General features: G+C 54.2%; 7 protein-coding genes across 15 annotated transcripts; 4 read left to right on the top strand and 3 right to left on the bottom strand.

The window, feature by feature from the left end:
- Positions 1 to 9,127: 9,127 nt before the first annotated feature.
- On the bottom strand, positions 9,128 to 18,532 carry RRP9 (ribosomal RNA processing 9, U3 small nucleolar RNA binding protein). Its single transcript, XM_041760348.1, has 15 exons — positions 18,384 to 18,532; positions 17,981 to 18,063; positions 14,476 to 14,585; positions 14,026 to 14,093; positions 13,901 to 13,942; positions 13,490 to 13,616; positions 12,754 to 12,878; positions 12,576 to 12,668; positions 12,197 to 12,297; positions 11,975 to 12,109; positions 11,836 to 11,898; positions 11,540 to 11,685; positions 11,379 to 11,458; positions 10,529 to 10,602; positions 9,128 to 10,432 (listed from the first exon to the last, which is right to left on the bottom strand). Exons 1-15 carry the CDS (start codon positions 18,468 to 18,470, stop codon positions 10,339 to 10,341), a joined length of 1,428 nt encoding a protein of 475 aa, XP_041616282.1. The 5' UTR covers positions 18,471 to 18,532; the 3' UTR covers positions 9,128 to 10,338.
- Positions 18,533 to 18,763: 231 nt separating this feature from the next.
- On the top strand, positions 18,764 to 25,661 carry PARP3 (poly(ADP-ribose) polymerase family member 3). Of its 3 annotated transcripts, none has more exons than XR_005988809.1 (11): positions 18,764 to 19,305; positions 19,957 to 20,146; positions 20,808 to 20,933; positions 21,160 to 21,348; positions 21,559 to 21,691; positions 21,781 to 22,007; positions 22,254 to 22,400; positions 22,609 to 22,695; positions 22,941 to 23,123; positions 24,315 to 24,470; positions 25,099 to 25,236. XR_005988809.1 is itself a non-coding variant. In XM_041760876.1 (11 exons), the coding sequence occupies exons 2-11, from the start codon at positions 19,964 to 19,966 to the stop codon at positions 25,266 to 25,268; spliced, it is 1,596 nt and encodes a 531-aa protein (XP_041616810.1). In that variant the 5' UTR covers positions 18,767 to 19,305; positions 19,960 to 19,963; the 3' UTR covers positions 25,269 to 25,661. The 3 variants fall into 3 exon arrangements, 2 of the variants coding, with proteins under 2 accessions (XP_041616810.1, XP_041616809.1); XM_041760876.1 differs by having other exon boundaries at positions 18,767 to 19,305; positions 19,960 to 20,146; positions 22,941 to 23,118; positions 25,099 to 25,661; XM_041760875.1 differs by having other exon boundaries at positions 18,770 to 19,305; positions 22,941 to 23,118; positions 25,099 to 25,661.
- Positions 25,662 to 25,808: 147 nt separating this feature from the next.
- GPR62 (G protein-coupled receptor 62) lies at positions 25,809 to 33,607 on the top strand. Its single transcript, XM_041760882.1, has one exon. It carries the CDS (start codon positions 31,734 to 31,736, stop codon positions 32,826 to 32,828), a length of 1,095 nt encoding a protein of 364 aa, XP_041616816.1. The 5' UTR covers positions 25,809 to 31,733; the 3' UTR covers positions 32,829 to 33,607.
- On the bottom strand, positions 33,557 to 43,827 carry PCBP4 (poly(rC) binding protein 4). 2 transcript variants are annotated; one of them, XM_041760881.1, is made up of 13 exons: positions 43,621 to 43,827; positions 37,271 to 37,411; positions 37,103 to 37,126; positions 36,971 to 37,003; positions 36,627 to 36,743; positions 36,257 to 36,388; positions 35,980 to 36,108; positions 35,656 to 35,730; positions 35,465 to 35,509; positions 35,325 to 35,388; positions 35,136 to 35,188; positions 34,877 to 35,046; positions 33,557 to 34,248 (listed from the first exon to the last, which is right to left on the bottom strand). In XM_041760881.1, the coding sequence occupies exons 2-13, from the start codon at positions 37,349 to 37,351 to the stop codon at positions 34,182 to 34,184; spliced, it is 990 nt and encodes a 329-aa protein (XP_041616815.1). In that variant the 5' UTR covers positions 37,352 to 37,411; positions 43,621 to 43,827; the 3' UTR covers positions 33,557 to 34,181. The 2 variants fall into 2 exon arrangements, with proteins under 2 accessions (XP_041616815.1, XP_041616814.1); XM_041760880.1 differs by having other exon boundaries at positions 33,557 to 34,445; positions 43,621 to 43,824.
- A 980-nt stretch (positions 43,828 to 44,807) lies between these two features.
- ABHD14B (abhydrolase domain containing 14B) lies at positions 44,808 to 49,144 on the bottom strand. Its single transcript, XM_041760877.1, has 4 exons — positions 48,409 to 49,144; positions 47,242 to 47,477; positions 46,231 to 46,472; positions 44,808 to 45,850 (listed from the first exon to the last, which is right to left on the bottom strand). The coding sequence occupies exons 1-4, from the start codon at positions 49,002 to 49,004 to the stop codon at positions 45,671 to 45,673; spliced, it is 1,254 nt and encodes a 417-aa protein (XP_041616811.1). The 5' UTR covers positions 49,005 to 49,144; the 3' UTR covers positions 44,808 to 45,670.
- Positions 47,860 to 54,156, top strand: ABHD14A (abhydrolase domain containing 14A). 5 transcript variants are annotated; one of them, XM_041760884.1, is made up of 6 exons: positions 47,860 to 48,269; positions 50,988 to 51,046; positions 51,756 to 51,967; positions 52,146 to 52,261; positions 53,359 to 53,594; positions 53,803 to 54,156. In XM_041760884.1, the coding sequence occupies exons 1-6, from the start codon at positions 48,134 to 48,136 to the stop codon at positions 53,983 to 53,985; spliced, it is 942 nt and encodes a 313-aa protein (XP_041616818.1). In that variant the 5' UTR covers positions 47,860 to 48,133; the 3' UTR covers positions 53,986 to 54,156. The 5 variants fall into 5 exon arrangements, with proteins under 5 accessions (XP_041616818.1, XP_041616821.1, XP_041616819.1 ...); XM_041760888.1 differs by lacking the exon at positions 47,860 to 48,269 and adding an exon at positions 49,414 to 49,536; XM_041760887.1 differs by lacking the exon at positions 50,988 to 51,046 and having other exon boundaries at positions 48,137 to 48,269.
- Positions 54,157 to 55,611: 1,455 nt separating this feature from the next.
- On the top strand, positions 55,612 to 60,528 carry ACY1 (aminoacylase 1). Of its 2 annotated transcripts, none has more exons than XM_041760879.1 (15): positions 55,612 to 55,813; positions 56,301 to 56,411; positions 57,085 to 57,149; positions 57,221 to 57,325; positions 57,672 to 57,766; positions 58,027 to 58,103; positions 58,197 to 58,286; positions 58,386 to 58,442; positions 58,793 to 58,866; positions 58,952 to 59,001; positions 59,092 to 59,236; positions 59,338 to 59,406; positions 59,904 to 59,983; positions 60,121 to 60,181; positions 60,264 to 60,528. In XM_041760879.1, the coding sequence occupies exons 2-15, from the start codon at positions 56,318 to 56,320 to the stop codon at positions 60,426 to 60,428; spliced, it is 1,227 nt and encodes a 408-aa protein (XP_041616813.1). In that variant the 5' UTR covers positions 55,612 to 55,813; positions 56,301 to 56,317; the 3' UTR covers positions 60,429 to 60,528. The 2 variants fall into 2 exon arrangements, with proteins under 2 accessions (XP_041616813.1, XP_041616812.1); XM_041760878.1 differs by having other exon boundaries at positions 55,613 to 55,926.
- The last annotated feature ends 420 nt before the right edge of the window (positions 60,529 to 60,948 follow it).

Raw genomic sequence — 60,948 nt, forward strand, 5'->3', positions numbered from 1 at the left:
CTCTCCCCCTCTCTCTGTCCCACTCCCACCCTCTGTAACCCACCCACCCACCCACACGTGAACAGTTTCTCAACATCATTACTGATTAGGGAAAGGCAAAACTAAAACCACAATGGGATACCACTATTTATCCATTAAAATGGCTAATTTTTTTTTTTATTTTAAGAAACTGAGAACCAAATATTGGCAAAATGGAACAACCAATTTGGAAATTAGTTTGGCTGCTCCTGATAAAATTAAGCATACATCTATTCTGTGACTCAGCAATTCCACTAGGGGGCATTTACTCAAGAGAAATGAAAATGTATGTTCACAAAAAACTTGTACCGGAATGCTGAAAGCATTAAATTTATAACAACTAAATATTGGAGACAAGCCAAATGTCTATAAATAGGAGAATGGATAAATATTATGGATATACTCATAAAATGTTATTAAACCATAAAAAGCAAAGAACTAATGATACAAGCAATGATATTGAGAGATCTTACAGACATCATGTTGAGAGGGGAAAATCAAACAAAAAACAGAGCATATTGTATAATTTCATATATAAAGTTTGACAACATACAAAACTAACACACAAAACTAACATATGTGATAGAAATCAGAACTGTGGTTGCTCTGGGAATTGGGATGGATTAGAAAAAAGGAACAAAGGAATTTTCTGGGGTGATAGAAATGTCCTATACCTTGATGAGGTATAGATTTATGAGATATATGCATTTGTGAAGATCCATTTAACTGAATACTTAACATTTCTTGATTTCATTATACACAAATTATACCTTGATTTTTTTATTAAATTAAAGCCATTTTCAGAAAAATAGAAGTCAGAAAACAAAATTGCTAGCAGATTCACACTACAAGAAATGTTAAAGGAAGATCCTAAATGCTGAAGGCCACATCAGCAGGTAGAAATGATGGTCCAAAAGTAGTAAATGTTGGGCAAATAGAAAAGACCATCGTTTTTTTAAGTTTAAAATTTTAATTCCAGTATAGTTAACATACAGTGTTATATTAGCTTCTGGTTTACAATATAGTCATTCAACAATTTTATACATTGCTCAGTGCTCATTACAACAAGTGCACTCCTTATTCCTGGTTATATATTTCACTCCTCCCCCAGCCACTTTTCCTCTGGTAACCATCAGTTTGTTCTCAACATAGTTAAGAGTCTGCTTCTTAGTTTTTCTTTCTCTCTCTCTTTCTCTCTTTTTCCTTTATTCATTTTGTTTCTAATAATCCAGATGTGAGTGAAATCATGTGGTATTTGTCTTTGATGTATCACGTAGCATTATACTCCCTAGATCCATCATGTTTTGTAATGGCAAGCTTTCATGCTTTTTGTGGCTGAATAATATTCCCTCATGTATATACCTACCACATTTCTAAAATTATTTATTTATTTATTTATTTATTTATTTATTTATTTATTTATTTATATGAGAGAGAGAGAGTATGACAGAGGGGCAGAGGGAAAGGGAGAGAAAATCTCAAGCAGATTTCATGCTGAGCATGGCACCTGATGCAGGACTTAATCACAAGACCCTGATACCAACCTAGGCTGAAACCAAGAGTCACACACTTAACTGACTAGGCCACCAGAATTCCCACATATTCTTTATTCATTCATCTACTGATGAACACTTGGGCTGCTTCTATAATATGGCTATTGTAAATAATGCTGTGATATAAGGGTGCATATATCCTTTAAAATACATGTGTTTATATCCCTTTTTTGAAATTCTTTATATAAATTCAATTTAGTTAACATACAGTGTATTATTAGTTTCAGAGGTAGAATTTCATGATTCATCAGGTGCACATAACACCCAATGCTCATTATATCAAGTGCCCTCCTTAATGCTCAACAACCAATTACCCCATCCTTCCACCTACCTCCCCTCCAACAACCCTGTTTGTTTCCTAGAGTTCATCAACTCTTATGGTTTGCCTCACTCTCTGTTCTCATCTTCTTTTATTTTTCCTTTCCCTTCATCTATGTTCATCTGTTTTGTTTCTTAAATTCCATGTATGAGTAAAATCGTACGGTATTTGTCTTTCTCTGACTGACTTATTTCACTTAGCATAATACCCTCTAGTTCCATCCCTGTTGTTGCAAATGACAAGATTTCATTCTTTTTGATGGTTGAGTCATAGACCATTGTGTGTGTGTGTATACACACCACATCTTCTCTTTTTTAAAATTTCATTTTTTTGAGAGAGAGAGAGCAAGAGCACAAGCAGAGGGTGGGGCAGAGGGAGAAGCAGACTCCCTGCTGAGCAGAGAGCCCAATACCAGGCTCAATCTCAGGATCCCGGGATCATGACGTGAACCAAAGGCAGATGCTTAACCAACAGAGCCACCCAGATGCCCCTATACCACATCTTCTTTAACCATTCATCTGTCGATGGACATCTGAGCTCTTTCCATATTTTGGCTATTGTGGACATTGCTGCTATAAACATTGGGGTGCATGTGCCCGTTTGATCACTAGGTTTGTATCCTTTGGGTAAATACCTAGCAGTGCAATTGCTGGGTCATAGGGTAGTTCTCTTTTTTACTTTTTTTTTTTTAAGATTTTATTTATTTATTCATGAGAGACACACAGAGAGAGGCAGAGACATAGGCAGAGGGAGAAGCAGGCTCCATGCAGGGAGCGGAACCTCCATACTGTTTTCCAGAGTGGCTGCGGCAGCTTGCATTCCCATCAACAGTATTAGAGAGGCCCCCTTGCTCGTCAACATATGTTGCTTCCTGAATTGTTATTTTTAGCCATTCTGACTGGTGCGAGGTGGTATCTCATTGTGGTTTTGATTTGTATTTCCCTGATGCCAAGTGATGTTGAGCATTTTTTCATGTGTCTGTTGCCCACGTGTTTGTTATGTCTTCTTTGGAGAAATGTCTGTTCATGTCTTCTGCCCATTTCTTCACAGGGTTGTTTTTTGGGTATTGAGTTTGATAAGTTCTTTCTAGACTTTGGCTACTAAGCCCTTTATTTGCTATGTCATTCTCAAATATCTTCTCCCATTCCATCGGTTGCCCTTTAGTTTTGTTGACTGTTTCCTTTGCTGTGCAAAAGGTTTTTATTCCAAGGAAGTCCCAATAGTTCATCTTTGCTTTTGTTTCCCTTGCCTTTGGAGACATGTCTAGCAAGAAGGTGCTGGGGCTGAGGTCCAAGAGGTTGCTGCCTGTGTTCTCCTCTAGGATTTGGATGGATTCCTGTCTCACATTTAGGTCTTTCATTCATTTTGAGTTCATTTTTGCATATGGTGTAAGAACGTGGTCCAGTTTCATTCTTCTGCATGTGGCTGTCCAATTTTCCCAACACCATTTGTTGAAGAGACTTTTTTTTCCATTGGGTATTCTTTCCTGCTTTGTCAAAGATTAGTTGACTCTAGTGTTGAGGGTCCATTTCTGGGTTCTCTATTCTATTCTATTGATCTATGTGTCTGTTTTTGTGCCACTACCATGCTGTCTTGATGATTACAGCTTTGTAATACAACTTGAAGTCAGGAATTATGATGACTCCAGCTTTGGTTTTCTTTTCTTTTCTTTTTTTAAGATTTTATTTATTTATTCATGAGAGATACACAGAGAGAGGCAGAGACATAGGCAGAGGGAGAAGCAGGCTCTCTGCAGGGAGCCCAATGTAGGACTTAATCCCAGATTTCCAGGACCACACCCTGAGCCAAAAGCAGACATTCAATACTGAGCCACCCAGGTATCACTGGTTTTCTTTTCAACATTACTTTGGCTAATTGGGGTCTCTTCTGGTTCCATACAAATTTTAGGATTATTTGTTCTAGCTCTGTGAAAAATGTTGATGGTATTTCAATAGGAATTGCATTAAATGTGTAGATTACTTTGGGTAGCATAGACATTTTAACAATATTTGTTTTTCCAATCCATGAGCATGGAATGTTTTCCCATTTTTTTGTGTCTTCCTCAATTTCTTTTTTTTTAATTTTATCTTTTTTTTTTTTTTTAAGATTTTATTTATTCATAGAGACAGAGAGAGAGGGGCAAGACATAGGCAGAGGGAGAAGCAGGCTCCATGCAGGGAGCCCGATGTGGGACTCGATACCGGGTCTCCAGGATCACACCCCAGGCTGCAGGCGGCGCCAAACCGCTGCACCACCGGGGCTGCCCCTTCCTCAATTTCCTTATAAGTGTTCTATAGTTTCAGAATACAGATCCTTCACCTCTAGTGTTTTTGTATTCTTTGGGTAAATACCCAGTAGTGTGATCATAAAGTGGTTCTCTTTTTAAAATTTTGAGGAACCTCCATACTGTTTCCTAAAGTGGCTGCTCCAGTTTGCATTCCCACCAGCAGTATATGAGGCTTCCTTTTTCTCCACATCCTTACCAACACTTGTTTCATGTAGTTTTGACTCTGGCCATTCTGACAGGGGCAAGGTGATATCTCATTGTGGTTTTGTGTTTCCCTGCTGACAAGTGATGTTAAGCATCTTTTCATGTGTCTGTTGGCCATCTGGATGTCTAGAAAAGACCATCTTTTAAAATTCCTTAAAATACCACGGACCCCAGTGCTAGCAAGATGGAACAAGAGTACTACAGTTAATCTCTCCCAGTAATGACAACTGAAAACTCTGCATAAGAGTGCAGAAAGCAACTGGACCCTGGAAAGTGGACAATAGAAGGTGGATTAGGGAAGAAAATCTTGAACAATCAGTTCTGGTTTCCATGTCATAATTGAAGGCAGCCCGAAATGCAGAACTACACTTGTGTGGATGGCAAATAATCTGAGAGGAAGCCCCTCTTTCTTACCAGAGCATCAGAAAAAGTCACCTCCTCAAGCAAAGATTATGGACATTTTTTTCCTCCTCCTCCCCCATTTTCCTGTTTGTTTGTTCTCATGACTCATCCCATGGTTAAAGTCACAGAGCTGCACTGCCCTTTGAGCTTGTGAAAAATCACCTCCTTGGTTAGAGGAAACATCCAGGATACAGTCCAGAATTATTCAACATATGAAGAGCCAGGAAAATCTGATTAATTCTTAAGGAAAAAGACCATCGTTTAATATTAGAAGTATCAGACAACAATGTTTAAAGTTATTATACACATCTTCCATGATGGCAAAAGTGAACCCTTTCTAAATGAATGGAAACATAGTTCTCAGAAGAGACAAAAAAGAAAACAAATGTGGGGTGCCTGATTTCTATACACTAACAATGAGACTGAAAAAAGAGAAATTAAGGAGTCAATCCCATTTACAATTGCACCCAAAAGCATAAGATACCTAGGAATAAACCTAACCAAAGAGGTAAAGGATCTATACCCTAAAAACTATAGAACACTTCTGAAAGAAATTGAGGAAGACACAAAGAGATGGAAAAATATTCCATGCTCATGGGTTGGCAGAATTAATATTGTGAAAATGTCAATGTTACCCAGGGCAGTTTACACGTTTAATGCAATCCCTATCAAAATACCATGGACTTTCTTCAGAGAGTTAGAACAAATTATTTTAAGATTTGTGTGGAATCAGAAAAGACCCCGAATAGCCAGGGGAATTTTAAAAAAGAAAACCATAGCTGGTGGCATCACAATGCCAGATTTCAGGTTGTACTACAAAGCTGTGGTCATCAAGACAGTGTGGTACTGGCACAGAAACAGACACATAGATCAATGGAACAGAATAAAGAATCCAGAAGTGGACCCTCAACTTTATGGTCAACTAATATTCGATAGAGGAAAGACTATCCACTGGAAGACAGTCTCTTCAATAAATGGTGCTGGGAAAATTGGACATCCACCTGCAGAAGAATGAAACTAGACCACTCTCTTTCACCATACACAAAGATAAACTCAAAATGGATGAGAGATCTAAATGTGAGACAAGATTCCATCAAAATCCTAGAGGAGAACACAGGCAACACCCTTTTTGAACTCAGCCACAGTAACTTCTTGCAAGATACATCCACGAAGGCAAAAGAAACAAAAGCAAAAATGAACTATTGGGACTTCATCAAGATAAGAAGCTTTTGCACAGCAAAGGAAACAGTCAACAAAACTCAAAGACAACCTACAGAATGGGAGAAGATATTTGCAAATGACGTATCAGATAAAGGGCTAGTTTCCAAGATCTATAAAGAACTTATTAAACTCAACAGCAAAGAAACAAACAATCCAATCATGAAATGGGCAAAAGACATGAAGAGAAATCTCACAGAGGAAGACATAGACATGGCCAACACGCACATGAGAAAATGCTCTGCATCACTTGCCATCAGGGAAATACAAATCAAAACCACAATGAGATACCACCTCACACCAGTGAGAATGGGGAAAATTAACAAGGCAGGAAACCACAAGTGTTGGAGAGGATGCGGAGAAAAGGGAACCCTCTTACACTGTTGGTGGGAATGTGAACTGGTGCAGCCACTCTGGAAAACTGTGTGGAGGTTCCTCAAAGAGGAATAGACCTGCCCTACGACCCAGCAATTGCACTGTTGGGGATTTACCCCAAAGATTCAGATGCAATGAAACGCCGGGACACCTGCACCCCGATGTTTATAGCAGCAATGTCCACAATAGCCAAACTGTGGAAGGAGCCTCGGTGTCCATCGAAAGATGAATGGATAAAGAAGCTGTGGTCTATGTATACAATGGAATATTACTCAGCCATTAGAAATGACAAATACCCACCATTTGCTTCAACGTGGATGGAACTGGAGGGTATTATGCTGAGTGAAATAAGTCAATTGGAGAAGGACAAACATATGTTCTCATTCATTTGGGGAATATAAATAATAGTGAAAGGGAATAGAAGGGAAGGGAGAAGAAATGGGTAGGAAATATCAGAAAGGGAGACAGAACATAAAGACTCCTAACTCTGGGAAACGAACTAGGGGTGGTGAAAGGGGAGGAGGGCGGGGGATGGGGGTGAATGGGTGCCGGGCGCTGAGGGGGGTACTTGACGGGATGAGCACTGGGTGTTATTCTGTATGTTGGCAAATTGAACACCAATAAAAAATGTATCATTAAAAAAAAAAAAGTGGGGTGCCTGGCTGGCTCAGTTGGTAGGGCATACAACTCTCGATCTTGGGGTCATCAGCTCAAGCTCCACAATGGGTGTAGAGATGACTTAAAAATAAACTTTAGGGGATCCCTGGGTGGCGTAGCGGTTTGGCGCCTGCCTTTGGCCCAGGGCGCGATCCTGGAGACCCGGGATCGAATCCCACGTCGGGCTCCCGGTGCATGGAGCCTGCTTCTCCCTCTGGCTATGTCTCTGCCTGTGTCTCTGGCTCTGTCTCTCCTTCTATCTCTCAAGAATAAATAAATAAAATCTTTAAAAAAAAAGAAAAAAAAATAAACTTTAGAAAGAGGAACCATGTGGAAATTCTAGAACTATAAAATGCAATATCTGAAATAAAGAACTCCCTGATAGGCTCATCAGCAGAATGCACAGGACAGAGAAATCAGTCAGTAAGCTTGAATACAGAGGAATAGAAATGAGAATCCAGAGAGAAAAATAATACTGAGAAAAAAATTAAAAAAATTAAAAGAGCCTCAGCAACCTGTGTGACAATATTAGGTCTAATACTTATTAGCCCCAGAAAGAAGAAATTGATGTAGAAAAAACTTTTGAAGAAAGGCTAAGAACTTCCCAAATTTCTGAAAGGCATAAATTTACAGATTCAAGAATCTCAGCAAACACCAAAAATGATATACTCAATGACCAAAAAAAAAAAAAAAAAAAAAGCAAATGAGCAAAGGACTTGAATAGGCATTTATCCAAAGAAAATATCTGAATGCCCAATAAGTGCATGAAGATACTTGACATCGTTAGGGAAATGCATATCAAAACTGCAATGTTGGGGTGCCTGGGTGGCTCAGTAGGTTAAGCTTCTGCCTTCGACTTTATAGTCATATCAGGGTCCTGGGATGGCGCCCCCACATTGGGCTCCCTGCTCAGCAGGGAGTCTGCTTCTCCCTCTGCCCCTCCCCACTGCTTGTGTTCTCTAATGAAAAAAAAAAAAAAAAACCTACACTGTGACACCATCTCACACTCAGGATGGCTGTATCAAAAACAAAACAAGTGTTGGCAAGGATGTGGAGAAATATGAACCCTTGTACACTGTTGGTGAGAATGTAAAATGGTGCAGCCACTGCAGAAAACCGTATGGAGATTCCTCAAAAAATTGGCAATAGAATTTACCATATGTCTCAGCAATTCCACTTGTAGGCATACACCCAAAAGAAATGAAAGCCATCTCAAAGAAAGATTTGTACAGCCATGTTTGTAGCAGCATTACTTACAATAGCTAAAACATGGAAGAAACCCAAGTGTCCACTGGCAGAGGGATAAACAAAATGTGGTATATACACACAATGGCATATTATTCAGTCTTAAAGAGAAAGAGAATATTGCACTTGCTACAATATAAATGCACCCTGAGGGCATTATGGTAAGTGAAATAAGCCAGTCACAAAAAGGCAAATATTGGGCAGCCCGGGTGGCTTAGCAGTTTAGCACCGCCTTCAGCCAAGGGCATGATCCTAGAGACCCAGGATCAAGTCCCACATCAGGCTCCCTGCATGGAGCCTGCTTCTCCCTCTGCCTGTGTCTCTGCCTCTGTGTGTGTGTGTGTGTGTATGTATCTCATGAGTAAATAAAAAAAATCTTAAAAAAAAAAAGGCAAATACTGAATGATGCCACTTATATGAGGTACTTGGAGTAGTTGAAATCACGGAAAGTAAAATGGTTGCCAGGGGTTGTGGGAGTTATTGTTTCACAGGTATAGAGTTTCAATTTGCAAGCATTAGAGGAATGCACAGTGGTGACAGCTGCACTAACAATGCCAATGTATCTAATGTCACCGAATTGTAAGCTTAAAGATGGTTACAATGGTGGGGCACCTGGATGGCTCAATCCATTAAGCATCCAACTCTTGATTTCAGCTCAGGTCATGATCTCAGGGTCATGGGCTCCAGCTCTGCACCAAGCCCTCCGTGCCCAGCATGAAGCCTGCTTAAGATTCTCTCCCTCTCTGCCCACACCCTCAACCTCTTCAACCCCACCCCCACTCCATATGCAATCTCTCTTAAAAATAAATAACCTCTCCTAATCAATAATAATGACATCAGCATAAGAAATGATAATGATAAACTTTGTTACATCTTAACACAATAAAAAACAAAGATACATCCAAGAAAACCATACCCAGGCATATCACAAACTGTTGAAAATCAAAGATGAAAAAAATTATAAAAGCAGCCAGAAGAAAAATGATGCATTATTTATAGAGGAGCAAGGATTCAAGACTGTGGATTTCTCCCAATAGGAGTGTACCATGGGAAAGGGGTTCACGTATTAAGGTGCACTTCGGTGTTGTTATGCCATGGCTTTTGGGAAGTGTGTGTATGCCATCACTGAGCTCAATGTGAGGCAAGACACAGGAAGTGAATTCTATCACCATCTTCTGATTCAGAACAGGATTTTCAGGGCTTTGATCTGAACCTGACCCCTCTGGCCCCAGGAGAAATGAAGGCAGGCGAGAGCAGGTCTGTCTGAGGGGAAGCCTCCTGAGCATGGTAACAGGAGAGAAGCCCTGTGGCTTCCTCCCGAGGGGACCATGCTGCCTCTTGGGAACTACAGGCTCAGTGGCTGAGCCCAATGGGTTAAAAAAAGGTTAGAGCAGAACCCATAACATTTCCTTCTTCCCATTAAGAGGACACTTTCCTGCACTTCTACATCTCTGGTCTGTCTCTCCTGGCTCCGCTAGTGGCAGGAGTGAATTGTCCAGTAGATAAAATCAGCAGAAAGAACATTCTTGTGACAGCCTGGCTGGCATTCAGACCAAGGGCAGAGCTATTCTCAACTCTGACACTTGTCCTCAGGTAGTAGGCAGTGTGGTATCCCCCTCCCCCACCCATCTCTAGCTTCCTGAACTGGCCTGGGTGGGCCAGGTCAGCCTGACATGCAGGCCTAGCTTTCTTCATTTCAATTCTGACTGACAGCCAGCCCTGGTACATAACTGGACAGCCATGGCTCCCTAGCCAAGGGGTCTGCAGCTTCTGACCCCTTGCAGCCCAGAGCAGTGGGTGGGGAGCTGGCCTAATAAGGTCACAGAGGATACTCAAGAGACCAGGAGGTGGATGAGGTCTCCATCCCCAGGTTCCATGAAAGGACAGAAAGCCCTTAGGCATCAGAGATGCTGGTAGGAGCCCTGCCCCACCCCACAGTCCTGCCATCACCCTCCCTCCCCAGCCGAGAAGCTTCAAGAGACAAAGCCCAAAAGAGGAGGCTTTTAATACAAAGAGGGCAGGGCCTGGTCTGGAAAGGACTTAAATAAAGGGGAGAAGAGTCAGGAGCCTGCCGCAGGGGGCCTGGGGGCCCTGTGGAGCGGGATGATGCAGACGGAGTTCCGAGCCTCTTTGATGCGCCACCAGCGGCCAAGCCTGCAGGGGGCAGAAGGGAAGCAGCTGAGGCCAGGCCCAGCCCCCTGCACCCCATCTGGTAGCCCAGCCAGCGCCACCTCCCAGAGTGCCTCATACCTGTGCTCCTGCCCGACCCCAGCCACCAGGAAATCGCCCGAACTGGAAAACTTGAGGCTATTAATAAAACCCACCTGAGAAGAGGGAGAGATGTGGGAAAATGTGAGGACAGACTCCTCCCACACCTTCCCCTACCCACCGCCCCCCCACGCCTCCCTAGCACCACAGCCCTGGCCTCACTGCCACAGGCTTGGCCCTAGGAGCTTAAATCCCTGCTCTGCCCCAGCAGATCAGGGCCCCCTGATCAGTCCCCGACCCCTCAAGGCCTCAGCCTCATCTGTGAGATGGAGGGAAACATCACGCTGGCCTCAAAGGCAGTTTGTGAGGATTTAAGGAGACAGTGAAAGCCAAATACGTCACTTTTCAGGGGTGGCCTAAGGCGTGGCTCCCAGCTGTGAGGTCCCGGAGACCCCATGGCCATCACCAAGCCCTGCGCTGTCACCAGACGTTACTGACCATCCTGCCATCTCCCTCAGGGCACCCTGTGTCCGCACCCTTTAGCCTGGGCCCAATCTGGCACCATTGGTGCCATCATAGCATCCGACACCCCCATGCCTTTGCACATGCTGTGCCCTGCTGTGTCCTAGCCTTGTTCCCCTGTACCCAGGACAGGGTGGAGGGGAATGTATAAGAGGAGAGGTGGGGGGAGACGGGAGAGGAGGAGGGAGGAAGGGTTCCTATCAGGCCTTGTGGTAGGAGCTGGCACTATAAAACAGACAAGTCATAGCCTTGCCCTGAGGAGCCTCCCTTCTGGCAAGAAAAAAACAATAAGGGGCTAATCCCAGGTGCCCTGAACTCTAGGGCCTCAGGAGTATGGCAAAGATAGGCGAGGCATTCAAGCCCCACTTACCAGGGGAATGTCGCAGAGAGGTTCAAGCTGCCGGAAGCCCTCCCCACACCGCCAGAGCCGCACGCAAGAGTTGTGGGAGCCTGAGGGATCAGAGAGATAGTGAGCGCCCCCGCACTGGCCCACCCTGCAACCCCCTCTTTTCTGCCTCAAAGGGTACCCACCTGTGGCTACAAGGTCCGTGTTGAGCAGGGCCGCCACTGCTGATACCCAGAAGGGCTGCTCGAGGCCTGGCTCCCCCCGCAGCCCATGGGCCTCACGCTGCAGGGCGAGCGGCCGCTTCTTAGAGAGACCCCATAAGGCCACAGAGCTGTGGACAAAGAACATAATTGGCAAGGGGCTGGGGTAGGGCAGAAAGGCCACTCAGCAGAAAGGAATCCCACTGCCACAAGGGAAGGTTCCTGGAGGCAAGTCCAGGAGCAGCGGTAGTGGTGCAAGGCATCCCAAAGGCAGCTCTTACCCATCATCTGCGCCCGATACCATGTGCTCCTCGTTGATAAGCTGGATGCTGTCGATGGAGCCCCTGGCAAAAGGAACAGTGAGGGGCATAGCCCCACCCCAGCCCCTCTCCCTTGACCTGGCCCAGTGGATAGCCTTACTGGTGGCCATAGAAGACAAGCTGGGACTCCTCAGGAATCTTCCACACACGCACCGTCCCGTCCCGGCCCCCAGCCGTCACACAGCACTCCCTGCTCAAGGCATCCAGCGCAGCGACAGCATCCTGGTGCCCAAAGCTAGAGGGGGAGAGGGGGCAGAGGGAGGATGGGGTCCCACGTGCACTGGCACATGCATCTGCACACCCTTTCCCCGTGCACACTCACAGTGTCTCCACATAGGAGTTCTCTGCCACGTTCCACACCTTCACAGAACGGTCATGGGATGTGCTATAGAGCTGGTGGGTTCCTCTGCGGAATGCCAGACCCTACAGATACATGGACAGGAAGAAAAGTGGACCTGGACCACCGCAGGAGAGATAGAAGTCCTCGCCAGGGGAGGATTTCCTCCTAAAAAGCACGTCACAAGCCCAGGGAGGCAGGGGTGCACTCCTGAGCGGCCTCCCCACTCCCTAGGCAAGCTCAGTCTCCCCCCAATTCCCCTTCACCTCCTTTATGTCCCTGAGGATGGACACCCTCTGCCTCATTCAGCCCATTGCCCCAGCCCGGCCCACTTGGTTGCTTGGTAAATGCCCACAGCTCCTACCGACACGGCATCCCGATGGCCTGTGAAAGTGTACAGGTGCTGGCAGCTCCGGGCATCCCATATGAGAATGAGCTTGCTGCGGTCACCCGAGGCCTGTGGAGATGAGGACAATGGCCACAGGCACGCAATGTGTGCCCCCGACTCTCGCCCACCCCCCCCGGGGCCAGCCCTGTCTTACGAGGTACTTGCCATCAGAGGAGATGGCCATGCAAAGAATATGGCTGCTGTGGCTGGGGGGTTGCCCCTCAACACCCTTCTTAGCCCGTGGGATCACGTGAAGCTTCCGTCCAGTCTCCACGCTCCCTGACAACAGGAAAGAGAAAGGTTACTGGGACAGAGGGTAGGACTGGCTGGCAACCCCCTCAGGGGCAGCACGGGGCTATGGAGAAAGTGGTGCCTTCAGAGCAGAACTCAGCTCGGCTGCCGTGAGCCCCTGTATAATCCCCAGGTTCCTCATCTGTCACCCAGTGACAGTAACCCCCAAGGGCAGCCACGAAGCCCCAGAGAGGATAGGAAAGTGCCTTAGGACCAAGGGTACGAGTTCTTCCAGTTTCTCCTAAGGGTGGATGAAAACAGTACTCAGCTGTCGAAGGGGGGTACCCAGGAAGACCGGGATGCAATCCCAGGACAGCACAGAGCCTCAAGTGTCCTCCAACTGCCCACCTACAGCACCAATCCCCATTCATCAGTATCCTGCCTCTGTTCAATCGCCTCCAATGACAGCGATGGGGAGCTCCCAGCCCCACTCTTAGGCAGAAGCTTTCACTGGCACCCAGAGAACACCTCCTTAGGAATAAACTTATGTCCAGAAGCTTCCCCCACCAGGCCTCAGTCTGCCCTGATTACTCCCTCCTCCACAGATCAGCCCTCCCAAAAGATCCCCGGGTCTGCACCCCCAAGCCAGGCTCACTCACACTTGATAATGGTGCAGTCTTTGGCAGCAGAGAAGATGGCAGAGTCATCGGGGGTGATGACCACACACGTGATGGAGAGCTGGTGCCCCCGTAAGACGCGGATGTCAGCCGGGGCTGGGCCCTGAATCTGGGCAAGCAGAGCAAGGTCACTGCCACAGAGGACAAGAAGGCCCCTAGATGCTCACTCGCGCGCGCGCGCGCACACACACACACACACACACCATCCTTTCCCACCACCCTGACCAGGGCTGCAAGGATCAGACCCTTACCTGACTCTGTCTGCCTAAGTGCCCACCATGTTCCAGAGCAAAAACCCCACAGCCTGAGTCCCCAGTTAGGCCATTCACTCACCTACCCACATGGGACCCATGATTCACTTCAATCTTACATCAAAGTCCCCTGCCCGCTTACCTCCTTTGCCACCGACTTCTGCAGCCTGCCCCTCTGCTCCAGCTGCACAGAGAGGAGAGGGATGAGCTCCCAAGAGCAGGACCAGCCCAACCCTTCTCTCCCACCTCCTTCCCTCCACAACTCACCACATCCTCTTTCAGGCGCCCTGCCACCTGGTCCTCCTCAAATGCCCGGGCCTCGGCCTTCTCCTCCTCTATGCAAGGACAGACCAGACCAAGTCAATGTAGGCCTAGACTCCACTTTTCCCTTTCCATTCCCACCCCACCCCACTGCCTTGGTCTTGGGCTCCAAACACTCGGGTTGTGTCCCAAGGGAAGTTCAGGCTGCCCTGGGCAAAGGAGAGATCTCCTCCTGCCTAACCCCTGCCATTACTTAGAGATTAGGCTAAAGCCCCCTGAAGGTCAGACCCATCCCAGGAGGCCCGTTAGTCTCCCAGCCACCCTCCTTCAGGAAAGCCTGCACCAGCAGCTCTGGCAATCCACCAGGTACCTGCTCAGCCACCCGTCAGGCGGCTGGGGCACAGCAGGTGGTCTTGGACACAGGCCCTGCCCCTGCCTGCCAGTGCATGGGCTCACCTTGCTGCCTGAGCTGCTCCAGGTAGAGCTTGGCCAAGCGAAGCTTCTTCTCCTGGGCTGTCTCCTCCAGCTCCTCTTCCTCTTCCTCCTCAGTCTTCCTAGGAGCCAGGCTGCGGGAAGGAAGGGAATAGCTCTCAGAGGGCTCACCCCACTCCTCCAGCCACTAAGACCATACCTCCTCACTGCTTCCCCTGGCACTCAACCAGCCCCGTCTCATAGCCAATGATTACATATGCAGAAAACCCAAAGACTGAACTTGTCAAACTGAAAGGAACCACCCAGTCCTCACATGAGGGTGAAAAGAGACCCAAAATCCAAAGAGATCACTGTGAAATCTCTCAACTCTAGAGGGAAAGAGCAGGTTCTACAAGCTACTGAAAAAAGGTCACATACAAAGGGTCTGGAATCAATATCAACAGTGGTCAACAAAGGAGCCACATACACAAAATACTGAGCTGTTTACACAAGATGTGAACCCCTGGAAGGCGACACCAGTTAAACCAGTGAAGACACTGTTAGATGTACAAGCTGCCACAGGACTGGCCTTCTCTAAGCCTCACAACAGGATGAGGGACGTGCCCCAACACAAGACAGTCAGCTGGGAATGACAAAGGCATGGGAGACAAGGAACAGGAGCTCCAATACGGGAAGCAGAAAAGGCAGATCCCAGACCATGCATCCCCAGACAGGGGAGCTATGGCCAGCCCAGATCTGATAAAAGGACCTAAGCAGGGGCAGCCCCGGTGGCTCAGCGCCGCCTTCAGCCCAGGGCATGATCCTAGACACCCGGGATTGAGTCCCACGTCGGGCTCCCTGCATGGAGCCTGCTTCTCCCTCTGCCTGTGTCTCTGTCTCACTCTCTCTCTGTGTCTCTCATGAATAAATAAATAAAATCTTAAAAAAAAAAAAAAAAAAAAAAGGAACCAAGCAAGAGGCAGACACACTGGGGACGTGCCTACCTCACCCTCACTGCATCTACCCTGAGGACAGGATTCCAGGTGAAACATAACTGGTCTTGGCCTGACCTTGTGAAGCTTTCCATTACATGTCTCATATTCGCACTGGCTAGAGGACTCACCTCACTCAAGACACATCCTACGTAGACTTGCTCCTGGGAGCTACAGGCAGGCCACAGGAACCATCCCCCCATCTTGTGCCTGAAGATACCTAGTATCTGTCAAATGCCCCAACTGCTTCCCCAAGACTCATTTATGACTTTGTCCACAATGTCCCCAGAAGGGACCTTGGAAACTGCCAAGGAAGCCAAGGCTGAACCAGGCCCCAGAGACCATCTAGTACCCAGTGCCCAGCAAGCCTTCAGCCAACAGGCTTGGTTCTGCCCTTCCTGTATATATCTATGGTTAGAACTTCTGCTCAATTCACCCAAACTAATCAATCTATCGTTTAGGGGTTCACATGTAGGAGATAGAACTCTAAAGAAAAGCAAAGGAAGGGACGCTTGGGTGGCTCAGTGGTTTAACGCCTGCCTTCGGCCCAGGGTATGATCCTGGAGTCCTGGGATCGAGTCCCACATCAGGTTCCCTGCATGGAGCCTGCTTCTCCCTCTCCCTATGTCTCTGCCTCTCTCTCTCTCTCTCTCTCTCATGAATAAATAAATAAAAACTTTAAAAAAAGAAAAGGAAGCATATAATTATATGACATCCTGGAAAAGGCAAAACTCTAGTGACAGTAGTCAGAAGGGGCTAGAGGGAGGGGGGCGTGGACTTCAAAGGAGGGGGGGGTGGGAGTGTTGTGTGTGGCAGGAGGGGTTCTAGCGCATGATGAAACCCTTCCACACCTTCAGAGTGGTGGTAGTTACACCACTATATGTGTTTGTCAAAACTCACATACTGTACACTAAAGAAAGTGAATATTACTGTATGTAAATTATACCTGGTTAAGAAAATGAAAAGAAAAAGGAGGAGGAAGAGGAAGAAGGAAGGGAGAGAGGGAGGGAGGGAGGGAGGGCAGGAAGGAAGGCAGGAAGGCAGGAAGGAAGGAAGGAAGGAAAGAAGGAAGGAGAAAACCAAAGAAACAAGTCAGGAATGCAGAGTTGGGGCCTCTAAATTCCTAACCTAAGTGGTGGGTGCACTGAGGTTCATCACCTCACCATTGCCCCCTATGGTCCAAATACATTTCATTGATTCTTCTGTATCTCATACATTCACAACACATTTTTTTAAAGATTTTTTTAAATTTATTTATTCATAGAAGCACAGAGAGAGAGAGGCAGAGACACAGGCAGAGGGAGAAGCGGGCTCCATGCAGGAAGCCCAACGTGGGACTCGACCCTGGGTCTCCAGGATCACGCCCTGGGCCGCAGGTGGCACTAAACCGCTGCGCCACTGGGGCTGTCCCAAAACATTTTAAACATTTAAAAGTGTTCAGCACAGGGCCAGGAACACCACTACCCACAGTGATCTTAAAAGTAAGTATGTGAAGTCTTCCTGTGACCAGGTTAAGGCCAACTTGTGCTCAATGTTAGAAGCTGAATTTCTTTCTCTTTTTTTTTTAAGATTTTTTTTTATTTATTCATGAGAGACACAGAGAGACGGGCAGAGACACAGGCAGAGGGAGAAGCAGGCTCCATGCAGGGAGCCAGATGTGAGACTCGGTACCGGGACTCCAGGATCAGGAAAACTTTGGAACTTTATTTTTTTTAATTCCCTGGGCTGAAGGCGGCGCTAAACCGCTGAGCCACCCAGGTGTCCCTAGAAGCTGAATTTCTAAAGTCAACTCTTAGGAAAGCCCCAGGATTCCCTGGTATGATGGCCTCCATTCCACAGGCTCAGGCGTGGTACCTTGTTAACTTCCTCTGAAACCCTGCAACATGTCTCACCCCTGTCACCTGCAGAATGGAGGTATTCAAAGCCCTCCACAACCTGGATGCGGCCAACACCTGCCTTTCCAAGCTGTCCATCTCCCACTTGGGCACATGTAAAGCCCTAGACTTTTCTCTGCTCCCTGAATGTCCTCCTCCCTGCCCTTCCTTATCTGACAGATTCCTCCTTATCTCCCCAGGCCCTATTTAATCGTCCCATTCCCTGTCTCCAGAACACAGAGCTGAAGAATACCCACTTCATTACAACCCATTTTGTCTTCACCTGCCTGCTTACCTCTGCATTGTCAACAGTAAAGCCAGTGCCTGGCATATGTTGAGAACAGCAATTTGACATTGTGGGAAAACAGATGGAAGAACTAGCAAGCATTTCTCGCATGCCTCTCCCCATACCAGCCCGTCCAGCTTGTGCACCTGTCCCTGCCGTGAACCAGGGAGGTCTCACTGGTCTCCCACTGGGACTGGGGGTTCTCCCCACACAGAGACCCTGCCGGGAAAGGAGAGGAGACTTCTCAATCTCCTTAAGACGAGTCCTACTATCAGGCTCAGAACTGGAGGGAAGAGCCAAGATCTAGGAGCCGAAAAGGCCCAGCTCTGCCCCCACTCCCTGAGTCTTCCATACACTATGAGCCTCAGTGTTCCCTTCCTCCAGGTGGGAGAGCTCACCTCTCACTCTCAGAGTCGCTGGAAATCTCCTCATTCATCTTGCCGCCTCCCTTGGACTTGCCCCGGTCCCCGGCAGAGTCGGCCTGAGAATTAAATGATCCTTTCGTTAGTCAGGGGTCCCAACCACCCCGGCACTGACCAAGCGCGCCTTCCGATCTCTCGAGAGCCGCCGGACCAGGAAAGGCAGTGGCCTCCCCACCCCCACCCCCACCCCCACCCCCACCCCCGCCGGCTCCAGTGCAAGGTCTTTCAGGATCTGGCCCCGGAGAGAGGTACGAAGCTGACTCCAGCTGGGGTCCCGAAAAAAGGGCCGCGGAGGCGCCCGGGGCCCCGGTGTCCCGGAGCGGATGACGCTGGTCCCGGCGGCGGAGCTGACTCTGGCCCGCAAAAGCTTCAGGCTCACCTTTCGCCGCCGCTTGCCGGCCCCCGCACCGGCCGCGGCCCCCGAGGCCGGCCTTCCCCGCTTCCGAGCCGCCGCCGCCGCTGACATGCTGCCCACCGCGAGCGCAGCGGCCGCCGCCGAGAACTCACGTGGCTGCTGAACCCCGGAGGTCTGGCAGGACTCCGCGCCCGGATAGGCTCCAGGTGCCCCGCGGGTCCCGCCTCCCACGGCCCCATTGGCTGCCTCTGTACGCTCTGTCCCGCCCCCAGGCGCCCATAGGATAAGCGCTTGTGGCCCCGCCTCCAAGGCTTCCTCCAGGCTCCAAGCCTCTTCGGGCGCTTCCGGCCCAAAGCTGCGGCGCCTGCGCCCTGCTGCGGGCCGGCGACCAAGGGACGGGCCGGACCAGAAGCGCCTTCTCTGTGTTTGCGGCCCTTGGACGCTGGGGGGCGTCAGAGATGCGGCGCCCCGCGTCTCGCAGCGGGACTCCTCCCCGTCGGGGGCGGGAGCTAGGGTGAACCAGCCTGGCTCTAGGTAACGGCGAGGAAACGTAGGCAGCCCGGAGGAGAGGGAGGCAATGCCCGCACCTGCGCCCAAGGTCACGGGGCAGCCTCAGGCCACTCAAGCGGCGCGAGGGACGCGTCAGCCTCCTGGGCTGCGCTGGCTCTCTCCCGATCAAGTGTCCAGCGGTCCGTGGGACAGGCTGCTGGGCTCCGCTAGTCCAGCCTCTGACTCACTTGACTGGTGGCCAGATAGCTGGAAAACCACACCCCCACCCCTGCGCTGCCCCTGCCCCCACCCCTGGCGATTGTAGGGAGATCACTGCCCCAAGTCACGCCTAAGGTTACGGAGGGTTGCTGGAGAAGGCCCTAGAACTGGAACTGCCGTGGGGGTCCTGATACTAGATCCGTGGCTGCCATCTCTCCCAGGTCCCTCCTTCTTTTAGGTGAGTGCCCTATGGCCCTGCCCACAGCCCTCTGCAGGGCAGGGCAGGGCAGGGCAGGACGGGGTGGTGCTGGTGCTGGCCCACTGGTCTCAGACCCTGACTGGCACCCCAGAACTTTTAAACCCCTTGGGAAGGATTTCTGGGCCGCAGGGTCCCAAGTTCTAGAGGGACAGATCTGGCCTCGGGAGTGTGGCCCTTGGGAGCTGCTGCCCACTCTCCTCCATAGTTGGGGTGACTCAGCCCAGCAGCCATGCCACATCCATCTGAGTCAGCTGAGACAGGGGCGGAGCGGGCAATACCCAGGGAGTGCTCTGGAGGGAGGAGGAGCCCAGAAGCAAGAAGAGATTCTCCTCACTTTTCCTCCCTCATCAGGACACTGGATTGCTAAAGAGAATAGGGAACCATTCTTCCGAGGCTCTGGGGCAGACTGGACAGGGTCCTGGCCTGGCCCATGCGAATGGGAAAAGGGAAAGGTGACTGGTACAGAGAGCTGGTTTTGGTCTGGCTTAGAGAATGGGGAGATGGAGTCGGGGGGAAGCAGTGCAGAGAGGGTCACCAAAAGAGCAAACCCAGAGTGGGGCACGTTGGTGCTGTGCCAGCCAGGTGGGATGCAGAGGCCATGAAGGCCTGAGGGCCCTCTTTGTGCCCCAGAAGAGCCATGGCTCCAAAGCGCAAGCCCCAGGTGCAACAGGAGGGCCCTGAAAAAAAGAAGGGGCGGCAGGGTGCAGAGGAGGAGGACAGCTTCCGCTCCACTGCTGAGGCCCTCAGAGCTGCACCCACAGAGAAGCACGTAGTCCGAGTGGACCCAGCATGCCCGCTCAGCCACAACCCCCGGACCCAGGTAATCTGTCGTCCCCTTCCAGACTTGGAGCCTAGGTACAAATACACTCAGACCGGTCCCCCTCCTCACTGGGCCTCGGCTCTGGCCAGGTAGCTCAGGCTCCCAAGAAGCTATGTTCCCCTGAGACCCCAACGGTCAGGTAGGGTTATAGCCCATCAGATCCAGGCAGGTCATGTCTGCTCCTCAGACCCTAGGGTAAGCCTCCAAGCTTCTCAGGCCTCCACCTGCCACACTTAAGACAGGATTTCAACCTCCTTAGTCTCCCTAGGGCTCACCTGTAACCCCTAAAGCAGCCCCACAGGGCCATGTCCCACTGAGATCCCTTTTGCATGGCAGGGTTGCGTCCTGTCAGACCTCCAGGGCAGAAGCAGTGTCTCCCTCTGATTCCCTGACACAGGGTACAGCCACATCCTCCCAGAACTTCCCCCAACTGAGTTTAGTCATGTTCCCTCAGATTGTGGCCCCCAGGGCAGAACCATGACCTCAAGCCTTTCCTGATAGAGCCTCCCCTGGATGTCCCAGTGCATCCTGACTGCTGTTCCCCTCAAACCCCTGTCAGTGTGTGGCCCACCCTCCCTAAGGCCTGCTCTCCCACCTGTTCCACCTGAGGGCCGCCCAGGCTGGCCTGCCCTCCCCAGAGCACCCCCGCCCCCGGCCCTAGGTGCATGAAGACTACGCCTGCACCCTGAATCAGACCAACATTGGAAGAAACAACAACAAGTTCTACATCATCCAGCTGCTGGAAGAGGGGGACCGCTTCGCCTGCTGGAACCGCTGGGGCCGCGTGGTGAGTGCCACCTTGCCATCCTGGACCCACCTTCCCCACCCCTGTCACCAGGGTCCCCACAGCTCACTCGGCAACTGCCTGCACCCTCTCTCCACCTCTGAATGCTCAGGGGCTCCTGGCGCAGGGCCTGGCACAGCTGAGGCCAACCAGATGTTTCACAGTGGGCAACTGTGGCAGGCACCCGCACCCCCCCGCCTGCCCTGCTGCCTGAGGCTGTTGGTTGCAGGGAGAGGTGGGCCAGTCGAAGCTCAGCTACTTTGTGTTGCTGGAGGATGCAAAGAAGGACTTTGAGAAGAAATTTCAGGACAAGACCAAGAACAGCTGGGTGGAGCGGGACCACTTTGTGGCCCACCCGGGCAAGTACACACTCATCGAAGTACAAGGAGAAGATGAGGCCCAGGAGGCCGTGGTGAAGGTGAAATGGCCAGGAAGGGTGTTGGTGGGCCCCAGTATGAGGGAGGGGACTGGAAGGAGAGACCCAGCCAGTTGGCTTCTGCCACTGCCCAGCTGTGTGACCTTGGGCATACACCTCCCCTCTCTGGCCTCAATGTGGCCAGTCTCTAATGCCAGGTTCTGCTTTGGCTGTGCCCAGCTACTCCTGCCCATCCACGCCCTCTACCTCTAGGTGGATGGAGGCTCAGTGAGGAACATAGTTCAGCGGGTACGGCCCTGCTCCCTGGACGCACCCACACAGAAGCTCATCACCAACATCTTCAGCAAGGACATGTTCAAGAATGCCATGACCCTCATGAACCTGGGTGAGGGGAGAGGGGCCAGTTAGGAGGCAGGGGCCACAGGGGTGGCAGGGCTACAGGGCTGAGTCTCCCCCACTCTCTCCACCCCTTAGATGTAAAGAAGATGCCCCTAGGGAAGTTAAGCAAGCAGCAGATTGCACGGGGCTTCGAGGCTTTGGAGGCTCTGGAGCTGGCCCTGAAAGCCCCCACGGATGGTGGCCACAACCTGGAGGAGCTGTCCTCCCATTTCTACACTGTCATTCCCCACAACTTCAGCCGCAACCGGCCCCCGCCCATCAACTCCCCTGAGCTTCTGCAGGCCAAAAAGGACATGCTGCTGGTGAGGTTTGGCAAGCAGGCAGGCAGCAGGGCAGACAGACAGACTGGGCAAGGGAGATGGGGGAGATGGCCAAGGAGGCCCAGATAGGCAGACTGAATGGGTAGCTGGAAGGACAGGGGAGGGGAGGGCCAGCCGGATAGATGTGATGGGAGTGCACAGGTCAGGTGGCTGGGGCCCCAGGTCGTGTGGGAGGGAGGAGGCTGGGAGTGAATTGGACAGACAAGCTGTCAGTGTCCATCACTGTAGGTGCTGGCAGACATTGAGCTAGCCCAGACCCTGCAGGCATCCCCTGAAGAGGAAAAGGTGGAGGAGGTGCCACACCCCCTGGACCGAGACTACCAGCTCCTTAAGTGCCAGCTCCAGCTGCTGGACCCAGAGGAACCCGAGTACAAGGTGGGCCATGTCCCACAGAGGAGCCAGGACAACAGTAGGCACTGTCCCTCTGCCCATCTGCCCTCCTGGTGTGCAGAAGAGCCACTTGCCCTTGGCCTTCTCTCCCTGTGTCTGTAGGGCCTGAGGAGAGCTCTGGGACTGGAAGCACCAGTGGGGGTTTGTCTACACATCTCTCACCCTTGACAACTAGCTTCTGCTTTTCCTGCAGGTGATACATACCTATTTAGAAAAGACTGGCGGCACCTACCGGTGCCCTGCTCTTCAACATGTTTGGAAAGTGAACCGAGAAGGGGAGGTAAGGGAAAGTACCCCCCCCCCAACCCATTGCCCTCACTACCTGTCCCTAGTGTATGTGCCCATTAGCAAGTCGGTGTAGCAACTCATCAGCTTCCGCCAGACCCAGGCCTTGCGTATGTGTGCATGAGTATGCGTCACTGGCCACAGGGGCCTTTTGCTTCGCTCATGCCCTCTGAACAGTGGGGAGAAGCACCTGAGCTTGGATAATGTGATGCTCCCTGTTTCCACCTCCTTCCCCTGAAGGGAGATAGGTTCCAGGCCCACTCCAAGCTGAGTAATCGGAAGCTACTGTGGCATGGCACCAACGTGGCGGTGGTGGCCGCCATCCTTGCCAGTGGGCTCCGCATCATGCCACATTCTGGCGGCCGCGTTGGCAAGGGCATCTACTTTGCCTCAGAGAACAGCAAGTCGGCTGGCTATGGTGAGGTACCTCTCGGGGCCAACCCCCAGGGATACTAACCCTAGTGCTTGCCCAGCTTGTGGTGGATCTGGGAGAGGAATCTTTGAATGGCTACTGACTAGAGTGCTCAGTGGGGCTCCCCGGGGACTGGGGGAACTCAAAGGGAGGGCAGTGGCCAGGGACAGGTTAGAAGTGGCAGGCAGCTTCCCTTCCCAGAGAAGGTGATGCAGATTACCTTCAGGATGAGTGAGCCAGCCAGAGGTGGGGGCGGGGGAAGGTAGTGAAAGAGGAGGCTTGGAGGTGAGGAAGCTAGAAGCACAAACCCTGGAAGGCTGCAGCAGGTCAGGACCTCTGAGCACAGCCTGATGATAAAGATCCAAGCAAATGCCTGGTGTAGGCAGGGGGCTGGAGTTTATCCAGGGAGTGATGGGGACCCTAACCAGACTTGTATATAGAGCATCTCAGTGGCTGTAGCCATGGGGAGGGCCACTGGGCCAGAGGTGCAGGGAAGCCATGCTCTCACCCAGGCCAGATGTGATAGGCATCCAGCCCAGGCCGTGGAGGTGGGGGAAGAGAATATCCGTGAGAGGAATGCATGAGAAGTGGGATAGGAAGCTTGTGTGACAGGGCCGGAGGTATCTCTCATCATCCCCAAGTTTCTGTCCAGAGGTGTCCTCACTAAGACCACCTCCCCAGACTGGATACTCAGCCAGCCCATCATTGGAGACCCCTACCCCCCACTGAGCCAAGAGAGCCAGGCTGGATGGGGGTGATGATGTTCTAGGATATCTGAGGTTGCCCAGGGCAAGGGGTCCACCAGAACAGAGGAGCCTAGGAAGGAGTAGAGGGTGGCCTTGGGAGAGCTAGTGCAAGGGGGTCCCCAGGTAAGGGGCAGAGGATACCAGTGGCGAAATCAGCAGAGCCGGCCAGAGAGAGAAGGCATCTACCCTGGATTTAGCCACTGGGACTCATAGCTGACCTTGGCGTGAGGGGCAGGGGCTGTAGAGGCCTACTCTCAGGGATCCAAGGAATGGGGGAGCAGGTGGGAGGGAGCACAGCCAGGACAAGGGGGTGTTTTTAAGGATGCAGGAAGAGTGGGCACTTTTCTGGGCTGAGTCAACAAAGCCAGAGGAGATAATAATGCAGCAGAGTGGGGGTCAGGAAGTCAGATAGGAGGGCCAAGCTGCCCATGTTGAGCTTCTCTGTGTGTCCCCCAGTTACTGGCATATCCTGTGGAGCCCACCAAATTGGCTACATGTTCCTGGGTGAGGTGGCACTGGGCAGAGAGCACCACATCACCGTCGACGACCCCAGCTTGAAGCAGCCACCCCCTGGCTTCAACAGCGTCATTGCCCGAGGCTCCACAGAGCCTGGTGGGTCCTGAAAAGCTGGACATGCCTGAGGATAAAGGCCTGGGGCTGAGCTAGGGGACTGGGAAACTTTCAGGGAGGAGGTGGGCAGGGGAGGGGCAGTGGTGGGGAACTAGAAGAACCATGCTTCCCTACTATGTCATTCACAAACCTTTGCTGATTCAACACATCACTCCTGAGCATCCAGGAGGGCTTCAAAGGAAAGGTGTCAATGACTGAGCATCAAAAGGTAAGTAGGCAGTGACGCCTGGGTGGCTCAGCGGTTTAGCACCTGCCTTCAGCTCAGGGCCTGATCCTGGAGTCCCAGGATCGAGTCCCATATCGGGCTCCCTGCATGGAGCCTGTTTCTCCCTCTGCCTGTGTCTCTGCCACTCTCTCTGTGTGTCTCTCATGAATAAATAAATAAATAAAATCTTAAAAAAAAAAAAAAGTAAGTAGGCATTTCCCAGGCAGAGGAATTAGGAGGATATTCCAAGCAGAAGACCCAGCCTGCGCAGTGGTTTGGAGACCGCAAGGTGGGAAGGAGCAGGGGTTCCCTGTGGCAGAGTGGGGAGCATAGGGGGCAGAACTTATTGGTGAAGCTGAGGATCAGTGACCCTTGAGTCACCTGTGGCCCTTGCTGTACCTGCAGATCCATCCCAGGACACCGAGCTAGAGCTGGACGGCCAGCGAGTGGTGGTGCCCCAGGGCCAGCCTGTGCCCTGTGCAGAGTTCAGCAGCTCCAGATTCTTCCAGAGCGAGTATCTCATCTACCAGGAGAGCCAGTGTCACCTGCGCTACCTGCTGGAGGTTCACCTCTGAACCATCTGCCTACCCCTGCCCCTTGCCTGGGGCCTACTGGTGGCCAGACTGTCATCCTTAACCTTCCTGCCCATCTCTGGTGCCCCCAAATCTCCCTCTTATGTCCCAGACAGTGATTCCCCCCCTCCCTCCAATCCTTGCTAGCCGTGGCATGGCTATGGCTCCAGAGTCTCGCCTCCTAAGGTGTTGGGTGTGATGGACTGCCATTGTTACTGGGGCACAGATACAGCAGCCCATTCAAGTTAGAGGAGCACAGGCTGAGAATGGATGGAATCCCACATCCACCCAGGCTGTCCGCCCTGCCCCAGACTGTCTGTCCGAGAGGTGTGAGCACCAAGGTAGGCTGAACTTCAAAGCATATATAACAAGTTTATTAAATATTGTATCTGCTCACTCCCTGGTCTCTGCTTGTCTGTGCTGCAGCTGCACAAGGCCTGGCTCTCCTTCCCTCTTGTCGGAGACCCACCACACCACACAGCAGCCCTAACCCCACACTAGGGAGTGAGCACTCACAAGGTTGATGTGGGACACACACACACACACACACACACACACACACACACACACCAATCTACATCCGTGTCTGCAACAATGGGCCTCCTGATCCTTGAGCTTTCAAAGGAGACTCTCACCAATTCAGAACTGTTGGGCATTTGGGGACCCACCTGGTGATTCTGCATTTTAGCCCAGACACAACTGGGCAAATCAAGCATTCCTCATGTCTCGGCCCAAACATCCACGTGTATCATATGTGAATATTATTAATAAGTTCAGCATTTACCCAAGGGGTACTGCTCTACAATCATGATGGGAACACCAGTCCCCCCCTCTCAGGTAACTCTGTCCCCAAATGGGGTGCAGGTGCTAGAGAGCAGGTCTGGGACTGGTCCAGGATCACACATTGCATTTAGTTGTCATGCCTCATGTGTCTCCTTCAGCCTGAAACCATTCCTCAGCCCTTCTTCTCCCTTCATAACTTTGACATTCTTGATGATGAAGGAGACAGGCCAGTTGTTTTACAGAGTATCTCGAGATTTGGATTTGTCTAATGTTTTGTTATGATCAGCTTCAGGCATTGCAGCTGGGGCAGGAATGTGACCTACATGGTGTGTTCTCAGTGCATTATAGCCACAGGGACATGTCCCATTCTGGTGACGTTAATTTTGATCTCTTAAGAGGGTGTCCACCAGGTGTCTCCATTGGGAAGTCACCATTTCTCCTGTTTGTAATTAATCAGTAATCCATGGGAAAATATTGTGAGGTATAATTAATCAGTAATAAATGGGAAAATATTTTGAGGTATTTCCATGGGAAAATATTTTCACATCCATCCTGGACTTTCACCACTAGCTTTAATATGCATTGAAGATTTTTACCCAAAATCGACGACTTAGATCAATTTTTGCTAAGATAGTTGCAAACAACAGTTACCTAATTCCATCATTTCTCTTGTATTTATTAATTACTGGTCTTTCTTTATTATCCTTATGGACTTGTGGATTCTTATGCAATGGGTTCTAATCCATTAATGTTGATCTTCAAAATGTCCCAGATTTTGCGAGCAAAAAGTCTTTCAAGCTGACTTCCAGATCTACATCATTTTTTGAGCACTTCCTTACTTTCTGGCATCTCAAGATGTTCCAGGCTCATCTCACGCAAACCAGCCATTTCTCCAAGGAGCTCTGGTTCTCTAGAGCAGGAAATGGTATGAAACATCCAAGATTTGGGTAGTAGGTATGCTTCTTGGTTCTGGGGTGTCATTGCTTTTAAATCCTCATAGTAAAAATAGCCAGGAAATACATATATGTGAATACATCTACCCATATCTATTTCTCCAATTCCAATCCAACACCACAGGGTTCTTCCATTCATCCCCAAATGTATATTTAAAATGCCTCCTTTCTAGGACGCCTGGGTGACTCAGTGGTTGAGCTTCTGCCTTAGGCTCAGGGCATGATCCCAGGGTCCTGGGATCGAGTCCTGCATTGGGCTCCCTGCGGAGAGCCTGCTTCTCCCTCTGTCTATGTCTAACTGCCTCTCTCTGTGTGTGTCTCTCATGAATAAATAAAATCTTTTCAAAAAATAAAAATAAAATGCCTCCTTTCTCTAACAGTAATAATCTTGGTTTCCATCAACCTTAATATATTTACTTATTGCCTAATCCCATACAAAAAGAAGTTTTAGAATTGCTACACTCATACCATTGTGAAAAACAAACTTTGTAAGTTGAGCTCAAGATGTACTGAATCTCCTTCAAGACTTAACTTTTAGGCTAAGGGTCAGTGGTCAAAGTAGCAGTTTGAGCACAGGTTCAAATATTACTTAGATGAGCTGTTTATTTCTCTCCAGTATTGTTATACATTTGAAGTATAGGTAGGTTCATTTGTTTCTGTTCGTAATTAACTTTTAGGGGTTTTTCCTTATCTTCATTGATTGATTTTTTCAATACATAGAACATTAACATAGTTTCAAAAAGTCTAATCTTTTGGACAAAAATGTGTGCTCAGAAGAACATTCTTCTCTAGCCTTTCACTCCATTCCCACCCACTTGCTGTAGTTTCTGGTTTATCCTGCCTGCGTTTCTTTGTGCAAATTAAAACAAAACAAAACAAAACAACAACCAAAAAAACCCACAAAAATATAAATACAAAGTGTTTCATTATCCCTCCATTTTTAATTTAGTTGGACTACTTTGGAGCGAGCATGCCCTCTCCAACCCACTATCACCTCCATCCCTCCCTATCATCTACCCAGTCTACTTTTCCCATTTGCCATTCTCACTTGACCCCTGCTGACCCCTCTCAGACCCAGGTGGTTTAGGCACTGCCCCAGGCCCACAGGCCCAGCTGGGCAGGGAGAAGAGGTAAAAGGAAGGCATTGGACTTCCCCTTATTCCGAACCAAAACCTCAAAAATCCAGCTTTACCTCCTAGAGGCAAAGGCCCATGTTTAGGTTGTGGCCAAGCACAGGAAGTGGTGCCTGTATAGACAGAGCCCAGGAAGCCAGTGACCTGGGTTCCAGGTACAACTCAGCTGTGTGATCTGGGACACATTCCTCACCTCTCTGGGCACCAGTTTTCTCATCTGAATAACAGAGAATTGGACCAGGCCCCTCAAATTCCAGCAGGAAATGAGTCAAATTTGGAGGCTCAGGCCCTGATGGCTCTATCATCTAGCTCTGTACAGTGCTGATCATGTGCCTGGGGTGGGTTCTAGGGGCACAAAGACAGAATCCCTGCTCCCCTAGAACTTATAGGCTAATACAACAGGCTCTAAACAAGCAAGTGCAGAGATATGAAATTTCTCAAGTAGGAAAAGTGTCAAGAATAAAAATAAGGCAGGGTAAAGAATTAGTGATGGGAAGGTGGGGGGGATTTTTGGAAAGATGGTCACCAAAGGCATCTCTCAAACAGCACCTTGAATTAGGTGAGGGAGGGACCAAGTTCTGGACAGATCTGAGAGAAGTGTGTTCTGTCAGAGACAACAGCACATGTGAAGATCCTGAAATGGAAACCGGTTTGACATAGTGCAGGACCAGCAAGATGACTGCTATGGCTGGAAGTATGGTTAGCAAAGAGTGTGACCTCAGAGAGGTGGAGATAAGGCCACCTGGGCACCAAGGAGGTGAGAGTCTAACCTGATCGTGGGAAGCTCTTAAAGGGATGACAGCAGGGTCATGACATGATCGAATTTTAGAAGGATCCACTTCAGTCGTTGTATAGAGTGGACTGGAGGCTGTGACAATCAAGATCCAGTCAGCAGGAGGTGGGGGGGGATAACTCGATGACGGGCACTAAGGAGGGCACAAGATGTAATGAGCACTGGGTGTTATATTCAAGTGATGAATCACTGAACTCTACCTCTGAAACTAATAATGCCCTATATGTTAATTAATTGAATTTAAATAGATTCTTAAAAATCCAGTCAGCACAGCTGAAATCACCCTAGGGATTCCAGACAAGGAGAATATGATAGAGACAAGGAACTGAACTACCAAAGGGGATAGGGAGGCCATCCAAGGATCAGCAACAGTAGAAAGTTGCTACCACTCTTAGGCTGGAGGGATAATGGAATGAAATGGTATTCCACTGCGCAGAGGCCAAGGTCTCCCTGCAGGCACTCAACCACAGAGGGGGCTGCTCTAGGAGAGAGAGGCTGTCCCCTGAGGAGGTGACCCAGAGACCCAGGCTGAGTGTGAGATGGAAAATAGCTTGGCTTCTTCCCTCCTCCATCTTCCAGTCTTCTGCTGCTGTTATTAGCCGAATATACCCAAAAAACAGCTGGCAAAGGAGTCTGGGAAGTACAGTTCCCTGGGAGGTGGAGCACTGGGGAAGACTGGGGACTGGATCTGGCAAATGACCAGCACAAGGTGCAGGAGCAGAGGTCAGGAGACCAGTTAGGAGGATGCTGAAGTGGTTCAGGTGTGAGGTGGTGGTGGCTGGGTCCACAGATATTAATGGGTGGGATGTGGGGTCTGGGGGAAGGTAGGCATCAGTAATGACTTCTGAAATGGAGTTTATTGAACTGCAGAAGGCTCTGAGAGGAGCACATTGGAGAGGGCTCTAGAGTCATGGTTCTGCTTTGGACACAGGACATTTAAAATGCCCAATAGTAAAAGTACTAGGGGAGATGTTGGAGAGGCAAAGGAGAGGAAGGAGCTTCAGATACAAGTCAAGCCATCAGGATATAGAAGGGGTTTGACAGGGGACTGGGTGACTTCACTTGAGGCCATATGCCCCATTGGAGTCATATGACTTTCTCTGAGCCAACTACCTTGGGTGTGGAGGATGCCATACACTGACTGGCCAGGACTGGATTTTGTGCCTTACTAGGAAAACGGAGGGTGGGATTTTTCTCATCCAAACCATAAGCCCTGAGAGTTGGGAAAGGGTGGTTCCCTAAAGAAAACTCAGGGTGCTCCTAGAAGAAGGGGACTTGTTTGCTAACAGTAAAAACAAAACCAAACAAAAAGCAGCAGTTTGGGGGAACCTGGCTGGTTTAGTAGGTAGAGCATCTCATCCTTAGGGTTGTGAGTTCAAGTCCCATGCTGGGTATAGAACTCACTTTAAAAAAAATAGATAGATGATAGATGATAGATAGATAGATATAGATAGATAGATAGATAGATAGATAGATAGATAGATGATAGATAGATAAAAAGTACTCAGCAAGACATTAAAAAAAACAGCAGTTGAGATGGTAACTACACTTAGTGTAGTGAGCATTTTATATTGTATAGAATTGTCAAATCATTATGTTGTACATCTAAAGTTATCTATAATACTATATGTCAATTTTACTTCTTTTTTTTTAAGATTTATTTATTTATTCATGAGAGACACAGAAAGAGAGAGGCAGAGACATAGGCAGAGGGAGAAACAGGCTCCATGCAGGGAGCCTGACGTGGGACTCGATCCTGGGACTCCAGAATCATGCCCTGAGCCAAAGGCAGACGCTCAACCCCTGAGCCACCCAGGCATCCCAAAAAAAGAGAATTGTACTTCAATTGAAACAAAAACAGTGGGGCACCTGGGTGACTCAGTCAGTTAAGGATCTGCCTTCAGCTCAGGTCATAATACCTGGGATGAAGCCCCAGGTTCCTTGCTCATTGTGGAGTCTGCTTCTCCTTCTCTCTCTGCCCCTACCCCTCTGGTGCTCTTGCCCGCACATGCTCTCTTGCAAATAAATCAATAAAATCTTTTAAAAAATAAAACAAGCAAAAACAGCAGTTTCCCCAAGGCCTCCTCTCATTAATTCTACACACTATCATGAAGCACCTATTCTGTGCTATGCTAATCCCTGTTGAGAGCGTACTATGTGCCAAGGCCTATGATTTTTTTTCCCTCACCTTTCCCAGCCTCTCTGAGAGAACTAGCCCTCCTAGAGCCCTCTCTGCTCCAGCTCTTGCCTTACTGGTACCTCAGTTTCCCCTCAGGACAAAGCTGAATGATCTGCTTGCCCCCATTGATGGAGAGGAGAGGAGAGAGCATGTAGGGGGCTACTTCCTACTCCCACTCCAGCAAGGCTGGGCTGACTCCAAAGCCCACATTCTGATATCCTCAGTCTAGAGTCCAGCCTGTGCTCTGGGCCCTTCTCCAGAGGCACCCCCAGCACTTCCAGTCGGCAGCTGGCAGCTGCTAGGACCCAGGGGGCCGGTGCCAGGCCCTGCTCCTCCCTTGCCAGCTCTGTGTGTCTCTAAAGGGCAACATCAGAGTGTCAGCCAGTACCATCTCCAGCAGAGGCTGAGTTGCCCCGGCAGAGGAGAGAGCTGAAGTCCCAGCCTTGCACCTCCGCACAGGGCCGGCCGAGCCCCTGAGAGGATGGCAGCCTGGGCGACGGAGCCAGCGCGCGGGCAGCCTCGGAGGCGAGGGGCCGGAGGAGCAAGGGACAGGTGATGGGAAGGGGGGGGGGGGATGCTCCGTTTCGCTCTCTGCAGTGCCACACAAGGTGAAGCCTGAGCGCTCGAATGGCCAACTCCACAGGGCTGACCACCTCGGAAGTCGTGGGCTCGGTGGGCTTGGTCCTGGCGGCCGTCGTGGAGGCAGCGGCCCTGCTGGGCAACGGCGCGCTGCTGCTGGTGGTGCTGCGCACGCCGGGACTGCGGGACGCGCTGTACCTGGTGCACCTGTGCGTCGTGGACCTGCTGGCGGCCGCCTCCATCATGCCGCTCGGCCTGGTGGCCGCGCCCCCGCCGGGCCTGGGCCGCCTGCGCCTGGGCCCCGCACCGTGCCGCGCCTCGCGCTTCCTGTCGGCGGCGCTGCTGCCCGCCTGCACGCTCGGGGTGGCCGCGCTCGGCCTGGCGCGCTACCGCCTCATCGTGCACCCGCTGCGGCCGGGCGCGCGGCCTCCGCCCGGCCTGGTGCTCACGGCCGTCTGGGCCGCCGCGGGGCTGCTGGGCGCGCTCTCTCTGCTCGGGCCGCCGCCCGCGCCGCCCCCGGCCCCGGCGCGCTGCTCCGTCCTGGCCGGCGGCCTCGGGCCCTTCCGGCCGCTCTGGGCGCTGCTGGCCTTCGCGCTGCCCGCCCTCCTGCTGCTCGGCGCCTACAGTGGCATCTTCCTCGTGGCGCGCCGCGCAGCCCTGCGGCCCCCCAGGCCCGCGCGGGGCTCCCCGCGGCCGCGCTCCGACTCTCTGGACAGCCGCCTCTCCATCCTGCCGCCCCTCCGGCCTCGCCTGCCTGGGGGCAAAGCAGCCCTGGCCCCAGCGCTGGCCGTGGGCCAGTTTGCAGCTTGCTGGCTACCTTACTGCTGTGCGTGCCTGGTGCCCGCTGCGCAGGCTGCAGTGGCCGAGGCGCCGGTCACCTGGGTGGCCTACTCGGCCTTCGCGGCGCACCCCTTCCTGTATGGCCTGCTGCAGCGCCCCGTGCGCCGGGCACTGGGTCGCCTGGCCCGCCGGGCACTGCCCCAGCCCCCGAGGGCCTGCACTCGGCGGGCCTGGCACTTGCCAGCACTTCTGCAGCACCTCCAGGGGCTTTCAGAGAGCCCTGCTCTACCGTCTTCTGAGGCACCAGAGCAAGCCCCAGATTTGCCAGGAGGGGAGAACCTGAGTATGTCACGGGCCACCTGAGAGGACATCGGTCTCCCATGCTGAACTGAGACTGGAGAAAAGATGGTGCTATCAGAAGGAGCCCATCCAGCCTCCTGCACAGTTCCGGGCAGGTGCCCTGCCTGGATTTCTGGCTCTGGGATGGGGAGAAAGGGGGCCTGCGGCCTAGTGAGATCAAGAGGCTTCTGGGAGCTAGGAATCCTGGGTTCTTGGGCCCTATTCTGCATAGTCTTGAATACAGACCTACTCTTCCCTAGGCCCGTTTTCCCATCTGTATCCTGAACCATCTCTGAGGGCTCCTTCAGCTTAGGTGGTTTGAACACTCATGGATAGTCCCCAGGCCAAAGAAAGAGAGGAGGTGTGCAGGGTCACCAAGACGAGGGCCCTATGAGCTTACAGCCAAAGGGATGGACCAAGCAGGGCAAGGTCTAGGTAACAGCCACAGCAGGAGGAACCAGTGGAGAGACACTCAGAAGGACTTTCCTGACAACTGCACCAAGAAGAGGCTGGACAAAGCTACTGGAACTCCTCTATCAGCTTCTAAAATGCCCAGAAAGCAACTTCATCAGTGTGGTGCCAGGGGCAGGAGGCTGGACAACATGAACCCAAAGGGCCCTGAAGCCCCAGAACTGGCATGTGGAAGGGGCCAAGCCCCAATGGGGACTGGCGAATTCACAGATAGGGTCCTCTGGGGCCTTGGCCACACTCATTCTCTGGAGGTTTTGCCAACACCCACAGTGTTTCACAGCTTCCTGGTCTCTGAGAATATTTATTCAAAAACAGGGATTGAAAAAACTGTACAGAGTGTCTGCTGCTGAGAATTCGGCCCCTGCCTCCATGCCACTCCCCCAGCTGCCCAGCAGGGTCCCTTCTTTGGGTTGCCCTCTGCCAAGCCCAGCAGGTCCATTCCAGTCAAAAGGGTATCGGTGGAAGCAGCAGGAATCTGCAGGGAGGTGGGGAGAGAAGCACGGCCCCCAGCCACCCCCCAGCCCTCCTCCCTGATCCCCACGGGGGGGCAGTAGGCTGGGAAGCCCTAAGGGATGGGGAGTGCATGAGTGACCCTCGGCAGTGGGGGCACTAAGGATGCTCCCTGCATCCAAGCATAGAGCTAGAGGGGGTGGAGCCCCCTACCCTGGGGCTGCTGCGGCTCCTGGGCCCTGGGCCAGAAATTGCTCCCACTCTGAGAGGAGGAACTCCCACAGACCTGGGCTGGGTGGGGGGTGCATCCATGCGTCTGGGCATTAGTGGCATTTGGGACCCCAGGGTGGAGTCTCCTTGGGCAGGTAGGGTGCAGAGGCAGCCCCCTACCGGTGGTCCTGCCTGCCCCTGCGCCTGTGCCTCAGCCGGCCTCAGTAGGGGGAGAATTTCTGCCGCTCAGCTTTCTTGCTCCCATTGGCTGCTGCCATCTTGGCAGTGTAGGCCGCCAAGCCCGGCGGCGGCCCTGGGGAGGCAGGTGGTAGAGCCAAGAAGGGCACAGGCTTGAGGCCGATGAAGTTGGAGAGGGAGATGGCATAGGGTGTGCCCAGCAGGCCTGGGGGAGCTGTGGGCAGGGCCGTCAGGGGCGGCGAGAAGGGGGCAGGCAGGTCTGTGGGGGCCGAGCCGGGCGTCCCCCCAGAGGTAGACTTGGCCGTTTCTAGACTGGAGAGAGGGATATGGGGGGAGATGAAGGGGACAGCGGGGGTAAGAGAGGGGCAGTGAGGGAAAACATGGGGGTGGGGGGAGATTAGATGGAAGAGAGGAATCAAATATAATGACATGGGGTGGATATAGCGGGGAGGCTGGGAACAGCAGAAAAGAAGGAAGGATAACAGGTATGGTACGTGGTGAGGGGAGACACGGGGAGGCCAAAACCCACGAGAAAGAGACAGGGATGGGCAAAGGGACAGGAGGACATGAGGGATAGATGTGAAGGGGAGGAGGAGGTAACATGGAGTGGGTAAGGCAGGGTTTGGGGAGGCAGGGGACGCACCCAGACAGACAGGGAAGGGAGATCAGCTCTCCCCACCCCAAGTGTACCTTTCACAGGCACGTGAGCCCCGTGACCTGGGCCACCCCCGCCTCACACTCACCAGGCAGTGATGAGGTACTGGGCCAGGGCGATGGAGACAGGGGAACCAGTGATGGTCACGTGCCTCTCGCCGGCACCCTCCGCTTGGTTCCCGATCTTGATATGTGCCCCTGACATCTGGCGGATCTCACTGATCTTGCTGCCCTGGCGCCCGATCACACAGCCAATCAGCTGCGGGGAGAGTAGAATTCAACCCTGGGCCAGGCCTAAACCCCAGGAGCCCTGTGCAACCCCCTCAAACCACTCCATCCCCTGCTCACGTCGTTGGGAACCAAGAACTCCTGTGAGCTGGTCTGTGCGCCAGGATCCAGTCCTGGGAAGGAGGAGAAGGGGGATTGGACATGGTTCTGGGCCTTTCCTGCCTCCCCATGTACATTCTGCAGGGAGGAGGAGGGGGTCCGCCTGGCCCCAGGGGTGTCGCTCCTGCCTCCCTCTGCAGGGCTGCTCACCTGGCACCATGCTGGGTGAGGCAAAGGGGACTGCGTGGCCAGAAAGCTGCTGGAGTTTAGTGACCTGTGCCAAAGAAGAGGGGTCAGAAGTCAGAGGAGGCCTGGTTCTGGGAGGGGACCCTGGGGCTATGGTCACTCACCTCAGCTGGGGTCACAGCCCCATACTGACCCTGGACGGAAAAGCCCTGTGGGGACAAAACAGGTGAATGGGGGTTACTGTGGCCAGTCACTCCTCTCCTCTGCCAAGCTCCAAGTCCTCCTTCCATCCCTCCCCCACCTCATTCCCCCTTCCCCAGTAATGCTTCCCACCCCTCCTACTGTTCCATCTCACCTGGTTGGCAGAGAGAAGGACGGTACCTAAGGAGAGGCTCGGATGATATGGGATAGTAGCTCCTTTGGGTGGGGACTAGAAGGCACAAATGGGAAGACGCTCTGTCAGGCCCCTTTAGGCCCTTCTGACCTCCCCAAGGGTCCCTATGTTCTCCAGGCCCTCCCTATGACCCCCAGGTAAATGCATCCCGATATCCTGGAGCTCCCAGTCCATCCATGCAGCCCTGCCCTGCCTCCACCTTGTGCCACACGCATGGGATTTGGGGGCCTAACAGCAGGCCCAGGGCCCATCCCCTGTCCCCCCCTCCCTGCACCAGGGCAGCACCTCCAGAATAACAGCACAAATCTGGCGCACACACAGGATGATGGCATCAGGCACCCCAGACACAGTGACAGCACGCTCTGTAGAGTTGGGGAGCAGGTCTCCTGCCACCTGTACCTGGGCACCTGTGGTCTACAAGCAGAGAACAGGAGTGACTCATAATCCAGACTAGGGCTGCCCAGGCTCAGAGCTCCCCAGGGGACAGGAAGCAATAAGCCCAGGTTCCCTCTCCAAAGTGAAGGGTAGGACTCCCTGAAGGTGGTAATCCCCTTCTCCTCACCTCTCGAATCTCCTTGATCTTGGTGCCAGCCTTCCCAATCAGTGAGCCGCACTGGCTTGCAGGGATGACAAGGCGCAGGGTCACCGGAGGCCTGGAGACATTTCCACCATTTGCAGGAGCGGCACAAAGGTCCTGGGCAGGAAGACTGTGGTTTGGCTGTGCATGCCCCTGCTGCCCCCCCACCCCTGGAGCATCTTCCTACTGAGGGCTGAAGGAGGGCAGCCGTCCCCGAATCCTCCCTCATGAAAGAACCCTGCCCTGGGCCTGGCCTTCCCTGCCACCTACTGCCATCGTGTGGGTTTGGAGCCCTATTCCCCCCACCCTGCCCTGGGGCACCACCCCTGGCCTCCCAGCCCAGCCAGCCTCGGACCTCATCTAGCTTGAAGGCGATCATGGAGACCGCATGGAAGACAGCGGCTGTAGATCCAGTGATGGTGGTGATGCGCTCGGGGCAGGAGCCCTCAGAGATGGTGATCCGGGCACTGCTCTGCGGGTACAGACAAGGCCGGGCAGCGGAGCTCCTTCTCCACTCCCTTGCCAGGAACCGGTCTGCCTGCCCACTCACCTGGCCCCAGCCAAGGCTGGAAACAGCTACCTTCCAAGGGCACTCACTGGTCATCCCAGATGGTGGGGTTCAGGGAAAATGTGGGCCAGGGATCTCCCCTCCCCTCCAAACCAGAGGCCCTAGGCAGCATTCCCACACTCCATCCTCACCTGCTCCCGGATTCGCTTTACAGTCTCTCCTTTCTGTGGGAGAAAAAATATGAACTGGATCTTAGCCTGTGGCCCCTTACCTGGCCTGAGGCCTCGGGTTGAGGTCCATACAGAAAAGAACTGGGCACCTACCTTCCCAATTATGCTGCCAACCTCCTGCAAACAAGATAAGAATAGAGTCATGGGGGACCAATGCCCCAGGCCTGGCCCCTCCAGGAGGACAGGGGCTCTACCAGAGACAGGACACAGGAGCTACAAGTCCTGGCTGGCCACGCCTTACCTTGCCCCTCATCCACTCACCTTCCCATGCATCAGCATCCGCAGTGTGAGGGTGATGCTGAGCTCTGGCTCCTCCTCCAGCCCCGCATCTGAGCCGCTCATCCTGTCAGGCGGGGCTGGGGCCACAGCAGCCTAGGAGTGTGTCCACGGTGCCTGGCGGCTCTGATGGGGGGAGTAGAAGAAGGATTAGAGGGGAGCTTGGGTTTCTTTTGGGGCCCCTGCCCTTACATGGGGACCTCAGACCTCAGGCTAACCAAATTCCCACGGATGAGAGACAGAGTAGACCTCCAGATTTTTAAAATTGTATTTATTTATGCATGAGAGACACAAAGAGAGAAGCAGAGATACAGGCAGAGGGAGAAGCAGGTGCCCCACAGGGAGCCTGATGCAGGACTCGATCCCAGGATCACGACCTGAGCCAAAGGCAGACGCTCAACCACTGAGCTACCTAGGTGTCGCTAGACCCGCATTTCAAATGTCACACTGACCACTACCCTTGCGTGCAACTCACTTGCTGTGTAACCCCAGACAGCTCATTTAACCCATCTGAGCCTCAGCCTCCCCATATGTAAGCAGAGACTACCAAGTCCTACCCCCAAAGAGTTAGGAGAATTAAGATGAGCTAAGCACATATGTGGTAGCCAGCCAGTCTCCATGGGTATCTTCCCCTTTCCTGATAGTGGAACAGTGGAAGAAAGAATTAACCAGAAGCCTAGGAGAATCCAGAGAGGGGGAGCCTCCTCTGTGACCCCTTGGAAGAGGGGACCCCTGTGGATTGCACCTTGAAAGTATGGTTAAGATTGAAATGTTACTTCAAATAAGAAGCACTTGTGTCCAGGGGCCCCTCCCCACCCCCCCACCCCTGCCCTGCTGACTAGAGCATGGGGTTGCAGCTGGAACGGAGGCTGGAGCAGCCACAGGGAGCCACAAGGAGGCCTTGAAAGGAGGGAAGAAGTGAAAATAACAAGGTTCTAGGAGGGTCCTCTTGCCCCTGCCTCCCCCTGCGTGGCAAAGGCTGTGAGGAGGGGGGCACGGGAGCTGGAAGCCCCACCTCCAGAGGTCACTAAGGCGGAGGTTCTCTGCAGGCAGCTCTGAGAGCAGGGTTCCTTCAGCTCGTGGGGTGAAGGGGTGATGCCAGGAGCCCAGCAGTCTGCACAGGGCTGCTCTCCTGTGTGCTGTGGAGGTAAGAAGCGGCCACATTCCCAGCCTGCAACACTGTCTCTGTACCAGAAACAAGTCACTGGGCTCCTGGGCTCCACTGCTTCACCTATAAAATGGAGAGAATGCTTCCCCCAGGGACTGGGTGATGGGTAAAAAAGGGATTTGGGGGCTGGGAAATGTCAAGGCCGTTAACTGACAGAGGAAGGAGGAGCCAGAGATTAGCCTTTGGGATTAGCCCAGCCGCCAGCCCTCCCTACCCGACCCCTTTTCATGCCCCAACCTAATCCTGAACCTTAATCCTGCTTGGAAATCCCTCTCCTCCAGTGGCCCTCTCCCACCAAGTCTCAGCTGTGATGGGGAGCTGAACCCAAGCAGGAAAACAGAATGAGACCAACTGGTGCCAAAGCGAAACCAAAATCAAGCCCCAACCCTGCAAATTCCTCCTGCCCAGGAGGGTGTGGGAGCCAAGGATGCATGCGTCTGCCTAGAGCACTCTGGAGACCATTGGGCACCTTCTTCCTCAGCCCCCTGCCCTATCCTGACATGAAGGTCAAGGGCGTGGAGCACTCTCCAATCCCCTCTTTGGAACCCCCTTGCCAGCCAGAGCTTGGGCATGGAGTAGGAACGGGAGAGCTCCCAGCCTAGCTTTCTCAGGAAGCCCGAGCAAACCACTTATGGCAGTGAAGCCTCTTCCTTCATCTGAACCATCGGGTAACAACACTGTCTCCTCAAGAACTCAATCACTTGTCTTCCCAGCAGCTGCCCCTCCCTCTGCTTGACTTCTGCCCATAGGTTCTCCAGATGTCAGAGGTCAACAGTGGGTACAGGGACTGTACGAGGTGAGCATCCTGGCCAGCCTCATGCTGGCTGTCCTTGCTGACATTCCCCCAGCTGCGTGCACTTCCTCCAGCGAAGCACTTGTCTCTCCCTGGGCAGCCCCGGCCAGGAGCCCCTTAGAGCAGGAGCCAAGGCTGCCACCTTCTCCTGGTGTCCCCAGAGCTCAGGCCAGAGCCAGGCTGGAGAAGGTGTTCTGAACGTAATGGCTAGCTGAACAGATGAAGTCACCAAACAGAAGAGAATCTGATGCCAACAGAGGGTCTATCACCCGCTCAAGGTCATAGAGAGGTGGGGAGTGGTGACAGCATGGTCCTGCCTGCTAGCATGGGGCTCTCTATCATAGGCCCCGTCTGCCTTCCCTTTCTGGCTGTCCCATCTGGGTCTGTCAGACCCAGGGAGGTTCTTCAAAGGTGGGGAACTGGCTTTAGTAGTTCCTGAAACCCCTGCCTGGCTAGTACACGCAGGTCATGTTTTGGAAAGGACTGACAACTTGTCGAAAGCCACAGTCCTGAGACTCCAGAATATTCTGAGACTCAGGGACTCCTGTGGAGTGATAACCAGTGGGAGACCTGACACTGTCTCCATACCATTGCCACATCACCTTTGGGTCATAAGGCTCAGGGGAAAAAAGGGCAAAAGGGCTAGAATGTGGCCAGAACTAGAGTTCCCGCCCTGAAAAAGATACCTGAGTCTGCAGGAGAACCCACTGTTCCAAATTCCATGGGTAACCTTGGCCAGGCCTTCACCTAACCTGGACCTCAGTTTACCCACCTGTGCTATGTGTGTATGTGTGGAACTGGGGGGATTCTGGTGCTGGTCTCTCTGTGTCCTTCCTGTTCTGAGACACCCTCAAGATCTTTCTGTTTTTAGGAGAGAACAGGAGTTCCAGACACAGGTTTCCCAAATTATCCTCCTAGGGGGTCCTAAGAATAAGCGACCCTATTACTTATTGGCTCCCCTTCTACCCTCACCAGGGTTCTAAGGGAATTATTTGCTGGTGGGCCCTGGGTCCCTGCTGGGCCACCCACATGGCAGCCAAACGTCATGCCACACTGACCTCCAGCTCACCTCTGGGGGTGCCCAGCCCCCTCTGGTCAGCAGGGCTCCCTGGCATAACATACCAAGCTCAGACTAGGCCTCTGCCTCTGACCTCGGGTGTTCCCTCCTGCTCCCCAGGCCCCCTCCCCAGATCCAGTGCCCACTCCTTCTGTCCCTGGCTTCCTGCCACTCAGGCTGGAGGGGGTGGGGGGGGGGTGACAGCTGTGTAAGCGATGGCGGCTGCCCCTTCCTGCCCCTCCCCCCCAGCTGTCTCTCTCTCATGACAGCTGCCCAATCAAAGGGCCGGGGGCTTAGCCAGCTCCCCCCCACACGCAGGGATCAAGTGTCCACCCTGGCTTTGTTCTGGAGCAAGAACAATCCGGGGGAGGGGAGGGCTCCTGGGGCCAGGCAACTCAAGTGGACTGGCCCGCCCCTTGGGGGATTCCCTTGGCTCTGCTAGCCAGTGTCTGGACCAACCAGGGCTTATAGACCCACCTGAGCTAGGGAGAAGGTGGGGGGGGCAGTCTCCAAGTTCATCCCCCACCTCACATCCCCTGACATTCCCCTCAGCACCACCAGGCTCCAACCTAGCAGCCTCCTACTCCTAATCCAAAAGCAGCCATGCTGGCCACACCCAGTGATGCTGGGGAATGGCTCAGGACATCAGACGGAGCAGGGCGTGGCAGGAGGTGGACACTGGGCTTGGGGAGATCATACTGAGGGATCCTGACTCCCTTGCCTGTTCCCTTCTCTGGGTATGCTCCTCCTTCCTGATTACCCAGGTCTCCGCAAGAAATGCCCTAGTATCCTCTGACCCATGCACCCATCCTCAGCCTTACAGCCTCCCAGGATGGCCATTCATACCACCCCTTGGGAGAGTCGGGGGAGGGGAGGCCTTCAGGGGAACAGCGTGGGGTCCATGAGTTTCCTGACACAAGGCTGTCCTGTAGACTCGATGCTAAGCAGCAAAGGTAAGCTCTGACAAGTTGGCTGGTCCCAGAAATAGTACAGCCTCCTTAGAGCATCATGAGGCAACCCCACAAGAGTCCTCACAGCCAAGAGAAACTGAGGCAGACCCAGGCCCAGACTGGGCTCCAAAAGAAAGGATACAACTTCTTGGTACAGCCCCACCCACCGGTACCCATCCCCTCACTGACTCACCCAAATTAAGAAAAGACTCTAGCTTTCATTTTCCAGGCTGGGGACTAGATCGTTCTGCTGCTCAACAGCCATCTTTGGCTCCCCAGTACCCAAGGAATAAAACTTGATTACCACAGACAGGCCTGGCCTCTGCCAGCTTCTCTTGTCTCATCTCCATCCCCTGCCCCCCTACACATCAGGCTGCAAAACACTCCTAGTACCTCCAGGACTCTGGGCTTTTGTCCGGGCTGATCCCAGCTTCAAATGCCCATCCTCCTCACTCTCTGTCAAAATCCTTCTCAAATGCCACCTCCTCTGTGAAGTCCTCCCCAAGCTTCCAAATCAGATATAATCACTCAGGCCTCTGTGCCCCAACTAAGCTCAAAGGAACCGTCACGGGCATTTTCAAGCCTATCTTTCTGCTATCCAGGAGGACAGGAGTTCCTCCAGGAGGGCAGGAGCCAGGACTAGGCTCAGTGCATAGGGAGAAGGGCCTGGAGGCATTAGGGACTGGAGATGGGGCTGAGGGTCCCAGAGAAGCAATGAGGATGGGGTGAGATCGAGGGCACGAGAGACCAGACACAGGGGAAAGCCAGGGCCTGCCAGGACAGAAATCCCAGTTTCCACTCCTCAGCACCTTTAACCCCTGTTCTTGCTGTTTCTTTGGATCTAGGGGCTCCCCAGGCATATCACTGGGGTGGGGGATTTGCGCTGAGCTTTGAGACTACTAGAGGCCCAGAATGGGTTTCCCCCTGTGGAAGGGAGGCTGGAAGAAGAGCTGGGGAGTGGTATAGGTTTCACAAAGTCAGAACCCGAGGCCCAGAGAGGGAGGAGCTTGTTTATAAGGCTACATGAAAAGCAACTGGCAGAGCTAGGAGAACCAGGGGTTCACCTGTGCGGCCCAGGGCTCTTTCCTCAAGAGGTCAATGCCACTGGGCAGTGGTGATGGAGGCTGGAGGGGGGGCAGGGATGAGAGTAGGGAGGGTGGACACAGCCTGTCTGGGGACACAGGGCGGGGCAAAGCCAGCCTCCCTGTGGCCTGGGCCTGCCAGGGTGTGTGGGCCGCCTGCTCCCAGCCCCCCACCCTGAGCATGCAAGAAGAACAATCCCCTTGTGTTTGGGCAGCCTGAGCCTGCATGCTGATGAAGCCTGGGGGGTGGGGGCTGGGATGGGGGTGCTTTGGAGATTGAGGGGGTTCCAGAGCCCAGAGAGACTAGGGGACCTTCAGTTGGGGAAAAGATAAGGCCCCAGGTGCTGGCTCTGAAGCAGTGAGGGTAACCTCAGGAAAGAGTGAAGGCTGGAACTAAGGTTTAAGCTCCCGAAGAGTCCCTGGGGTCTAAGAGCTCTTTGTAGGAGAAAGAGGGCCCCTAGGGACACATGCCCTGTTGGTCCAGCATGAAGGTAAACAGTGTGGGCTTGGTGGGGACCAAGAGCCCACATTCTGGGAGGAGGGAATGCAACTGGCCCTGGGAGCATCCCCTTGAAGACCACTCCCCAGGGTGCTGGAGCCGGGCGGAGCACTGGGTGCCACAGGTCTCAAGATGGCGGGCTGGGATAGGGGGGTGAGGGGGTGGGCACCTCCCTCTCCTGACCAGGCAGGCATGAGGACCAGGCTGAAGTGAGTACCCAGAGACACCCCCAGCCCCCCCAGGGGGACTGGCTAGAAGCTAGGTCAGAGCCGAGGGGCTGAAGAGCCACAGAGCATGAGGGACCACTCTGAGCCCCCAACTGTCACCTCCACACACCCCTGGTCTGGGGATCTGTCTGCCCCCACGCCCCCACCCCCCCACCCCCCAGGCAAGGACTGCAGAGAATGGGAAGGGGTGTGTGGTGAGCCAGGAACTGCAGGGGGATGGCAGATGGGGACAGAGATGGAGCAGAACCAGAACCCAAGGCAGGAGGTCCAGGGAAGCGCAGGTCCGAAGCACAGAAACAGCAGGTGGGATGTGGGCCTCACATCTGGGGTCTCGTCCAGGACGGCCCTCCCTGACCCTGACGCGGGGGCTCCTCTGGCAGAGCAGCGCCCCCCACCTGTGCAGGCCTGGGCCGTGTGGGACAGGGAAGCGTGTTCCTCGCAGTCTCCCGGTCTCCCAAACCGGGACCCCGGCCTGGAGACTCCGGCGCGGGCTCCCCGCCCCCCCGGCTGAACCCCCAAACTTCGCGGCCCGCGGTGCCCCGCCCGGCCCGCGCCCTACCTCGCTGGGGCTGTCCTGCGGCGGCGGCGGCGGCGGCGGCGGCGGCGGCGGCGGCGCGGCTGGGCCGCTCAGTCCCACATTGTCCCCGGGAGAGGCGGCCGCTCACAACTGCGAGTGACATCAGCTGCGAACAATGAGGGGTTTGACAGGCGCGGAGCCCGGCCGGCCCGGAGCCCGGCTCCGCGCCCCCCCCACCCCCCGGCCCGCCCGGCCCGGCCCCTCCCCGCCCCCTCCCCGGATCCGATTACAGCGCGGCGGGCCCGCCCCAGCCGCCCCAGTGCCGCAGCCGCCCGCCCCGCCCCGCCCCGCGCGCCGCGGTGCGCCCCGAGCGGCGGCCGCTTCCGGGAGGGCTGGGGCGACCCCCCCGGCAGCGCGTCCCGGCGCAGGGGGCTGGGGGGCGGGGGCTCCCGCCGCGACGCCCGCGCAGCCGCGCCCCCCGCCGCCGCCCCCGCCCCGAGCCCCAGCGCTCTCTGCCCGCAGGCCGCCCGCCCGGCGCTCCGCCGACCCCCCGCTCCCCCATCCCGGCCTCGGGCCCGCCGCCAGGCCCGCGCTCCGGGCTCCGGCTCGGATCGCTCGGAGCCCGGGCTTCGACTCCCCGCCCGGCCGGCTCCCGGCTCTCCGCTTCTGCGCCGCCCGTCCCCGCGCGGGGCTCTCGCCCACCAAGCCCCGCGCCCCTCGGCCACCCAACCGCTTCCTCAAGGCCCGGCCCTTGTGCGTCCCGGACAGGTGACCGGACCGGCTGGAGGAGGGGCCTGAGCGCGGTGTGACCCCGTGCACCCCGCCCCGCCATTCCCCCAAAGCTACCCCCAGGATGCCTCGTGGGGGCCGGGGTCGCTAGGGCCGCCGCGCGGTTGTGCACTCTGCTAGGGAATGGGACGAGTTGGACGGTCCCCAAGTCCTCTTCTTCCCCCACCGCACCTCCTGGGGGCCAGATCTCTCTCCCCCTCTTCTCCATAATCGGCTCAGCCTGGTCCCACTGACCTCCACCTCCCCCCACAGCTGAGTCTCTTGGCACCTGGGTGTGTGTGGGTGGGGAGGGGAATCCAATCTCCCTTCCCCTCCATCTGGCCGGGTGGACAAAGGGCAGGGGGACCATCTGGTCCCGCCAGAGTGGGGGAGGGGCCACAGTGGCGGTCCCCAGGGGCGGGGGAGGGGCGGCGCTCCGGAGACAGCAAGAGCCTGCGGGGTCTAATTGCATCACTTTATTTCACCGACCTCCACTCTCCGCTCTCCGTCTCCCCAGCCCCCAAACCTCAGAGCAGGAAACAAGCTTGGCTGAGCAGATCCAGGCCTAATAACCCAGGGAGCACCCGGAAAGAGGGGGAAAAGCAAGGAGATCAGAGGTTCCAAGGGATGGCCCTCACCTTCTGGGAGGCAATTCTAGTCTGGGGCCAGCTGCAACCTGTGAATGGAGTTTAGGGCTGGCTCCCATAGGGTCCCCACCTTCCTGGACGGTAGGGTTCTGCATGGTTGGGAGGGTGCATGTGCCCATGCAAATGAACCACAAGAATGCACGTGTGTGAGTGCACACACTGCAAACCTGCTGGTGACTGTGCATGTCCGTCAAGTTGCCTGTACGTAGGTGGTTGCTCCCAAGTGAAGGGTCATATTTGGGAACGTGGATGGCTCTAAATGCATGAGCATGGATGTGGGCATGGAAGTATCTGTGGTCTAAGAGGTAGGAGTAGGAGATGTGAATGCCCTGTAGGGCAACCAAAGGAAGAGGTTAGAGGCAGGATGGGGAGGCTGCACAGGGCAGAGGAAGGGGTGTGAGTGAACAGGAAAGCCTACAGGAGAAGTCCATCTAACAGATTACCCTCCACCAGATTACGTCTCTTGATTCCTGAGGTTATTCCTCTTGATTTCACCTCCTTAGTCTGTCACTGCAAGAGAAAGAGGAAAAGGCAGACCCTAGAGACAAGAATCCAGATAGACAGAGACACACCTGTTGGGTGTATATGATGAATAGGAACCCATGGAGGGGGGAGGCAACAGAGAGAGTCCAAGGCAGGCCAGCAGCCACCCCCCACAGCGACAGCAAGGCTGGGTCTCATGCTAGCCCCTGCAGGAAATCCAGCAGCCCCGTGTGCCACTCCTCAGGTTTGTCAAGGTAACAGGGGTGCCCTGCCCCCTCCATGACCAACACCCGGTGGTTGGGCAGCTGCTTCAGGTGCTCAAAGCTGGTCAGACCCATGGGGTCTTGGTCTCCATATACTATAAGAGTTGAAGTCTAGAGAAAGGAAAGGGAAACAGTAAGCAGGGATCGGCCACACCATCCCAGCCTCCTAGAGGTCAGCTGTAGGCCCACCACCACTTCAGTCTCTTCCTGGGGTCACCCCAAATGAGAGGGAGAGACAAGCTGGTCCAGTGGGGAGTAGGAGAGGCCCCAGCTCCTGGGGGACAGAGGCATGAATTTTTGCTGCCCCAGTACACAGTTTAGTACAGGCCAAGGCACAGTAATCTGCTAAATAAAGATAAAGGGCAGAGTTTGGTAGTTTAGCTCCCCCCAGAAACTACACCTTGGTTACCCTGCCCCAAGTGACAAGAGGCCCCCGGATGGACCCTTTCGTGCTCGTGGCAGGGGCATCTCAGCCTCCCACACAGGGATACCTTCACACTGGCATAATCCGCAGCATTGATTTTGTCAGTGCAGATGGGGGCCACTGGCACATAGCCCCGGAGCTGGGAGCCAGGGGCCGTGAGGAAGGGCAGGGAGTACATGCCACTCAACGATGGGCTGATCACAACTGGAGAGCCCAGGTCCAAGGCATCCACCACAGCTGCCAGGAAGCTGCTGGGGACCAATTCCCCGATAGGGGCAGGGGCCACTGCTTCCTTGGAGCGCCCCAGACCTGCAGGGATTCAGGTGTGAGAAAGATAAGGGCATTGAGTAGGAAAATGGAAGAGACAGTCCCTTCCTTCAGGAAACCCTCCTAAGTCAATCTCTCTGTGCCAGGTTCCTGCAGCACACAGTGTGCCCAAGTTTATTGCTACGGCAGCCTAGATCTGTCATATCTGTGGCAAGCACGAGGCATTTCCCTTGTCTATGCCCATCTCTCCTAGCAGTAGAGTGTCCTGGAAAGGATCAGGCTCTGAAGTCCAACACAGCTGGAGCCAGGTTTCAGTTTTCCACCCAACTGTCTATGTGACCTTAGGAAAGTCTCCTCACCCCTAAATGTGTCAGGAGACTCAGTCTCACTCCTTAGGGCTTCCAACAGAGCCTATACTTATGGCTCTGTCAAAAGATTTTAATTCCAATTGGCTGAGTACTGATTATTAGGTGTTGGGTATTGGTCACATATTCACGTAATCTCAGTCCATTCTCACTAGAGCCACCCATCCAAAATCTGTATCTCCCATTACAGATGAGGAAACAGGCTCAGAGACCCTGAGACACTGCCCTGGGCAACCTGGTTAGAAGCAGCTGGAGAGTGTCCAGACCACATCCCAATGGAGATGGAGAAAACTGGAAGGCCAGAGAAAACTGGAAGGCCCTGGCTAAGTACACTGCACCCTGTCAAGCTCAGGGCCTAGCCTGGCTAGGTCCTTCCAGTGTCCTGGTACGCAGTTTCCCCAGTGAGGCCCCCACAACCCCTGTCCAGAAGCCTGCCCCGGAAGTACCTGGCAGGTCAATGGCCACAGCCCGGTAGCCAGCCTGAGCCAGCTTGTGCAGTGTGCCCAGTTTCTGCCAGGTCTCGGAGGAGAAGCGGATGCCATGCAACAGCAGAACTGAGAAGCTGGCAGCCTGCCCGCCGCCTGGGCGACCCTCTCGGAAGAAGAGGCTCTGGCCCTGTACCTGGATGGTGCCCTCCTGCTGCTCCACACCCGCCATCCCTGCCGCTGTCCTGGTGAAGCACCTGTGGTTCAAGGCCAGACTCATGAGGAGCCACAGAACACCCTGCTCATGGAGCAAAGAGAGCAACAGAAGGGGCAGGGGTCCCTCTGGGAGCAGCAAGGAGGCCTATAGGGGGCTACCAGAACTCTCCACATGCTGTGGGGTGGGGAAGACAGGGGTGTTATTTATGCCTCTGCCAGTCAACTGTGTGGCATTGAGCTTCAGTTTCCTCTTCTGGAATAAGGGGCAATAAAGCCTACCTCAAGAATTAAAGAGTTGGGAAAAAAAAAAAAAAAAGAATTGATAAGCGAGGGTGCCTACCCTTGGAACTCAATACAAAGAACTCCCCTTACGATTATTGTCCTCATTGTTATTATCCTTTTCTCCAAATGGGGATAATACAATAGCACTCAGCTTAGAGGCGGTCGGCGGTCGGTGAGATTAAACGAGCTTGAGCTCAAGCCCGGAAAACGCTGGACGCCGTTCCTAGCGCACAGGGAGCATAGTAAGTGCTCAATCAACAGCAAGTAGATATTTTGCTTAGCGACCTCTTCCTCTTCAAGGCACTGTTAACAGTTTGTAGGTTGGCACCACAGGCCGGCGTTAAAAACCCATTTTCCGGAGGCGGAAGCCGGACCGCAGAGCTGGGGAAGTCTTTGGAGTTCCGGCCCGCGAGGAATGCGGGGTGTCCGGCGCGCCGCCCGCCGGGCCCAACGCTCTGACGCCGAGGTCGGGAGCTCGGCCGCCGGCCAACCGCGCCGCGGCGGCTCGCTCGGTGCGCTCCGCGGACTTCGGTTCTGGCTCGCGGGGCCCGGTAAGGCGCCCGCGGAAAGGGTGGGGCAGGCCCGAGAGGGGACCCGGGGAGCCGAGATCGGAACGGGAAGAACTGGGGGCAGATGGGGGTGGGCTCTCACTGGACAGGAGAAGAGAGGGTCGGGGCGCAGGGCTGGTACCTGGGGAGCTGCGTAGGCTCGCGCGGATTAGAGGCAGGCGCGGTCTGGCGGCGACTGGGGCCGGGGCAGGGAAGCGGGGCAGCGGCCCGGCGGAGGGCGGGGACCAGGCCGTGCCGCGCGGCGCCCTCTTGTGGCCACAAGCCGTGGCAGGGCCGGTCGGTGCCGTTAGATCTTTCTTGTCCCAGCGGCCTCGGTGTCCCCGAGCCCTTGGGCGCCAGGTGCTCCAAGCACCCGCCTGCGTTTGGCCCCCAGCAGCCTGCCCCAGAGGCACATGAGGCGGCTGGAGGAGAAGGGTTCTTGGGGTCTCCTCCCTGCTGCTCCGTCCTCGTCCTCCCCACCCTGCTCATCCCTGGCCTTGACTGCCCAGGCCCTGAGACGTGCGCTGGCAGCAGGAAGCCCGACAGCTTTGAGTGCGAGAATCTGCCAAGGTCCAGCCAGGTGGCCTCGATCGTTTTCACGGCGTCCCCGAGCCTATTTCCCGGCCTGTAGGACGGGTGTGATGTTGCCTCTTTGGCACGGGGTCCATAACGCAGAGTCCTATGTGCCCCGCGCTGCCTCCGGGTACCCGCCCTGGCCGCCACCAGGATAGGTGCCATAAAGAGCAGTGAAGGAGGCGCAGGCCACCCTAGCCTGTGACACTACGAGCGCCTGTGTATTTGTCGGGGTTGGGCTGAGACCTGGAGTTGCCAAGTAACACTGACATCTGACATTAAACAGCGAGGCCTCCTCTCCAGACACAGTGCTAAGGCTTGACCGAGGGCCCTTATCCAGAACTCCGCTGTATAGACGAGGGACTGACCCACGATAGTGATGGTCTGCTGGGAAGAAGCCGGTGGCTCTCCCCTGGCGCTGGGGCTGAGAACAATCCGGGAAGTCTGGACAGTGGGCCTGGCCTACTTGCTTTCGGGCGCCGCCTGGAGTCCCCCCTCCGCGGGGTTAGGAGGCGCGGGGCCTGCGACTGCGCACTGCGCAAGCGCGCCTCTCCGGCCGCGCTCTCCACCGCCTGGTGCGCACAGCAGCCTGCAGAGCCGAGGAGGCGGCGCAATGGTCGCGGCGTTGTTTGGCTGCTGGTTCCGCGTGGGCGGGGCCCGCCCTGGGGTGTCCGGCCCGGTCATCCCGGTCGGCCCGGTGAGTGTCCCCGGGGAGTGAAGACAGCTGGGTGCCCGGGAGCGGACCATCCTGGCTCCGCCCCCTGCCCCCGGGAGCCCAGGGGCAGAGTCCTGCGGGAGTGGCAGGCGCTGGGGCAGGGAGTGTGCCTGTGTCCGTGTGTCGTGTGTGAGCGCTGGCGTTTGTCTGAGTGCGTTCTCGGGGGTCTGAATGTGTGTGTGTGTCCATGTGGTGTCTGTTTCTACGTGCCAACCTTGGGGGGGGGGTGTCGGTCTGTCTGTATGCTTGTGTCTGTGTATGTCTGCTGTGTGCATTTCTGTGTACATGTGATTTTGAGGGTGTGTATCTACCTGTGTATTTCTGAGGCTATGAGTGTCTGTTTGCTTGCACATGTGTGTTTCTTGTATGCATGTGTAGTTTTAGGTTGGTGTATATGACTATGATGAATTTGAGGGTGTGCATGATTTTGAAAGCATGTGTGTCTGTCTGTCCATCTGCCTTCCTGATGGCTGACCGTGTGCCTGATTTTGAGGGTATGTATTTCAAGGGATCGATTGCTCATGGGCCAAGCAGGTCTGCCTGTATGTGCCATGCCAGGAATAGCTTATGCAAAAGAAAAACATTGTGGGAGCAAGACTGGATGTTTGTGTGCATGTGTGTACACCTGTGTGTCATTGTATACATGTATGCTAAGGACCTAAGTTGGGTACAGCTTATACCACATCTGGTGTCTGAAGCCATATCTGTAGCATATGCTGGGTTGCGGGCTAGCTGCCCACTCATGATCTGCCTAGGTTGCTAAGGCAACAGTCAAGGTCTCGCCTCTCCCTTACAGCAGGCTTCCCACAAGGAGAGGTCTGCTCCAATTCTCCCACTAGTGGGAACCTAGGCTCAAGTGGAGTGGGAGTTTGCTGTTCCTGGTCAAAAGGAAGAAAAGAGTGGCCTGTTCCTCCCCTCAGCTCCTGGCTCTCCATCAGCACCAGAGGGGCTGCCACTGCCCCCTCCCCCACGGGACTGGGAGCCTAGGGGTGAGGGCTTGAGAAACATCCCCAAAGCTCCCAGGAAAGGAGGGTGGCACCCCATTGGTTTCTAGCTGGGCCAGCACCCATTTGGCACTCAATAAAGATGTGTTTACTGGAAACTGGGAATAAGGCAGGTGTACTCATCCTAGGCCCAAGAAATGACAGAACAGCCCTGGGTCAAGTCCACTATATTACTGAAATATGGGAAACTGGAGAGGGCTGATGCAGGATTATTATTCTTCTCATTTTACTGACAAACTGAAGACACACAGCCAGGAAGTGGCAAAGCAGAGCCTCAAAGCCAGGGCTAGCCGTTCTGTCTGGGTCCTGGGTCCTGATGTCTGTCCTCTGGATAGGCAAAGGATCCAGCCTGCAGGAGTCTGTGAAGCAGGTCATGAAACTAGGGTAGGGTTGGGAGGGAGCATTCATCTCTCTAACCTCCATTTCTAGGTGTACCATGCTCCTCCCTGGCTGTAGTCCCCTTATGCCTCAGCATTTCTCCATCCCAGGTATTCTCCATGAGCCCTCCTCCCACTTAATATCAGCTGAAGTAGAGCATTAAATATTTTCATCAGTGGGATGGGGCTTGCTGTCAGTGGGATGGGGCCTTATACGTAGCCTTTCACTTGTGATGACTCTCAGTACTCTATCCTCACCAGCAAGGCTCCAGTTCATCCCTCGCCTTTCAGCCCTGTGATCTCTTCCTTGGCAAACTGAGTGTAGCCTGTTTGTTAGCAGCCCAGCCCTGGGTTTGGATCCCAGTTCTGCCACTTGCTACTCTGCATTTTGAGCAAGAGAATTTACATCTCTGAGCCTTTGTTTCCTCATTTGCAAGAGAACTCTATATCTGCTCCCCGGTGTTCTTGCCTGGATTCATGAGCCGTGGTATGTGAAGGGCCAAGCACAGAATCTGGCTGTCATAAGCACCTGATGAACGGAAGTGGTTTTAGCTGGCACAATGAGGATGGTGGTCATGGAGCATGCTGTGTATCCAGGGACATCTCAGATGCTCCTTCTCAGGCTGTAGGGTATCGGAGCCCTTGCCCCAGCAGGTGGAGAAGTTGGATATGAACCTTCAAACCCCTGCCCAGAGCAGGATGAAAGGGCAAGGGCTAAGCTCTTCCTCTGCTGGGGGCTTCTGGGTGGGATTTGGGGATGGGGTCCAGGGGACCTGATGGGGCCACAGCCCCAGCATCTTCTTCCTCTCCTCTCCTCCAGACTGTGGTACAGACCTCCATGAGCCGGTTCCAGGTAGCCCTGCTGGGCCTGGGCCTGCTGCTCATGCTGCTCCTGTATGTGGGGCTGCCAGGCCCCCCTGAGCAGACCTCCTGGCTCTGGGGAGGCCCCAATGTCACAATCCTGGCTGGTCTCACCCCTGGCAACTCCCCCATCTTTTACCGCGAGGTGCTCCCGCTCCACCGGGCACGCAGGTGGGTGCTGACCCCAGGGTGTAATGGACAGACTAGGTCCACAGGGAAGTCCCTGCATGGGACCCCAGCTCAATTCAGGGCTCTCAGGGCCTGGGGTGGTGGTGGGACAAGCCTAGAAAGAATGAATGGTGGGCCACTCTGAGACCCTCAGGACACACACTCCCCTGTGTGCCCACAGGGTGGAAGTGGTGCTCCTCCATGGAAAGGCCTTTAACTCCCACACATGGGAGCAGCTGGGCACACTGCAGCTGCTGGCGCAGAGGGGCTACCGGGCCGTGGCCCTTGACCTCCCAGGTGAGAGCCCCCACTCCAGGGTTTAGGGAGGCAATATCTAGCAGGTACAAGGGACAGTTTCCAGAGGGAGGAATTGGAGGGGTAGAAAAGCCTTAAGGTATGGTGGGGTGGGTGCATTTGGACCCCAATGTCTGGGGCAGGTCACAACACAAGATGGTTATACTAAAAGGTCTGTGTCTTTATTTTCTACCTTGAAAACTAGAATGTGGAGTGTTGCATGCCACAGAGCTAGTAGAAACATGATTCACTTCACAAGTGCTTGCATGGAGAGATCTCCGTGTACTTATTATGACAAACTAAGTAGCTTTTTGGTCTTTTAGCCATGCAATTGATTTATGTTATCATTCTTGTCTTTAAAAAGTGAACAAAAGTGAGGCCCTTGGAGACCCATGCCACATTTCTCTCCTAAGTGTTGCCCAACCCCCTTCAGGCATTTCCATATATAGAAAGACAATACCCAAGATTGTGTGGTGAGGTTAGAAACATGACTAGTGTCCTGTCTGCTTAGCAAATCTATCTGCAGCTTGGTTTTCTCCCCTTAAATTACATCTCATAGAACAGGCCAGTCACTGTGAACCTCCCTGTCTGTACTGTGTGCCATGGGAAGGATGGACAGGTTTTATCTGCCCATTTCTCTATAGGTAGATATATAGGCTGATTTAGAGTTTTCGGCATCAGTGGAAATGCTTGAAACTGAAGCAACTTTGGACATGTTTCTTTGAGCATGTAGGCAATAATTTCTGTAGGGTAGCTACCAAGGATAATTGATGGGTCAAATGACACACATTTAAAAATTTTTGACAAATATTACCTTACCCTCCAAAACTGCTATATGGATTTGTGCCTCCCATCAGTCATGTACGAAAGTGCCCATTTCCCCACATCTTTCCCAGCACTGCACATTGTCAATCTTCTTAGTTTTGCCAATATAATGGATGAAAGATGCTTTTCTAGCAGACCTATCACATTACAAAAAATGGCTTCTGGGAAGTTGGGAGTAGCACTGCCATGTGCCTCTGCTTTTCCCCCATTGCGGTGGGCAGGAAGTCCTAGTTCCTTTCCAACCTCCCTCAGCTACTGCCTCCTGCTGTTCCCAGGTTTTGGGAACTCTGCACCTTCCAAGGAGGCAAACACAGAGGCAGGGCGAGCAGAGCTGCTGGAGCGGGTGCTGCGAGACCTGGAGGTGCACAATGCCGTTCTGGTGAGCCCCTCTCTGAGTGGCCGTTATGCCCTGCCCTTCTTGATCCAAGGCCACCACCAGCTGCGTGGATTTGTGCCCATCGCACCCGCCTCCACCCAGAACTACACCCAGGAACAATTCTGGGCCGTGAAGGTACTGGAAGGAGGGTTTCCAAAGGTCCAGCTTCCTATTCCTGTCTCAAGTCACGGGGCGGGAAAGGACTCATGTCTCACTTGGAGGAGGCATGGCCTCATATGGATAGAAAGAGATGGGGTGTTTGGGAAAGATTTCCTAAGGAGGTGGCTAGAGGGTCAGTCCCCGTCAAGCTCCCCAGATCACAGCCCCTTACCTTGCCCTGCAGACCCCGACTCTCATCTTGTATGGGGAGCTGGACCGTATCCTGGCTCGGGAGTCACTGCGGCAGCTCCGGCACCTGCCCAACCACTCTGTGGTGAAGCTTCGTGATGCAGGCCATGCCTGCTACCTCCACAAGCCTCAAGACTTCCACCTTGTCCTTCTTGCCTTCCTTGACCACCTGCCTTGAGTTCACCCACTGACTAGGCCCCAGACCTGGCCTGAGCTTGGAGAATCTGGACCAGTGCTCCACCAGGGAGGCAGCCCCTGGGATTGGAGAGTGGAAGCCAGGGGGCCATGCCCAGCCAGGACCTCTCATTTCATCTCACAGACACAATAAAAAAACACATTTTTGTCATGCTTGGTGAGTGACAGGTCCTATTTCCTGGCATTACAGCAGGTAGGGTGGGAGTGAGAGGCAAGCCTGGGGCTGCTTTGGGGCTGGGAGCTGGAAGGAGGCTTCTGCAGCCTGGGAAGACTAAGAACATGGGCTACTTCCTAGCTGGCTGCCCTCACCACTCTGACTTAGTTTCCTCACCTGTAAAATGGGCATGATGGTAATACCTGGCTCAAAATTTGGTTTTAGGTTTGACTCAGTCTGCTTAAATGGAGCATTTGGCCACACAGGGCTGGAGGGGGTCAGGGCAAGCAAGTGTTACTACTGCTGCGTGACCACTGGGATTGGTGGGAAATTCATGGTCTGGCAATTGAGCGAGTGAATCAGGAACGCAGGACATATGGCCAAAGGGAGCAGGATGTGCAGGGATGGAAGTGAGGAATGTGGTTTAACAGTGAACATAGCATTGCTGGTGAATTACCAAGCCTGATTGCCCCTAAGTATGTGTGGGTCAGCAAGCAGATTAGACTTAAACACCAGGAGGGTTGGGATGGATCCCCCACCCTGCCCTCCCAGCCTGCCTCCTCTGGGTACAGAGGTTGAAGTTTTCAACTCTGTCTCCATAAGCAGACTTAGTCCCTATAGCAGGGGGCAGAACTGGCCCAGAGTACAAAGGGCAACCAGGCACACAAGTGGGCAGCTACAACAGTAAGCAGCCTGTGGGTGGCCAGTGTGACACCTGTGCCTCTTTATCCTTCCTGTCCGGTGGCTGTAGTAGAGCCAGGGAGCCTGGCACAGGGTCAGCCAAGAATATGCCACATGTATGCTTTTGTGCTGTTTCTCCACCTCTCACACAATCATACAGCCTCACGGCTACATCCTGTCACCATGACATTCTCTGTCACACCCTACCAGCATCTCACACTCGTATTGTCACACTTACAGACATGCACATTGTTGTGGCACACACACAGAGGCACATTCGCACCATCTCACATGCAGTCACACATGTGCCCCCCTGTCCATTTATCCTTCGCTCGTGGCACATTGTCCAGCGTCTGCTCTGTGCCCTGCTAGTGACAGATTCCTGCGGGTACATGGACCAGCCTCCTGGAACTTACAGGCTGAGGGGACAGATATTGACCAATAACCTCTCCTCCCAGAGGGCGAGGCAGTTAGGGAGGATCTCCCTGAGATGCTGAGACAAGGAAAGGGGAAAAGTCAGAGACTAGAGGGAGGGGCTGGGGTTGCAGGGAGGGGCCAGCTCTGGCAGGACTTTGTAGCGCTGTACCCCAGGAGGGAGGGGCGCCTGAGGGGGCACACGCAACCTCTGTGTCTAGGTCTGCTCTCCTCCCTTCCTGCTCAGTCTGGAGGCTGCAGAGATAGAGCCCTCCGGGGGCGGGACCACCCGGAGCTCGCCGCCTAGGCCGGCGGGGCGGGGCCGGCGGGGCGGGGCGGGGCCTGCGGGGCCTGCGGGGCCGGCGGGCTCGCAGCGGCCGCGGGGCGGAGCAGGTGGCGGCGGCGGCGGCGGCGGCGGCTGTCCCCGAGAGGGATCGCGTAATCCGAGACGAGGCTGGAGCCTGGGGCGGGCTGAGACGCGGTCGCCGACTCTGCCACAGAGACTTGCGCGGCCCTTACTCTCAGTCTTCGGCCCCGCCCCGCGATCCGGTGCAGCCACGTGGTAGGCGGACCGGGGCGATTCTGAGCCCTCGACCTCGCAGGACCCTGACCCCTGGCCACAGTCCGGGGCAGGCGCTGAGAGGCGAGCGCGGGCCAGAGACCAGCGAGAGCGAGGTGGGACCCCAGAGAAGGGAAGGGGGATCGGGGTTACGTGGCATAGAATCTGGGCCATTGGGAGAAGTGTTTTGAGGAGGGCAGGGAAGGTCCATGTCTGGAGTCAGACCTGGCCTCGGCTACTCTGTGGCTGTCTCTGAACCTCTCAGCCTCAGCTTTCCACCCTGTAAAGTGGGCGTTCAGAGGCGCGAACTTCCTGGAGCTCTTTGGTGGATTCAGTACGGGAATGTGTTGAAAGCGACCAGCACAGCCCCTGAAACAGAAGGGGGGCTCTCACGTGCGGGGAACCGCCCTGGGGAAGGGCTGGGTGCACATCTCGGAGTCCCCTGGGCCCAGCGCCTGGGAGGGGTAGGAGCCACTCGATTTGCCCCTAGCTCCCCAAGCCGGCGCCATGGCCAGCGACGGTCTGGAGGGCGAGCACCCGTCCGTGACGCTCTTCCGCCAGTACCTGCGGATCCGCACGGTCCAGCCGGAGCCCGACTACGGTGAGAGCGCGGTGGTTCCGGGGCCTGCGGTGGGATCCGGGGCGGGGACTGCTCTACACCGACGCCCGCCACTCGTCACCCCGCTGAGCCCCACTCTGCTGCCCCAAGTGGCGTCTCCACGCCTCTCTAGCGGGTCCGCAGGTCAGCGGACTGCTCAGCAGCCCCTCCGGGCTGTTGCACCAAAAGTTACTCCTGGTGGCTAGGGAAGAAACAGCTTCACCTCACTGCCCAGGCTCTGAGGTGGGGAGGGGAGATGGGACAGCCACAAGGGAAGAGGCTCCAGAAGCAACGGTGGCAGGACAGAGACCACAGCCCTCAGGGAATCAAGCTTGGTGGCTGGGAATTATGGACATGGGTCCAGACCCTCGCCCTGTACTTACCAGCTGGGAGACACTGGCGGAAGGTCATGCCTCTGCCCATCCCTGAGGAAGAGAGCAATTTCTAACTCTGGACTTCCCACCTGACCTTCCACAAAGGGTCACTGACTGGCCAAAGATAATCTTCCCTGGAGACAGAAATGCGGGTGTCCCCACGGGATGTGGAATTGCACTGAGGAGGCAGTGGCCTGTGTAAGGGTCGGCTCCTCTCTCTGGATGTGCCCCCCAGCTCTCCCTGGGCTGGTGGGAGGTGTGGGTAGAGGCAGAAGTAGGCCCAAGACTCTATGTGTCCCCAGGGGCTGCTGTGGCCTTCCTTGAGGAGAGAGCCCGTCAGCTGGGCCTGGGCTGTCAGAAAGTAGAGGTGAGCCTGGGGCCCTGCATGGGGTTGGGAGGTGCCCCTGGGGCACCTCCTTACCTTCTGGTCCTCTCCAGGTGGCACCTGGGTATGTGGTGACCATTCTGACGTGGCCAGGCACCAACCCCAGACTCTCCTCCCTCATACTAAACTCTCACACGGATGTGGTGCCTGTCTTCAAGGTGTGTGGGGGCGCAGGGAGCGGTGCAGGCCTTGGGGTACTCAAAGATGATGCAGACCCCCCACTGGTCCCCAGGACGCCTAAGGAGCTGGTCCCAAAACTGACTCCCAACCTCATAGGACATCATTTTGTCCAGTGGGCCATTCTGTGCCCAGGATAGGGGAGGAGGTGGGAGTAGAGATGAAGAAAGGCAATCAACTGCCCTCTGCAGCCCTCTTCTGTCCCTTTCACCAACCCCACTTGTCACCCCAGCCGTAGGGTTGGCTTCTAGGGCAGGACCACAGTTGAACAGAGTAGATTAATGACTAAATGTGGGACTCGGGTCCCTCCTCTCATCTCTGCCCCAGGAACACTGGAGTCATGACCCCTTTGAGGCCTTCAAGGATGCTGAAGGCTACATCTATGCCAGGGGTGCCCAGGACATGAAGTGTGTCAGCATCCAGTGAGTGTCCTCCCATTTCCTGTCCCCCACACTGTCCCTACTGGCCCATCGAAATGACCCAGGGCCTAGGGTGTGATTGAGAACCTCAAGGCCGAGGAATTTACCCCTTCTTTTGGACAAGAATTGTCACCCTTACATGGATAGGGAGACTGAAGGACAGGGCCTTCCCATGGTCCCCTGCCAACTGTGGGCTCCAGCCTACCTGCAGGCATCCAGAGGCTCCCCCGGCACCTGGCTTAAACCCTGGCATTGCCCCTCAGGTACCTGGAGGCTGTGAGGAGGCTGAAGGCTGAGGGTCGCCATTTCCCCAGAACCATCCATATGATCTTTGTGCCAGGTAGGAGTGGCTTGGGGAGGGACACTTTTAGGGAACAGGAGGATATGTTGGCAGAGGCAGCTCCTTCATCCCAGGTCCCTGCTGCTTTCGCAGATGAGGAGGTTGGGGGTCACAAAGGCATGGAGCTGTTCGTGCAGCGACCTGAGTTCCGGGCCCTGAAGGCCGGCTTCGCCCTGGATGAAGGTGAGCAGGGTGGCAGGCCCCTGAGCAGCCGGTAGGGGGGATGTGGAGGCTGCCGGTGGCTGGACCAGTCCACCGCCTGAATCCCCTTTCCCTCCCCAGGCCTGGCCAACCCCACCGACGCCTTCACTGTCTTTTACAGTGAGCGAAGCCCCTGGTGTGAGTATGGGCTTGGAGGGAGGGCATCTCTGTGAGGTGGGGCACTAGGCCAGAAGGGGCAGGGGCCTGCCAAGAGTCCTGCAGCAAGTTGGGGCCTGAGGAGGCCTTGAACCCAGAGCCTCTCCCTCCCAGCCCCTTCCTACTTGGGCTTCCTCCTGAGTTTCTGAGGGTAGCCCCCAGGGTGGTGGCGGGGGGTGTGGGCGGCAGGGGAGTCAGCTCTACACTGTTCTAAAGCGAACAGTCCTGCCAGAGGAGCTTGGAATGAGGGGAAAACCTGGGCCCACTCCGAGGCTGATCACTTCTCCAGCCCACCCCTTGCTGAAGACACCCTCTTCTCCCTCATCTCCCAGGGGTGCGGATCACGAGCACAGGGAACCCAGGCCACGGCTCACGCTTCGTCGAGGACACAGCGGCAGAGAAGCTGGTGCGTGGCACACAGGGAGGGAATTTGGGAATTCCCAAGGCTCTGTCCTCGGGTCACTCTCACATCTGACCTCGCACTCTCCTAGCACAAGGTTGTGAGCTCAATCCTGACTTTCCGGGAGAAGGAGAGGCAGAGGTGAGGCAGCCTGGGGAAGAGGCTGGGGGTCTGGGCGGCTGTGCCAGAGAGAAGGGGGGCTCTCTATCGTTTTCCTGCCCCCCACTGCAGGCTGCAGTCAAACCCCCACCTGAAGGCAGGGGCTGTGACCTCGGTGAATCTGACCAAGCTAGAGGGCGGCGTGGCCTATAATGTGGTACCTGCTACTATGAGCGCCAGCTTTGACTTCCGTGTGGCACCAGATGTGGAGCTGAAGGTGCCAACTCTACCTGGGTTTGGAGGAGGGAGCCGGGTCCTAAATCCTTTGCTGGAGGCTCAGGGAGAGCCTGAGAGATCAGCTTATCTCCCTTCTCATAGGCTTTCGAGGAGCAGCTGCAGGGCTGGTGCCAGGCAGCTGGTGATGGGGTCACCTTCGACTTTGCTCAGGTATCAGCTGGGACTCTGGGTCAAGAGCTCTGGAGGCAGGGGAAATGGGGCTTGTTGAGTGGGTGTCACAGTGGGGCTGCAGGCCTGGTGTGCCTGCATATGTCTGGGCATTTCTTTAGGCAGGAGAGACATTTTATTCACCAACAAGCCTTAGTTGTAGAGGCCACTGTCGAGTGCTAGGGATACCGTAGGAGTAAAAGTAGACCCAGTTCATGGTCTCATAGTCTTTATAGCATGAAGAGAGGCATGGACCTGAATTAAACATTTATATACTACTACTTTTATTTTTTTAAAGTAAATTTATTTATTTATTTATTATTTATTTATTTATATTTATTTTATTTATTTATTTTATTTATTTATTTTTATTTATTTATTTTTATTTATTTATTTATTTATTTACTTGAGACACACACAGAGAGGCAGAGAGAGAAGCAGTGAAGAATAGGGCAAGATGTCCGGGCCCTGTCTTGATCCTGCAATCCTTCTCCTTCCAGAAGTGGACAGAGCCCCGAGTGACATCTACTGATGACTCAGATCCCTGGTGGGCAGCATTTAGCGGGGCCTGCAAGGACATGTGAGCACACTGGCCAGCCTTTCTCTTCCCCTTTCCTCTCTCCTCCTACCTCCCTTCCACCTGCCTCTGCCCCTCCAGTCTTTCCCTTGCCCTTTCCCCTGTCAGCCTCCTCATTCACCAGGCTCTTCCCTCTGTAGGAACCTCACCCTGGAGCCAGAGATTTTCCCTGCTGCCACCGATAGCCGCTATCTCCGTGCGGTGAGCCACTTGCAATGGGTGGACAGTGGGGTGGTTATGGATGCTGGCCTTCCTCCTAATGGCTTCTCCTTGCCCCCTGCAGGTAGGGGTCCCAGCTCTGGGCTTCTCGCCCATGAACCTCACACCTGTGCTGCTGCACGACCACGATGAGCGGTTGCATGAGGCCGTGTTCCTCCGTGGGGTTGATATATACACACGGCTGCTGCCCGCTCTGGCTAGCGTGCCTGCCCTGCCCAGTGATGGCTGAGTGCCGGGCTTCCCAACATCTAGACTGGGATCATCCTCCTGATCAGGGTCAAGGACCCTGCCCTCCCTCCACCCCAACAATAAAGTCTGTGTGGACAGGGGCCAATACTTAAGTGCTATGAGCAAGGACGTTCATGGAGCAGGGATTCTCGTTTCTCTGGGGACATGCTATTATCATCCCCATTTCACAGATGAGAAAACTGAGCCTGGCTCTAGATACCTCCCTACCACCCCCATGCTTCTCTGTGCCCCTTGACACAGCACACTCGTCCAGTACTACCCAGCCATGTCTGTGTCTAGCATCAAGGGGCCATATCTCCTGTTCAGTGGTCACTACACCTCTATCTGACTTATAAGCTCGAGGACACCATTCTCACTGAGGAGGAAACCAAGGCAAAGATCTCAGGGAAACACTTCTGGCTTTCTGGGAACACACTCAGGATCCTGAGACAGGACTAGAGCTGGAAGCCAGCTGGGCCCTGCCAGATGTGGGGCAGGTGATGAGATAGCTGGCAAGCCAT

Source organism: Vulpes lagopus, chromosome 7, assembly GCF_018345385.1.
Source record: "Vulpes lagopus strain Blue_001 chromosome 7, ASM1834538v1, whole genome shotgun sequence".
Taxonomy (NCBI): domain Eukaryota; kingdom Metazoa; phylum Chordata; class Mammalia; order Carnivora; family Canidae; genus Vulpes; species Vulpes lagopus.

Bases quoted from the DNA above. Each gene is read 5' to 3' on its own strand.
- RRP9 (XM_041760348.1), bottom strand. From the start codon at position 18,470: ATGTCAGCGGCGGCGGCGGCTCGGAAGCGGGGAAGGCCGGCCTCGGGG. The intron at 14,586-17,980 runs GTGAGCTCTCCC...TCCTTCCCGCAG, and splicing joins AGCGACTCTGAGAGTGAGAG to CCTGGCTCCTAGGAAGACTG. The intron at 11,459-11,539 runs GTGGGTACCCTT...CTGATCCCTCAG, and splicing joins CACGGACCTTGTAGCCACAG to GCTCCCACAACTCTTGCGTG.
- PARP3 (XM_041760876.1), top strand. From the start codon at position 19,964: ATGGCTCCAAAGCGCAAGCCCCAGGTGCAACAGGAGGGCCCTGAAAAA. The intron at 21,692-21,780 runs GTGAGGGGAGAG...TCCACCCCTTAG, and splicing joins CATGACCCTCATGAACCTGG to ATGTAAAGAAGATGCCCCTA. The intron at 23,119-24,314 runs GTGAGGTACCTC...TGTGTCCCCCAG, and splicing joins CAGCAAGTCGGCTGGCTATG to TTACTGGCATATCCTGTGGA.
- GPR62 (XM_041760882.1), top strand. From the start codon at position 31,734: ATGGCCAACTCCACAGGGCTGACCACCTCGGAAGTCGTGGGCTCGGTG.
- PCBP4 (XM_041760880.1), bottom strand. From the start codon at position 37,351: ATGAGCGGCTCAGATGCGGGGCTGGAGGAGGAGCCAGAGCTCAGCATC. The intron at 37,127-37,270 runs GTGAGTGGATGA...TCTTGTTTGCAG, and splicing joins GGATGCTGATGCATGGGAAG to GAGGTTGGCAGCATAATTGG. The intron at 36,109-36,256 runs GTGAGGAGAAGG...CTCTGCTTGTAG, and splicing joins AGATCAAGGAGATTCGAGAG to ACCACAGGTGCCCAGGTACA.
- ABHD14B (XM_041760877.1), bottom strand. From the start codon at position 49,004: ATGGCACCTATCCTGGTGGCGGCCAGGGCGGGTACCCGGAGGCAGCGC. The intron at 46,473-47,241 runs GTACTTCCGGGG...GAATCCCTGCAG, and splicing joins TGTGGCCATTGACCTGCCAG to GTCTGGGGCGCTCCAAGGAA. The intron at 45,851-46,230 runs GTATCCCTGTGT...TCCTTTCTCTAG, and splicing joins CGGATTATGCCAGTGTGAAG to ACTTCAACTCTTATAGTATA.
- ABHD14A (XM_041760883.1), top strand. From the start codon at position 49,219: ATGGTCTGCTGGGAAGAAGCCGGTGGCTCTCCCCTGGCGCTGGGGCTG. The intron at 51,968-52,145 runs GTGGGTGCTGAC...GTGTGCCCACAG, and splicing joins CCGCTCCACCGGGCACGCAG to GGTGGAAGTGGTGCTCCTCC. The intron at 53,595-53,802 runs GTACTGGAAGGA...CTTGCCCTGCAG, and splicing joins AACAATTCTGGGCCGTGAAG to ACCCCGACTCTCATCTTGTA.
- ACY1 (XM_041760879.1), top strand. From the start codon at position 56,318: ATGGCCAGCGACGGTCTGGAGGGCGAGCACCCGTCCGTGACGCTCTTC. The intron at 57,326-57,671 runs GTGTGTGGGGGC...TCTCTGCCCCAG, and splicing joins ATGTGGTGCCTGTCTTCAAG to GAACACTGGAGTCATGACCC. The intron at 59,407-59,903 runs GTATCAGCTGGG...TTCTCCTTCCAG, and splicing joins TCACCTTCGACTTTGCTCAG to AAGTGGACAGAGCCCCGAGT.